Here is a 72,089-nt window from a genome sequence, read left to right on the forward strand (position 1 = left end):
AAACTGGGAGGCTGTGCTGGAACTGTATAAAACAAGTTACGCCACCCTATAGGAAAAATACAATTCCACTAGAGAAAGCACAAGGGGAGACTTACAAGGACATCACCTAGATTGGAGAATTTTAGTCTATCCATACCTTACTCAACTAAGATTTTGTTTGGATCAAAGGAGGAGATCTAATTGCAGTGTATAAAATTATGAGGCGTCTAATACAGTGGAGAGGAAGGTTCTATTACTCTTGTTTGAGGGATTTATAACCATGAGGCACAGGTTTGGGGCGAGTGGTTTAGGGCAGATTCAAGCGGAAATTCTTTCATCTAAAGGATGCAGGGGTTTTGGAACACACTGCTTGAATTCATAGAATCATAGAATTTACAGTGCAGAAGGGAAAGAGTACCCTACTTAAGTCCACACCTCCACCCTATCCCCATAACCCAGTAACCCCACCTAACCTTTTTGGACACTAAGGGCAATTTAGCATGGCCAATCCACCTAACCTGCACATCTTTGGACTACCGCCTTCAGTGCTTCCCAGAACGTGGAAGTGAAACTTTCCCAATCCGGTTGTTCGTAACATACTCGCCTATGGCCTGTGTGTTTTCTGGCAGAAGACCTTGCCGGCCAAGAGGGTTGTGTCCAGCCTCCATGTGGGGGGTCGGGCACGGCCTGTCTCCAACCTCACATTCATGTAATATGGAGCGTGGTTGGAGATTACGATCGCGGAGTATTCCACTCTATTCCTGGAAGCACCAATTTCCCCACTACAAAGAAGTTGATGCGGACCTTTTGTACTGGTGAGAACAATAATTCCTTCTTACCTGGGTGTAGGAACCACCATGGGTCCACTGCCCCCATCTGCTCCATAAACTTTCCCAGTTCCCTAGCCATGCCTGTCCTTTTCCACGTTCTGGGGTTTGATCTTGCCATCAGTGGGTCCCCCCCAGAATCAGTCGGTGCGTGTGTAGGTCAGGGATTTCCACCATGGTCTTCTTTATGAATTCCGTGTCATCTCAGTTGGGTGCGAATGTTTACCAGGACTACCGGTGCCCTGTCTAGGACATTTCTGACCGTGACATACCGTCCCCCTTGATCCGTCACCCTCGCCCCGCAGCAGGAATGGTACGTCTATCCCACCCAGCCCTTCCTCACCTGCAGTCCGTCCTTCTCTTGGAGGAAGATTATGTCGGCTTACATACTTTTCAGGTGGGTGAAGACTCTGGATCTTGTCACCGGGCTGTCAAGTCCCCTAACATTCCAGGTGACAACCCTGGCGGGAGGGTTTCTGACCCCCCCCCCCTTCCTGTGGGATCAGCCATACTTACCTGGTGGATGTGCTCCTGCCCTCAGTGGTTTCCCTTTGTTTGGGAGCCACCCAAAATGGCCACGGTCACCGTTCTCACCATGAGGGCGGGCTCCTGCGTTCAGGTTTCTCTTTGCCAGGGACCACCCAACATGGCCATCAACTTGTTGGGAGAGCTGCCTCAGGCTAGTTAAGCAACAGCCTGACATAGTCATACTCACATTCATATCTTACAATGTCCCAGACACCACTATCACCATTCCTGGGTATGTCCTGTATCACCAGCAGGACAGACCCAGCAGAGGTGGCGGCACAGTGGTATACAGTCGGGAGGAAGTTGCCTTGGGAGTCCTCAACATTGACTCTGGGCACCATGAAGTTTCATGGCTTCAGGTTAAAATGGATAAGGAAACTGCTGATTACCACGTACCGCCGGTGCCCCCATCAGCTGATGAATCAGTACTCCTCCATGTGGGGTGTTGCTCTTATTAGCCTTAGTTTTATTAGCTCTGATTATGGCACCTTTGCTCACGAGTCGCCAGGTATCTTTCTGATACCGCCACGTGGTTCAAGCTCGAGTTATGATTAATAAGTCAGCACACCGCTTAGTAAGTTTGAAATCAACGGTCATTTATTATGTACAGCAATCAATACTTACACAATAATCCTACTATCTATATAGAAACCTACCACTTTTGGCCAATACTTAACTTTAGGAGATGGCCCACCAGGTCAGGGAAACGAATAGTTTATCGAATTGGATCTGGCCCGCGGGATTCAAAAGGCTGATACGGGTCGATGGCTAGGAATCTCTATCGGGTAGCGATTGCTGGAGTCAGACTTACGGTTCTTTGTTGAAGGTTCTTGCGAAGGTTGCGAGCAGGTGAAGAAGGGAGAGAGAGAGAGATCTGAACTTGGCCCCTTACTTTATAGGGTCCAGGGGCTTCCCGCCTCTCGGTGCGGCCCTTGACCCTGAGTCCCACGTGATTGGACTTGTTCCCAATCACTGGGTTCAATATGCTCCAATAATGGGGTGATTCCTCGATCGGGGGGTGGTCGTTCACCTGTCTTTGTTTCGGCCACTGCAGGCGCCGACAGGTCTGGCCCGGCATTCAATTGCTAATATGTTGCAATTGTTCCCGGGGATAGCCAATTAAACTGCAGATGTCTGGGTTGATGTGCTGCTAATAGTCTTGAGTATCGATCTGGGCCGACTTTCCCAGAGCCGAATACACTGTTCTGTCTGCAGCTGTCCGTTTGTGTCCTGTTGGCTGCTTTTCCCATCAGCCTTTTCGGTTAGCCATTTTAAATCGGGTTTTGGCCAAATTAATAGGGAATCAGCCATTTTAGGTGGCTACAGGAGCCTAGCATATCCCTCACTCTACTATTACCACCAAGCCAGGGGATCAACCCTGGTTCAATGAAGAGTGGAGGAGAGCATGCCAGGAGCAACATCAGGCATACCGAAAAACGAGGTGTCGACCTGGTGAAGCTACAACACAGGATTACTTGTGTGCCAAACAGCATAAGCAATAAGTAATAGAGCCAAGCGATTCCACAACAAATGCATCAAATCTAAGCTCTGTAGTCCTGCCACATTCAGCCGGGAATATCCCAACAATAGTACTGAACACTTGTGCTCCAGAACATGCTGCACACCTAGCCAAGCTGTTCCAGTACAGCTACAACATTGGCATCTACCCAGCAATGTGGAAAATTGTCCAGCTGTGTCCTGTACACAAGAAACAGGATAAATAATAATAATCTTTTATCGCCACAAGTAGGCTTACATTAACACTGCAATTAAGTTACTACGAAAAGCCCCTGGTCACCACATTCTGGCGCATGCTCGGGTACACAGAGGGAGAATTCAGAACGTCCAAATCCAACCCAGCCAATTACCGTCCTATCAGTGTACTCTCCATCATCAGTAAAGTGATGGAAGGAGTCATCAACGGTGCTATCAAGCGCACTTACTCAGCAATTAACTGCTCAGTTTGGGTTACGCCAGAGTCACTCAGCTCCTGACCTCATTACAGCCTTGGTTCAAACATGGACAAAAGAGCTGAGTGCCAGAGGTGAGGGGAGTGTGACTGCCATTGACATTAAGGCAGCATTTGACCGAGTATGGCATCAAGGAGCCCTAGCTAAACTGGAGTCAATGGAAATTGGGGGGGGGGGGGGGGGGGGGAGGAGAGAAGAGAGAGAGAGAGAGAGATGACGACGACTCTCTGCTGGTTGGAGTCATACCTGGCACAAAGGAAGATGGTTGTGGTGGTTGGAGGTCAATCATCTCCACTCCAGGACATTACTGCAGGAGTTCCTCAGGGTAGTGTCCTAGGCCCAACCATCTTTAGCTGCTTCAATGACCTCCCTTCCATCATAAGGTCAGAAGTGGGGATGTTTGCGGATGAGTGCTGAATTTGGTGCATTTGAGTGCTATAGTGAGAGTTTGGTGACTGAGGGAGTTAGGTGAGGAGGGAGTAAGGTGCTCCTTTCATTTCATTTCATACATTTCCTCAGACCGTGAAGGGAGCCGGGAGTTTACAGAGACTGCAGCTGACTGGGAGCAGAGTCAGAGGGCGGAGTTCCAATTGCTCCACAGTACAGTTATATTCTGTAAGGTAAGAGGGATGGAGGCTAGGGCAGTTGCATGCTCCTCCTGTAGGATGTGGGTGGTGAGGGATATCACCGGTGTCCCCACTGACTATACCTGCGGAAAGTGCACCCAGCTCCAGCTCCTCAGAGACCGTGTTAGGGAACTGGAGCTGGATGAACTTCGGATCATCCGGGAGGCAGAGGGGGTAATAGAGAAGAGTTACAGGGAGGTAGGAAAACCCAAGGTACAGGACAAGAGTAGCTGGGTTACAGTCAGGGGAAGAAAACAAACAGGCAGACAGTGCAGGGATCCCTAGTGGCCGTTCCCCTTCAAAACAAGTATACCGTTTTGGATGCTGCTGGGGGGGGGGATGACCTACCGGGGGTAGGCCCTAGCGGCCAGGTCTCTGGCACTGAGTCTGGCTCTGGGGCTCAGAAGGGAAGAGGGGAGAATAGAAAAGCAATAGTGATAGGAGACTCAATGGTTAGGGGAATAGATAGGAGATTCTGTGGTCACGAGCGAGACTCCCGGAAGGTATGTTGCCTCCTGGGTGCCAGGCCAGGCTTGTCTCGGATCGTGTCTTCAGGGTCCTTAAGGGGGAGGGGGAGCAGCCAGAAGTCGTGGTGCACATTGGTACCAACGACGTAGGTAGGAAAAGGGGTGTGGCTATAATAAACTAGTTTAGGGAGTTAGGCTGGAAATTAAAAGCCAGGACAGACAGAGTTGTCATCTCTGGTTTGTTGCCGGTGCCACGTGATAGCAAGGCTAGGAATAGGGAGAGAGTGCAGTTGAACACGTGGCTGTGGCTGCAGGAATGGTGTAGGAGGGAGGACTTCAGGTATTTGGATAATTGGAGCGCATTCTGGGGAAGGTGGGACCTGTACAAGCAGGACGGGTTGCATCCGAACCGGAGGGGCACCAATATCCTGGGAGGGAGGTTTTCTAGTACTCTTCGGGAGGGTTTAAACTAATTTGGCAGGGGAATGGGAACCGGATTTGTAGTCCAGCAACTAAGGTAGCCGATATTCAGGATGCCAAAGCGTGTAGTGAGGCAGTGGGGAAGGGAACACTGACAAAGGAGAGTACTTGCAGGCACGGAGATGGGTTGAAACGTGTATACTTCAATGCAAGAAGCATCAGGAATAAGGTGGGTGAACTTAAGGCATGGGTCGGTACTTGGAACTACGATGTGGTGGCCATCACGGAAACCTGGATAGAAGAGGGGCAGAAATGGTCGGAGGTTCCTGGTTATAGATATTTCAAGAGGATTAGGGAGGGTGGTAAAAGAGGTTGGGGTTTGCATTGTTAATTAGAGATAGTATAACAGCTGTAGAAAGGCAGTTCAAGGAGGATCTGCCTACTGAGATAGTATGGATTGAAGTCAGAAATAGGAAAGGAGCAGTCACCTTTTCATAGAGATTTCATAGAATTTACAGTGCAGAAGGAGGCCATTCGGCCCATCGAGTCTGCACCAGCTCTTGGAAAGAGCACCTTACCCAAGGTCAACACCTCCACCCTATTCCCATAACCCAGTAACCCCACCCAACACTAAGGGCAATTTTGGACACTATGGGCAATTTATCATGGCCAATCCACCTAACCTGCACATCTTTGGACTGTGGGGGGAAACCGGAGCACCCGGAGGAAACCCATGCACACACGGGGAGGATGTGCAGACTCCGCACAGACAGTGACCCAAGCCGGAATCGAACCTGGGACCTTGGAGCTGTGAAGCAATTGTGCTATCCACAATGCTACCGTGCTGCCCTTGTTGGGAGTTTTCTATAGGCCCCCCAATAGCAGCAGAGATGTGGAGGAACAGATTGGGAAACAGATTTTGGAAAGGTGCAGAAGTCACAGGGTAGTAGTCATGGGTGATTTCAACTTCCCAAATATTGAGTGGAAACTCTTCAGATCAAATAGTTTGGATGGGGTGTTTTTTGTGCAGTGTGTCCAGGAAGCTTTTCTAACACAGTATGTAGATTGTCCGACCGGAGGGGAGGCCATATTGGATTTGGTACTTGATAACGAACCAGGGCAAGTGATAGATTTGTTAGTGGGGGACCATTTTGGAGATAGTAACTACAATTCTGTGACTTTCACTTTAGTAATGGAGGGGGATAGGTGCGTGCAACAGGGCAAGGTTTACAATTAGGGGAAGGGTAAATACGATGCTGTCAGACAAGAACTGAAGTGCATAAGTTGGGAACATAGGCTGTCAGGGAAGGACCCAGTTGAAATGTGGAACTTGTTCAAGGAACAAATACTACGTGTCCTTGATATGTATGTCCCTGTCAGGCAGGGAAGAGATGGTCGAGTGAGGGAGCCATGGTTGACAAGAGAGGTTAAATGTCTTGTTAAGAGGAAGAAGGATACTGATGTATGGCTGAGGAAACAAGGTTCAGACAGGGCGCTGGAGGGATACAAGATAGCCAAGAGGGAACTGAAGAAAGGGATTAGGAGAGCTAAGAGAGGGCATGAAAAATCTTTGGCAGGTAGAATCAAGGAAAACCCCAAGGCCTTTTACACATATGTGAGAAATAGGAGAATGACTAGAGCGAGGGTGGGTCAGATCAAGGGCAGTAGCGGGAGATTGTGTATTGAGTCTGAAGAGATGGGAGAGGTCTTGAATGAGTACTTTTCTTCAGTATTTACGAATGAGAGGGACCATGTTGTTGGAGAGGACAGTGTGAAACAGGCTGGTAAGCTAGAGGAGATACTTGTTAGGAAGGAAGATGTGTTGGGCATTTTGAAAAACGTGAGGATAGACAAGTCCCCCAGACGGGATATATCCAAGGATTCTATGGGAAGCAAGAGATTAAATTGCAGAGTTGTTGGCAATGATCTTTTCGTTCTCACTGTCAACAGAGGTGGTACCAGGGGATTGGAGAGTGGCGAATATCGTACCTCTGTTACAAAAAGGGAATAGGGATAACCCTGGGAATTACAGGCCAGTTAGTCTTACTTCGCTGGTTGGCAAAGTAATGGAAAGGGTACTGAGGGATAAGATTTTTGAGCATCTGGAAAGACACTGCTTGATTAGGGATAGTCAGCATGGATTTGTGAGGGGTAGGTCTTGCCTCACAAGTCTTATTGAATTATGTGAGGTGACCAAGCACGTGGATGAAGGTAAAGCAGTGGATGTAGTGTACATGGATTTTAGTAAGGCATTTGATAAGGTTCCCCATGGTAGGCTTATGCAGAAAGTAAGGAGGCATGGGCTAGTGGGAAATTTGGCCAGTTGGATAACAAACTGGCTAACCAATAGAAGTCAGAGAGTAGTGGTGGATGGCAAATATTCAGCCTGGAGCCGTTACCAGTGGTGTACCGCAGGGATCAGTTCTGGGTCCTCTGCTGTTTGTGATTTTCATTAATGACTTGGATGAGGGAGTTGAAGGGTGGGTCAGTAAATTTGCAGACGATACGAAGATTGGTGGAGTTGTGGATAGTGAGGAGGGCTGTTGTCGGCTGCAAAGAGACATGGATAGGATGCAGAGCTAGGCTGAGAAGTGGCAGATGGCGTTTAACCCTGAAAAGTGTGAGATTGTCCATTTTGGAAGAACAAATATGAATGCGGAATGCAGGGTTAACGGTAGGGTTCTTGGCAATGTGGAGGAGCAGAGAGTTCTTGGCATTGTGGAGGAGCAGAGAGACCTTGGGGTCTATGTTCACAGATCTTTGAAAGTTGCCACTCAAGTGGATAGAGCTGTGAAGAAGGCCTATGGTGTGCTAGCGTTCATTTGCAGAGGGATTGAATTTAAGAGCCGTGAGGTGATGGGGCAGCTGTACAAAACCTTGGTACGGCCACATTTGGAGTAGTGTGTGCAGTTCTGGTCGCCTCATTTTAGGAAGGATGTGGAAGCTTTTGAAAAGGTGCAAAGGAGATTTACCAGGATGTTGCCTGGAATGGAGAGTAAGTCTTACGAGCAAAGGTTGAGGGTGCTAGGCCTTTTCTCATTAGAATGGAAAAGGATGAGGGGCAACTTGATAAGATGATCAGGGGAATAGATAGAGTAGACAGGTGGAACAAACTATTACAAAGGGACATAAATTTAAGGTGAATTGTGTAATATATAGGGGGGGATGTCAGAGGTAGGTTCTTTACCCAGAGTAGTGGGGGCATGGAATGCACTGCCTGTGGAAGTATTTGTTTCAGAAACATTAGGGACCTTCCAAGCAGCTATTGGAAAGGTATATGGATTACGGTAGAATGATGGCGTGTAGATTAATTTCTTAATCTAGAACAAAAGTTCGGCACATCGTGGGCCTATTCTGTGCTGTATTTTTCTATGTTCTATGACTGCACAATGTTCAACACCATTCGTGACTCCTCAGATAATGAAGCAGTCCTTGTCCAAATGCAGCAAGACCTGGACAATATCCAGGCTTGGGCTGTCACGTGGCAAGTTACATTCGTGCCACAGATGTGCCAGGTAATGATCAGCTCCTAGAAGAGAGGATCTAACCATTTCCCCTTGACATTCAATGGCATTACCATTGCTGAATCGGCCACAATCAACATCCTGGGGGGTTACCATTGATCAGAAACTGAACTTGATAATACTGTGGTTACCAGAAGGTCAAAGGCTAGGAATCCTACGGCCAGTAACTCACCCCCTGACCCCCCCCAAAGCCTGTCCACCATCTACAAGGCACAAATCAGGAGTGTAATGGAATACTCTCAACTTGCCTGATTGAGTGCAGCTCTAACCCCCTGCCCGGATGAGTGCAGCTACGCCATCCAGGACAAAGCTGGCCGTTTGATTGCTCTCCCTTCCACAAACATGCAAACCCTCCACCACCAACGAACAGTGGCAGCCATGTGTACCATCTACAAGATGCACTGTGGCAACTCACCAAGGTTCCTTGGATACTTTCCAAATCCAAGACCACCGCCATTGAGAAGGGCAAAAGCAGCAGATACCTGGAAACCCCACCAGCTGGAGGTTCCCCTCCAAGTTACTCACCACATTCGTCACTGGGGCAACATCCTGAAACTTCCTCCCCAACAGCACAGCAGGTGTACCTACGCTTCAAGGACTGCAGCGGTTCAAGAAGGCAACTCACCACCGCCTTCTGAAGGGCAACTAGGGATGGACAATAAATGCTGGCCTAACCAGCAACGCCCACATGCCATAAATGAATTTTCTAAACCTTTGTACGCCACGTGGGTGAGCCCCTGCCCTCCAGGGTTTCCTTTTGTTTAGGGACCCTCCAAAGTGGCTGCTTACGGTGCCATCCTGTTGCATCATCCTGAAGCCAGTCGAGAGTCCTACCCTTCCTTTTCCTTATGTTCCCGTAATGCCTCTCCCAGTGTTGCTAACCCCATTCTGCTGCTGTCCGCTGTCTCCTCACTCTCTCCTCTTCCTTCCGATGAGCTGGTTCTCCTACTCGCAGTAAGGCAGTGCAGTCCCATGCAAAATTGTCCATGTCCATCACATTTTTTCCCTGCGTTATCTTCACCGCTGCCTTGTTTGCCTTTTGTCCAGGCCGTTCGCGTGCACAAACCTGTCCGCCTCTGACAGAGTGGTGAAATAATGTTCCTTATTCTGTTGTCACCCAGAGCCTGGTGGGGAACAACATCCTGACTTTTATACTATTCTTGTACAGGACCAACTTATATTGCTCATACCTAACACTTCGAAGTAGCAGCCTCATGTGGAATTCTGCAAATGTTTATTGGAAAATAATTCTAAAACGCAATCATTCCAGCTGTCTCTGTAGCACCACAGCTTCAGCAATTCGATTTAAAAGTGAACAAACTATGATGAGTTTGAACAAAAATCTGTTCAGACATTTATGTCTCGATCCTTTCAAAGTCAGGACAATAAATTAAATGACCTTTCAGGTGAAGATTAAGGGTAGGGTAGGACAGGTGGTGGTGACTAGCACTGCTGTCTACGGCGCTGAGAACACAGGTTCGATCCCAGCCCACTGTCTATGTGGAGTTTGCACATTCTCCCTGTGTCTGTGTGGGTTTCACCCCCCCTCCCCCCAACAACCCAAAGATGTGCAGGGTAGGTGGCTGGGGCACACTAAATTGTCCCTTAAAATGAATTGGGTACCATCTTTTTAAAAGTAAATTTGAAGGTGAAATACCACTCTCGGGATAGAAGTTCTTCAAGAATCAATGCCAGGATTGGCAAATTTCAGTCCAACAGGTCAAGGATTCTTAGCAGACCCAAAAGGGACCATTACAATTAAGGTATCAAGCTGAAGCTAAAGTTAGCAAGATTTTCCAAACCCAAAATAATTTAATTATATACGCTACACCAAATGAACTTGCTTCATTGCAGTGGGCAGTACAGTAGCATAGTGGTGAGCACAATTGCTTCACAGCTCCAGGGTCCCAGGTTCAAATGCCAGCTGGGTCACTGCCTGTGCGGAGTCTGCATCTTCTTCCTGTGTCTGTGGGTTTCCTCTGGGTGCTCCGGTTTCCTCCCACAGTCCAAAGATGTGCAGGTTAGGTGGATTGGCAATGCTAAATTGCCCTTAGTGTCTAAAAAATGTTTAAGTGGGGGGGTTACTGGGTTATAGTCGATACGTGGGCTTCAGTCGGGTGCTCTTTGCAAGGGCCGGTGCAGACTCGATGGGCCGAATGGCCTCCTTCTGCCCTGTAAATTCTATGATTCCTAACAGTTGAAGATTACTTTGCAAAGTTGTCTCCCCATAAAAAAAACCTCTGGCAATAACTAAAAATACGATCCCTTGGTCAATACTCAGTATAAATGTTTTCACTTCCCCTAAATTTCTATTGTTGCAAGATTTTAGAAAGTAGTTGGTCTTTTTTTCTTATTTTGGTGATCAAGGACAGGTATTAACCAGGGGATGGTATTGGAAAAAGAAAGATAAATTGCTCCATGGGTGGTGGGGGAGAAGAGAAGTGAAAGAAAACAACCCAAACTTGAGCATTTAGCAATTCACATGGCCATCATTCATAGTTTGATTTGAACTATTCCTTGACAATTTATAATGGGCCCACTTAGCAGAAATCTTTAGTTCAGTATTTTAAGGTGGCCCAAGTCATGCTTTCAGCTTTGCTCGGATTCTATTTTTGATGCAATTAATTATTGGACGAGTATTACTTCTTCCCCAATGAAGCAAGAGCAAATTAAGCGGTTAAATCCATTTTTGCCTTGCTCTAAACATCTTACACAACTTAATTTAGTACTAGCTCAATTTATTTCAAGGAAAATGGTCAGGTAGGTAGTCACCATTTAAAGAAACATTTCACTGGCGATTTAATGGTTGTGAAGTTTTTGGAATGGTCAAATGACAATTTTGCTGAAAACATTTCTAAAGATCTCACCACCAGATGGCTCCGCATTTGATGGAATTATACAGTATTTCCCGCTAGAAGCGTTCTAGATTCAGTGTAATTAGAACAGTTCTTCTCATCAATACTTATATCTTCCATATATCTAAAGCAAACACTGCAACTTTACGTGACAAAATACCAAACTCAAATGCAGTAACTACTTCTATTGGGAAAAAATAAAGCAAATCATTTATTGGCACTATATATTACAATTGTCTGATGAAATATGTTGAGATTGAAGTTGTTTTTTGTATACTCAAAAGTACAAAACTTCAGGAAGTGAGCCAATTAAATTATGAACCATTCAAATAGTTCCCAGAACATTATATTTCTCTGATCACAGCAGTTAGCATATAATTTGATCTGAACTGGAATTACCACCCAAAAATATAACTATATGGATATACTGTGGCAATGTAACACTGATGGCATGTAGTAGAAACACTAACAAAGATTTTCCTCCATCATGCGGATATCTCTACAGGGTAGAAATCCCCCTTTTTTCCCCCTCCCTGTTATTTTTTCACATCTATTTTTAAAAACATGCAGGCAAGACAAAAGCTGTTGGAGGCAGCATGCGGCAAGCACTGCTGCCTAGGGCACCGAGGACCCGGGTTCAAATCCCAGCCCTGGGCCAGTGTCCGTGTGGAGTTTGCACATTCGCCCAGTGTCTGCATGGGTTTCACCCCCACAACCCAAAGATGTACAGGTTAGGTGGATTGGCCACGCTAAATTGCCCCGTAAATGGAAAAAAAGTAATGGGGTACTCGAAATTTATTTTAAAAAAAGACAAAAGCTGTTGGAGGCAGGGATGAACAGAAAAACGGGAGATAGAAAACAAGCTGGTCAGAAAACAAGCTGGTCAGCCATTTGGCGACATGGCATTAAGAAAACGTAACTAAAATTTAACCACATTTGAACCATGTTTCAAAGATTACATTTTTTGGAAAATGCAATTTCAAAGCTCAGAACAGAAGTTTACAGAAATTACCATAACACCAATAGATTTTCCATTTTCCAAGATGGGTGGAGGTTATAGAGTAAAACTAATCCAGTCAATTTTATCAGCACATGAGAATGAAGCATGTAAATGCATTAATAGCTGAAATGTTAAACTAAAGGCTATTTTTCTCAAATCTGTGTGAAGTTTTACACTAAACTTTGCAAATTTGAATTTATTTGCTGGTTTTCAGTCAATTCAGTCTTTGTATTGGATTTAACTTCTACTTAAAGTAGATATGTTAAACAGGTTTCTTCCTTGATGTCCTGGAAGACAATACTCAAAATGTGTACTTCACTAACTTCTCAAATGCACACCTCAAGAAAATAAATGATTTTACTTAAACTGACACCCATACTGCAAACCACACCTAAACAGCAGAAATATTTTCACCTGCACGTGTTATGTATTTATAGAGTTTGCTCTATTCCATTCAATCCAAAGCATTTATAAGAAACGCAGTGTTAGACTACACCATGCAGTTTACAGTACAGGTTCACTTTAATCCAGAAAGGTTATTGATGAAAATCAAGTGCTACATTTTGTAGGAAACAATACATTACATCGGCAGGAATACTAGACTCAGTAGAGCATCAAGAGGAATAAGGAATGCTGAGCCATTCCATTGACAAGAAAATGTGCTTCTGATATTTATTAAAGAAATTATAATGAGCTCCAGATAAATCACAAAACACAGCATGTGTATGACTTTGCAAGGTTGCTACAGAACAAAGACTTAAAAACACGGCCAAAGGATAGAACTAGGTGATATACACAAGCTATTGCAATCCCAGTTACTGTGATTTCAAATAGGAATTTTCTCAAGTCAATTTCAGAATTAGCTTCCCATTACATTTGAGAAACCCCTTCAACTTTTTTAGACTTTAAAAAACATGACTAGTTTAAGACATTACTACTAACCTGCGAGCTTTGCAATGTTAACTCTACAATTGTTAGCTACAAAGCAACAGTTTGAAAACAGTCAGCAATGCTCAGACACACCTGCTTATTAGCATTTATGCATCTGGAAACCACCTCTCCACATTTTTAACTGTTTGGGATGCTACCGTATAATTTGCAATAGAAAAATCATGGAACTCAGATGAAATCTGTTATTTTCAGGTAATCAAGCACTTCATAAAATAAGTGGTTTTAAAACGAGAGAAGTGGCTGAGTTTTGCAATCATCTGGAAACATCCACTTTATGGCCAGTGAGAAAGACCCTATTGTCATCTTCAGAATTCTTCATTGTTTGATTGCAATTATCATTTAAGTTAAAAGATTGCAACAGGGAAACAATTTATCTTTAATATATTGCATCAACCCTTCTACAAAGGCGGCGCTGAACACAAGCTGTACAATGGGTACTTATCCTAATGTGGACGACTGGCCTGCGCTTAGCAAGGTCAAGGTATTTTATTAGTGATAGGCCAATGCACCAACTTAACCAAACTTGTAAAAGCAAGACAACATTCACTGATAGGAGGTTCCTGCTAAACCAATGCAACGATAAGCCACAGATGATATGCTTCCACATTATAGTTTTGCAATAGTCTCCAACAGTACAGGTATCACAACGATGCCAGTGCTTAAAAATAGTGAATGGAAGAGATGAGCAAATATTAGTACTGGTCTCACGAGGACTGTACCACTTTCTCACCCAGCTCACTTGAAGAATTGGCAGCTTTGTAATGTTTGGAAAAAAAAAAATGTTGACTCCAATGCTCCCTTGTCCCAAAACATGAAAGGAATAAACATTGATTGTTCAGTAGTAATAAGTAGAAAGTGAAAAGGTTGAAGAATCAAATATTCTTAATCTTTTCCAGGCCTTGTGTAGTTGGTTCAGTGCATCATGTCAGCAGAATTCCAAGTCTGAAAGTAATCAAAATAAAACTTAGAAAGAAAGACATAAAACCAAACTCTCACCAACCACCAGCAAACATCTACAAAATCTAATTTTTCATTATTTGGTTATTTAAATAATGCAAAGTCACCAAGCCAAGCAGTTTCCTCCAGTCCTGCTGTGTTGAGTGCAGATAGACCTCTGCGGAGTCTGTGGATTGGATATTGTGATGTAGTGCATAGTTTGCTCTCTCCCACAGGCACTGCCACCAACGCCCCATCTGTGGAGGTTGGCCAAGCAAGGCCCATGGCTGGTCCCGAACCTACTGATGGTGGACCAGTTGTTCCTTGGAAGGTTGAAACCAGGCAGTGATTGGTTGGGTTTGAAACCAGCTGCTGGTCTGTCATGTCCAATTTTATAAATGCAATTTCATTAAATTTACATCAGTAACAATATGGACTACTGTTCTGTGCACTAGTCAAACAAGCATTAATTGCTCAACTTGAATTTCTTTCGGTTACTGAAAGTGGTGGATGGTAATTTTTCACTGGTTAGTTCATTTGTTTGTAAAAAATAGGTCTAACATTATAATGGACTGATTTCAACAAAACTTGATTAAATAGGTATCGTCCAAGGAACCGATTAGTTTTTGGCAAAGATGCAGATCTGGACACTGGAATCTAAGGATGTTAACATTGTAAAGAAAGTCAATTCACCCCATCTCAGTATGGGTTGTTTGATTTAGAATGTCGATTGCTTTGAGAATTATGCTGATTGTTTGAAGAATGTTGTAGACTGTCTCAGCTGCTGTGATAGAATTTGTCACAGCTTCCCACTGTCAAAACGTGGAAGCTCTTAAAAAGCCTTTTCTTAGCACTGCGGCCTCACGGCGCCGAGGTTCCAGGTTCGATCCCGGCTCTGGGTCACTGTCCATGTGGAGTTTGCACATTCTTCCCGTGTTTGCGTGGTTTCGCCCCCACAACCCAAAGATATGCAGGATAGGTGGACTGGCAAAGCTCAATTGCCCCTTAAAAAAAAAAAGCCTTTTCTCAGTTTAGTTACAGAGCTTCAAACAGCCAGGGAAATACCAGGAGAGCTTTGTAATACTGCTAACAGCAAGGTGGAGGTATCACTGTAGTGAGTATCATCTTCACATGTGGAGGATGTTAACACTCCAAAATAATTTTTCCAGCAATGTGAAATGTGGATTACAGTAACGGTTTATCTATATAATGAACCCAGATGTGTAGGGTAGGTGGATTGGCCACGCTAAACTGCCCCTTAATTGGAAATAAAAGAATTGGGTACTCTTTTTTAAAAATCTATATAGCGAACCCAGAATTAGCTAACAAAAACATTCAATCCGGTTACATCAACTGCAGCAATACATGTTGATAAGTTACACAGACCTTCCAATTAAATAATAGGAATGCGCCACATGAATCAATGGGGAAATAGGTTAGATGGAAAGGATAATGTGCAGGTGCCAGGTTAAAGTAGGGAAAACTAGCATCTCCAAGGCACAGCCAAATTTAACACAAGTACAATTGACTCGGCATGAACAGAATCCATGATAGAAGCTTTCAACATTTCCCAATTTTCAAATCAATACCGCCAAATAACAATTTTCTTACATTCATGGTGATCACATCATGCTGATGCCACACCTGGTATACTATGTACATATTTGTCTCCTTTTTAAGAAATATAAATGCAGGTCAGAGATGGTTTACTAAAACTAATGGCAGGAATGGGCAGATCTTATAAAAGATTGGACAGGCTAGGCTTGCATCCACTGGATTGAAGACTAAGAGGCGACTTGATTGTAACATACAAGATCCTGAGGGGTATTACCAGAGTGGATATATGCAGGGTGTTTCCCTATGCGTGAGAAATCAGAACTAGAGGTCACGGTTTACAAATAAGGGGTCACCCATTTAAGACAGACGGGAAGATCAAAGGGTATGGCATCTTTGAAATTCCTTTCCTCAAGACAGTAGAAGCAAGAATCCTCAAATGTTTTCAAGGCACAGATAGTTGGATTCTGGATTACCTAGGGTGGGCAGGAGATTAGTCATATCAGCCATGATTTTATCGAATGGCAGAGCAGGCTCAAAGGGCTGAGTGGTCTATTCAGAGTTCCTATGTTCTCATCAATCAGCCTCACAGTAAGCACATCTGCTGAAGCGATTCACGTGGAGGGGAGAGATTTAAGCAGCCTTGGGCTTCAAATGTCTATGAGATTCAGATCCCTGGCAAATTGCAAACCGTCATATGCAGGTTCTTCCACTAGGTTGAAGACAGATGTTACGGAAGAGAACTGGTAGAACGCAATACCTTAAGCTGCGTTGAAAAAGCATGTTATATCTAGAGTCTGATGAAAGAAATAAGCACTTGCACCTATATCTATACAATGGAATAGGAGTCACATTCATGGTAGTTCAGAAGGATTGTGAACATTGTGACAGGTTGCACTGCATGGGTTCGACCACGTTAATCAATCGTTTGTCTTACTGCAACAGTTTCACTGTCTCCCATCCTCAAGGTTCCTGTACATTTCCCCTAGTTGTACTCCAGCCTCACAGAATGGGTCACCATACCCGGTGCTTAATTCTTGCCCCCGTATAATCCTTATCTAGTTGTCACACAGCAACATTCGCAGGATTTTTAATGTATAATGACAGTCCCCCATCAGTTACATGACCATTAAGAGCTGCCCCATTGCTGATCCAATGTCAAACTGCAGATGAGCCAGACAGAATAACCAAAGGCTAGAAGAGAGCTGGGATACTGTTGAAACCTCAAGCTGGAAAACCACACCCTATTATTCCATCCAATGAAAGTTCACCAAGCAAAAACAAGAACTCCATTTCTCTTCAGAGAGATCTGCCAAATACATCAACATTTGTTTCTATTCGATCTGTTCCTGCTAGTTATCAACTTCAATAGTCTGTTTGATCCTTTGAGCATTAAACCCCACACATTGTGGAGACCTCCCACTTCAACCTTCATTCCCACTTCACTTATTAAAACAGTACATCCAGGCATCTCCTCAAAAGTTTTATTCTATACAACAAACTCATCCTAAACTTGACTTGCATCCTAGCTTGTATTCTGCCTTGGTTACCCATCACTCCTGATTTAGCGATTATCCCCAGCACACAAAATCTTCACCTGCAAATTTCTCCAGGTGCAAAAGCAACCAGCCTCATTCAGCCCTGAACTGGTTTACAGACCAATATTCCAATTGCAGCATACTACGTTCCCCCCTCCCCCCCCCCCATCTCATGTCAAAGCCAGTGAATCCCAGTCAGTCATTCTTCATTAATCTATCCTCACCTTTAAAAAAAAAAAATTCAATTTCAGTAATCGTCTCCAATTCCACCTTTCGCAATGATTACTTTTCCTCACATCTGATGAAGCAGCCTGGGATGATGTGCTGTGATGAAGCTGCAATAAGGACAAGTTGTCTAACAAACAACAGGTTTACTATGCAGTCAGGTTGTATGATGTTGCAAGACTGGACCCAAGCAACTCTGTTAGAAGTTAATCGATCAAAAGCTCAGGGGTATTCCAGTGGCATGGATAATCTCTTAAATAGCTTGGAGATTATTAAGCAGTGTGATGGCTTTTTAAAAATTTTATTCTTCTTTTTCACATTTTCTCCCAAATTTACAACCACCAACAATAAACAATAATCAGTAACAAATATGTCAATCCCCATATCAATACCAACGATCCCATCCTCCCACCAAACCCCAAACATTAACCCGCATGTTCACACAAACAACTGACAAAAAGAAATCAGGAATCACCCATAGTCACCATTAACACACACCCCCCCCCCTCCCCCAACCCTCCCAGCAGTGAGATGGCTTTAAGCAGACATAGTTGACCAAAATAGAAGTTGTTACCCAGCCCCATTTTTCAGTTCCTTTGACAGCTGGTTTTGCAGATGCTGAGCACAGGTGACCTCGATACTCAGTTTGGGCTCTTAAGTCAGAGGGTTGGTGCAGACTTGCTGGGCTGAATGGCCTCCTTTAGCACTGTAGGGATTCTATGATTTGAATTCTAACTATTTCCTGATAAGAGCAAATTCAGCATTCATTTTTAAAATTTTGCAACAATGTATTCCTCAGCTTGAGCATTAAGTGAAGACTATTGAATGCAGGGGTTGGTTACAGAGCCTTAAATGGATTCATCAGCCCTTTAAATAGGAAATTTGAACATGACAAAGTTTTAATATTAACGTGTTCTGGCTCTATGGTGCATAATAAAGTACTGTGGGTGGCAAAGTTAGCATTGCTGCCTAGGGCACTGAGGACCCGGGTTCGAATCCCGGCCCTGGGTCACTGTCAGTGTGGAGTTTGCACGTTCTCCCTGTGTTTGCGTGGGTTTCACCCCCACAACCCAAAGATGTGCAGGATAGGTGGATTGGCCACACTAAATTGCCCCTTAATTGGACAAAATAATTGGGTACTCTAAATTTAAAAAAATAATAAAGTACTGTGCTTAAATGCCAGTCCTGTAAAATAAAGCAGGTTTGGCTAGCTACTGCTCAACATATCTAGTCAGGTAAGACAGACAAAATTTTGAGCCTAGATATTAAGTGATAGCACCCTAGTTCCAAATAGCTGAACATACTTTAAAATATTAGCATTTTAACTTTCAGCAATATTGGAGTATTGCAAAAGCCTGCCAGGAAAGCCTACATTTTTGTTGCAAAAATCAGCTTGGCTACAAATGCTTATAGCTTTTGCAAAATTCTAGGGACCCCCGTTTGCAACTGAAAGAAAAACTGATGTGAAACGATACAAGCCATCCAACAGTTCATACACCCACATTTCTAGCTCTGCTGCAGTAAGAGGGGACTAAGTAGGAGCAAGGCATTTGCTGTTGGAAAAGGGCAGATATGCCACGCCACATTAATTCACATGATTCCTAGTGATTAGCCACCCTCCAAACTTAGCCAGGCATGCAAGAGAAAAAAATGAGAAAAACCTCCAATAGTAGAACAGTTTTTTATTAGAGCAGCAATATCTAGAGGTTAAGCAGATGTTTAAAGTTAGAATCAATACTTTGTTTTATGTTTTGATTATTTCTAACTTTCATATAAAATAGTCACCAGAATTCAATTAACAACCAGAGTCCCGGGTCTCAATTATTTATGACTCAAAATCATAAACAACTGCAATTGCATAAGTTCTCGAAAGTGCAACTAGTCATGAAATTGTCAGCTCTGTATTTTAAAAAGTTTTGATTTTCCTTGTTGAACCTATTTAAAGATAGAACTTCAAAAAAAAAATTCTCACCCAAATCCAAGTTTTGTTTTCATTTATGCCTGTACATCAACCAATTCAGGAGGCAAAGGAGATTTAGGGTGTTTACTCTCAAAATGTTGTTTGAAAGTTTTAGGATCTGGCATCTGTGTCTGAAATAAAAGAAGATTATATCATAGCGATGAAATATAATTATCTCAGTGCCTGGTTACTTAAAAACACAAGAATCTGAGAATTACCCAATGGCGCCCTGCATTGTACAATTTAAACATAGGGCTCAAACTGTGTTGAAGTTATCTGATCTGAGCCAGGTGCAACAATTCTTTAAACTTAAATGTGTGCTGAAATTAAAGGCAAGTGAAGTGTTGAAAGACATACGCAATCATGGTTCAAAGCTGCAATTTTAATCCATTTCGATACTTATATTACGGTTCCACAGTATGAGGCCATCGTTCATAACCTTGTACAACGTCAGTTCCACATGCAAACTAACAAACACGTGGCTGGCTAAGTTTTAAAAATAAATTTAGGGCAGCACAGCGGCACAGTGGCTAGCACTGCTGCCTCACGACACCGAAGTCCCAGGTTCGATCCCGGCTCTGGGTCACTGTCCGTGTGGCATTTGCATATTCTTCCCGTGTTTGCGTGGGTTTCTCCCCCACAACTCAAAGATGTGCAGGGCAGGTGGATTGGCCAAGCTAAATTGCCCCTTAATTGGAAAAAATGAATTGGGTACTCTAAATTTGTTTTTGGTTTTTTTTAAAAGAAGAGAAATAAATTTGGAGTATCCAATTCTTAGTGTGGCCAATTCACCTTCTCTGCATATCTTTTTGGGTTGTGGGGGGCGAGACCCATGCAGACATAGGGACAATGTGCAAACCCCACGTGGTCAGTGACCTAGGGCTGGGATCAAGCCGGATCTTTGGCGGCGTGATGCAGTAGTGCTAATCACTGCCACTGTGCCGCCCCTTGCTGGCTGGCTATTTAACTTCCAGAAGCACCACAGAAGATTCAGTGTTCTATGTCCTAGATTCAAACCTTCCCTCCAAAGGCATAGCATCAGCTTTCAGGAACATTAACTTTGGCTGTTTTTGCCCCTGATGAACCCACTGAAACCAATTCCAACTCTTTTTTTAAATAAATATAAATTTAGAGTAGCCAATTCATTTCCCCCCCAATTAAGGGGCAATTTAGCGTGTTCAATCCACCGACCCTGAACATCTTTGGGTTGTGGGGACGAAACCCACGCAGACACGAGGAGAATGTGCAAACTCCACACGGACAGTGACCCAGAGCCGGGATCGAACCTGGGATCTCGGCGCCGTGTGACTGCAGTTGTAACCACTGCGCCACCGTTGCCCACCAATTCCAACTCTTGCTGTGTCCCTCTTCGTGATCACTTAACTTGGTATGGACAGAGATATATGTTGTGCATTCATGTTTATTCCTAGTTGGACCAATGTCACTTGTCAGATCACATGACACACTGATGACTTCATCGGCCATTCCCGTGGACAAACAGGCAGTATCTTTACAGCCTGTGGAGTAAATACTTTCCAATAAAGCTCTTGTTGTACACCAACTTGGTCTGCAAGCCTATCTCATAAAAATAGCACAAAACTGGCAATGAGGTGGTCAGAACCATACTGGTAGACACGCGAAAAATAGTCCGTCTATACGCAAAAGTCCGACAAGGATTAAGGTAAAAACTTTGCTACACCAAAGCTGGAAACTGAGCGGTGCTAAATATTGGTAGCAGTCATTGACAAAACCAAAATGTATACGCATTTTGGAGGAAATATGCCACATGCTTTGCTCAGAAAAATATGGAACAGTACAGGGAGCACTCAGTAGCATGTGTCCTGAGAGCTGAGGTGTTCCAAAACTTGGAAGGAAACAGGCAGCGTTCAGGTGTACTTTGTAAAAAAAAAAAACTAGGTCATGCTAAATATGTGTTGTTGCAAATTGTGCTTCCACAATCCCTCTCCACAGTAAAAATGGCAGGAATATCTGGTGTCGTGGGACCATACGAGGGCACCAAGTGGTGGAGCGCTTACACATTAAATTATTTTGTCCAGGCGAATAAAATTGTGGCAGATATTGTAGTCCAACTTTCCTGAGTGCTATAGTGGGAAAACCGTAAACCTCTGCAACGTCTTCTGCAGCAGAGGAACCAGATGGAGATATTGCAGAGCCAATTCTCACCTAAACTTCGGGCTCCATAAACTTCCAACAGCAAGCATTAATTACACAATTCGTACCTACTTTGAGTTAGCTGAATACTGCGAATTTGGATGTTTTGATCAACACCATTAGACAGATTAGTGGGTTAAGTGAAGCTAGCCAAAAAGGCTGTTAACGTAAACCTAAAGAAGGCTTTAGAAGTCACAATCTCCATGGAATTTGCAGCTAAGGAAGCCCAACAATTAAGTTCAAGCATTAAAATCCAAAACTGTTGGCCGAGAGCTGAACACAAACACTGGTTCAAAATTGCCACTGATGTGCAAAAGGAGGGCATGCAGAGTCAAAATGCAGGAATTGTGGACGCATTGAACATGCGTGGAGAACTAACAAGTTCTAACAAACTATAAAAGCAAAAACAAAGCGTATCTAATGGAAAACCAGGGCCTTTACTGGACAGACAACAGGTGAAAATAGTGCGCGGGGCGGCGACTGGCCCAAGAGAGGGAATGGCTGATTGGGGGGGGGGGGAGATGAGCCCTCTTACATTCCAGGTGATCAGTATAGCTTGGGGGGGGGCCTCATCGACCCCCACCCGCCCCCCCCTCCGGACGTAGTAATGCTGCAGGAGACACAGCTCAGAGTAGCTGGCCAGATTAGGTTAAGGAAAGTTTGGGTCGGACAGGTTTTTCACTCAGGACTGGACTCGAAGACTAGAGGGGTCGCGATCCTGATCAAGAAGCGAGTGCCGTTTGAGGTGGGAAGAATAGTTTCGAATGTGGGAGGCCAGTACATTATGGTCAGTGGGAAATTGGAGCGGTTGCAGGTGGTACTGGTAAATGTATACACGCCAAACTGAGACGATGTGGAGTTTCTAAAGACGATGCTGGGGAAGATACCGGATCTGGATTCACATCTGGTCATGGGAGGGGACAGTTATTGACCCTGATTTAGACCGGTCAAGCTCAAAGACAGGCAGGATGCCAGCAATGGCCAAGGAGCTAAAAGGGTTCATGGAGCAGATGGGGGGGGGGGGGGGGGGGCCAAATGGAGATTTGGGCAGCCAAAACTACACTCACGTGCATAAAGTGTACTCCCGGATCGATTTCTTTATTCTGAGTAGGGCTCTACTTACGGGAGTGGTGGACACGGGGTACTCAGCGATTACAATCTCAGACCATGCCCCGCACTGGGTTGACCTACAGGTTAATAAAGACAGTCATCAGCGCCCGTACTGGAGGGTAGACGTGGAGCTTTTAGCAGACGAGGTGTGCAGGTGGCTGAGGAAATGTATTCAGAATTACCTGGAGGTCAATGACACGGGGGAAATTTCGGCAGCAGTGGTCTGGGAGGCATTGAAGGCGGTGGTTAGAGGGGAGCTGATCTCGACACAGGGAGAAGGTAGACAGGACAGAGATGGACCGACTGGTAAAAGAGATACTACAGGTCGACAGGAGGTATGCGGACACCCCAGAGGCAGGGCTTTTAAGGGAACGGTGGAGCCTATAGGCGGAGTTTGGCTTGTTAACCACAGGGAGGGCGGTAGAGCAGCTGAGAAAGGCGAGGGGGGCAATTTGAGCACGGAGAGAAGGCCAGCAGAATGCTTGCACAGCAGCTTAGAAAGAGGGAGGCAGCCAGGGAGATAGGGAAGTAAAGGATGGAGATGGGAACCTGGTGGGAGACTCAGCAGGGGTGAATAAGGCATTTAAAGGAGTTTTATAGTAGGCTGTATGGGTCGGAACCCCCACCGGGGCCAGAGGGGATGAGGCACTTGGTAGGGGGCCTGAATTTCCCGAAGGTGGGATTGGGATCGAAGAGACAGTGGAGGGGCTGAAGGCCATGCAGTCAGGTAAAGCCTCAGGGCCGGATGGGTACCCAGCGGAGTTCTATAAAAAGTTTGCTGGGGCCGCTGTTAATGAGGACATTCAATGAGGCAAGGGAGAGAGGGGTGCTTCCCCCGGCGATGTCACAGGCCACGATCTCGCTGATTCTGAAGCGGGATAAGGATCCGGAGCTGTATGGGTCCTACAGGCCGATATCCCTATTGAATGTGGACGCCAAACTGTTGGGCAACATTTTGTCCTCTAGGATTGAAGACTGTGTTCCGGACGTGATTGGGGAGGAACAGACGGGGGTTAGTTAAGGGAAGGCAGTTGGTGTCCAATGTAAGAAGGTTTCTAAATGCGATCATGATGCCCTCAGAGGTAGGGAGGTGGAGGTCATGGTCGCAATGGACGCAGAGAAGGCTTTTGATCGAGTAGAATGGGAAGATCTGTGGGAGGTACTGGGACAGTTCGGATTTGGGCAGGGCTTTATTGACTGGGTCAGGTTTCTGTATCAGGCTCCTGTGGCTAACATACGGATGAATAGGACGACATCGGACTATTAGGTTACACCAGGGACAAGACAGGGGTGCCCCCTCTCCCCACTGTTGTTCGCGCTGGCTATAGAGCCGCTTGGGGGTACAAACTAAATACGGGGAAAAGTGAGATGTTTGTGATCCAGGCAAGAGGACAGGAGAGACGACTGGGGGAACTGCCGTTTAGAGTGGTAGGGGGAAGTTTGAGGTATCTAGGCATCCAAGTGGCACAGGAATGGGAACGGTTGCACAAACTTCATCTGGCCCGTCTGGTGTACCAAACGATTTTTGGAGGTGGGGCACGCTCCCCGTCGTCACTAGCTGGGAGTGTCCAGACGGTGAAGATGGCGGTCCTTCCGAGATTCCTGTTTGTGTTCCAGTGTCTCCCCATCTTTATTCCGCGGACCTTTTTAAAAAAAAGATGGGTTAACAAAGGTATCACGGGCTTTATATGGGCAGGCAAGAGCCCGCGAGTAAAAAAGGGATGATTGAGTGGAGCCGGGGAGAGGGCGGGCTGGCGCTGCCAAACTTCTGTAACTATTATTGGGCGGCGAATATAGCCATGATCAGGAAGTGGGTGGTGGGGGGAGGGTCGACATGAGAGCATATGGAGGCGGCCTCATGTAAGGGCACCAGTTTGGGGGCGTTGATAATGGCGCCTCTGCTGTTCCCGCCGGCACGGTACTCCACCAGCCCTGTGGTAGTGGCAGCCCTGAGAGTCTGGGGGCAATGGAGGAAGCACGTGGAAGCAGAGGGAGCATCGGTCTGGTCTCCAATTTGTAATAATCACCGGTTTGCCCCGGGAAGGATGAACGGGGGGGGGGTTTCGGAGATGGCAGAGAGCAGGAATTGAGAGTATGGGGATATGTTTATAGGGGCTGGTTTAGCACTAGGCTAAATCGCTGGCTTTTAAAGCAGACCAAGGCAGGCCAGTAGCACGGTTCGATTCCCGTACCAGCCTCCCCGAACAGGCGCTGGAATGTGGCGACTAGGGGCTTTTCACAGTAACTTCATTGAAGCCTACTTGTGACAATAAGCGATTTTCATTCATTCATTTCATTTTCATTTATAGAAGGGAGCTTTCCTAGCTTGAGGGAGCTGGAGGAGAAATTTAGATTGGCGAGAGGAAACAAATTTAGGTACCTGCAGGTGCAGGACGTTCTACATAGACAGGTCTCAACCTTCCTGCTCCTATCACCAAGGGAAATTCAGGATAGGGGAGTTTCCAGAGTGTGGGTGGGAGAAGGGAACGTTTCCGACATCTATAAGGAGCTCATGGGGTCAGAGGACACGCAGACTGAGGAGCTGCAGAGTAAGTGGGAGGAGGAGTTAGGAGGAGAGATAGAGGATGGTCTCTGGGCGGAGGCGTTGAGTAGAGTCAACGCATCCACAACATGCGCCAGGTTCAAGGTCGTTCACTGGGCTCACATGACAGTGGCCCGGATGAGCAGGTTCTTTGGTGTAGAAGATAGGTGTGCAAAGGGCCAGCGAACCATGTCCACATGTTTTGGACATGCCCAAAGCTCAAGGGATTCTGGCAGGGGTTTGCAGACGTCATGTCCACGTTGTTAAAAATAAGGGTGACACCGAGTCCAGAGGTGGCAATTTTCAGGATGTCGGAAGATCCAGGAATCCAGGAGGAGAAAGAGGCAGACGTTCTGGCCTTTGTTTCCCTAGTGGCTGGATGGATATTATTAGCTTGGAGGGACTCAAAGCCCCCAAAGTCAGAGGCCTGGCTATCTCACATGGCTAGCTTCCTCTGTTTGGAGAAAATCAAGTTCGCCTTGAGAGGGTCACTGTTAGGGTTCGCCCGGAGGTGGCAACTGTTCGTCGACTTCTTTGAGAAAATTAAACTAAAACGAGGTGAAAATAGTGATGAACAGTGGCACGGTTGTTTCATTGGTACCAGAAACTGTTTGCCAAGAGAAACTAGGACATGTCGTCTTATAACCCTCAGATAATACTAAAAACTTTTACCAGGGAAGTAGTGCCATTAAGAGGGGCCATATTGATACAAATGTGCAGCTAAACAAACAGACCGCAGACTTGCCCCTGCATGTTGTTAAAAGATAACTATTCACCTTGAATGGTGAGAATCTAGCTCGAGAGAGAATCAACTACACTAGGCCAAGGCGAATCTGGTTATTGTCCGAAGCAGGTCTACCAAAGGTGTTAAAGAAACATGCCACATTCTTTAACAGAGAGCTGGGAAGCATGAAAGGGGTTTCAGTCAAGCTAGAGGTTATGGATGTTTAAGGACTACTAGGTCAGTGCCGTAAGCCACCAGGCCCAAGCCATGAGACAGAATTAGAGAGGCTGGTGAAGACAGGGGTCCTTGATCCTGTTCATGCAACTGATTGGACCACGCCAATAGTACCCATGAGTCATCATCAATCCAGTACTGCTTGCTGGGTTGGCTGGAAGCCAGCATTTCAGAGTTAACATTAGTCAAGTTCATCTCCAGATACACAACAATGTTGGTTTTTTTTTTGCTTTGAAAATATTTTATTGAAGCATTTGTAATTTTCAGTTTAACACATTAACATTTCTTAAACAACCGCGCGGGCTGACACACGCAAAACACCTAAATGAACAAAAAACAGAAAACAACGTCCCCTAATAATATTTGATCATCGTGACACACAAAGGGCTATTCAGATATAAACAACATCCATAGAAAATACAGCACAGAACAGGCCCTTCGGCCCACGTTGTTGTGCCGAACCTTTGTCCTAGATTAATCATAGATTATCATTGAATTTACAGTGCAGAAGGCCGCCATTCGGCCCTTTGAGTCTGCACCGGCTCTTGTAAAGAGCACCCTACCCAAACTCAACACCTCCACCCAACACCAAGGGCAATTTTGGACACTAATGGCAATTTATCATTGGCCAATCCACCTAACCTGCACATCTTTGGGCTGTGGGAGGAAACCGGAGCACCCGGAGGAAACCCACGCAGACACGGGGAGGATGTGCAGACTCCGCACAGACAGTGACCCAAGCCGGAATCGAACCTGGGACCCTGGAGCTGTGAAGCAATTGTGCTATCCACAATGCTACAGTGCTGCCCTCAAGAACAAATAAATCTACACTATATCATTTTACCGTAATCCATGTACCTATCCAATAGCTGCTTGAAGGTCCCTAATGTTTCCGACTCAACTACTTCCACAGGCAGTGCATTCCATGCCCCCACTACTCTCTGGGTAAAGAACCTACCTCTGACATCCCTCCGAGATCTTCCACCTTTCACCTTAAATTTATGTCCCCTTGTAATAGTTTGTTCCACCCGGGGAAAAAGTCTCTGACTGTCTACTCTATCTATTCCCCTGATCATCTTATAAACCTTTATCAAGTCGCCCCTCATCCTTCTCCGTTCGAATGAGAGAAGGCCTAGCACCCTCAACCTTTCCTCATAAGACCTACTCTCCATTCCAGGCAACATCCTGGTAAATCTCCTTTGCACCTTTTCAAAAGCTTCCACATCCTTCCTAAAATGAGGCGACCAGAACTGCACACAGTACTCCAAATGTGGCCGTACCAAAGTTTTGTACAGCTGCATCATCACCTCACGGCTCTTAAATTCAATCCCTCACTTAATGAACGCGAGCACACCATAGGCCTTCTTCACAGCTCTATCCACTTGAGTGGCAACTTTCAAAGATCTATGAACATAGACCCCAAGATCTCTCTGCTCCTCCACATTGCCAAGAACTCTACCGTTAACCCTGTATTCCGCATTCATATTTGTCCTTCCAAAATGGACAACCTCACACTTTTCAGGGTTAAACTCTATCTGCCACTTCTCAGCCCAGCTCTGCATCCTATCTATGTCTCTTTGCAGCCGACAACAGCCCTCCTTACTATCCACAACTCCACCAATCTTCATATCGTCTGCAAATTTACTGACCCACCCTTCAACTCCCTCATCCAAGTCGTTAATGAAAATCACAAACAGCAGAGGACCCAGAACTGATCCCTGCGGTACGCTACTGGTAACTGGGATCCAGGCTGAATATTTGCCATCCACCACCACTACTCTCTGACTTCTATCGGTTAGCCAGTTCGTTATCCAACTGGCCAAATTTCCCACTAGCCCATGCCTCCTTACTTTCTGCATAAGCCTACCATGGGGAACCTTATCAAATGCCTTACTAAAATCCATGTACACTACATCCACTGCTTTACCTTCATCCACGTGCTTGGTCACCTCACATAATTCAATAAGACTTGTGAGGCAAGACCTACCCCTCACAAATCCATGCTGACTATCCCTAATCAAGCAGTGTCTTTCCAGATGCTCAAAAATCTTATCCCTCAGTACCCTTTCCATTACTTTGCCAACCAGCGAAGTAAGACTAACTGGCCTGTAATTCCCAGGGCTATCCCTATTCCCTTTTTGTAACAGGGGTACGATATTCGCCACTCTCCAATCCCCTGGTACCACCTCTGTTGACAGTGAGAACGAAAAGATCATTGCCAACGACTCTGCAATTTAATCTCTTGCTTCCCATAGAATCCTTGGATATATCCCGTTAGGCCTGGGGGACTTGTCTATCCTCACGTTTTTCAAAATGCCCAACACATCTTCCTTCCTAACAAGTATCTCCTCGAGCCTACCAGTCTGTTTCACACTGTCCTCTCCAACAACATGGTCCCTCTCATTCGTAAATAATGAAGAAAAGTACTCATTCAAGACCTCTCCCATCTCTTCAGACTTAATACACAATCTCCCGCTACTGCCCTTGATCGGACCTACCCTCGCTCTAGTCATTCTCATATTTCTCACATGTGTAAAAGGCCTTGGGGTTTTCCTTGATCCTACCCGCCAAAGATTGTTCATGCCCTCTCTTAGCTCTCCTAATCCCTTTCTTCAGTTCCCTCCTGGCTATCCTGTATCCCAACGCCCTGTCTGAACCTTGTTTCCTCAGCCTTACACAAGTCTCCTTTTTCCTCTTAACAAGACATTCAACCTCTCTTGTCAACCATGGTTCCCTCACTCGACCATGTCTTCCCTGCCTGACAGGGACATACATATCAAGGACACGTAGTACCTGTTCCTTGAACAAGTTCCACATTTCACTTGTGTCCTTCCCTGACAGCTTATGTTCCCAACTTATGCACTTCAATTCTTGTCTGACAACTTCGTATTTACCCTTCCCCCAATTATAAACCTTGCCCTGTTGCACGCACCTATCCCTCTCCATTACTAAAGTGAAAGTCACAGAATTGTGGTCACTATCTCCAAAATGCTCCACCACTAACAAATCTATCACTTGCCCTGGTTCATTACCAAGTACTAAATCCAATATTGCCCCTCCTCTGGTCGGACAATCTACATACTGTGTTAGAAAAGCTTCCTGGACACTGCACAAAAAACACCCCATCCAAACTATTTGACCTGAAGAGTTTCCACTCAATATTTGGGAAGTTGAAATCACCCATGACTACTACCCTGTGACTTCTGCACCTTTCCAAAATCTATTTCCCAATCTGTTCCTCCACATCTCTGCTACTATTGGGGGGCCTATAGAAAACTCCTAACAAGGTGACTGCTCCTTTCCTATTTCCGACTTCAACCCATACTACCTCAGTAGGGTGATACTCCTCGAACTGCCTTTCTGCAGCTGTTATACTATCTCTAATTAGCAATGCCACCCCCCCCACCTCTTTTACCACCCTCCCTAATCTTATTGAAACATCTATAACCAGGGACCTCCAACAACCATTTCTGCCCCTCTTCTATCCAAGTTTCCGTGATGGCCACCACATCGTAGTCCCAAGTACCGATCCATGCCATAAGTTCACCCACCTTATTCCTGATGCTTCTTGCGTTGAAGTATACACACTTCAACCCATCTCCGTGCCTGCAAGTACTCTCCTTTGTCAGTGTTCCCTTCCCCACTGCCTCACTACACGCTTTGGCGTCCTGAATATCGGCTACCTTAGTTGCTGGACTACAAATCCGGTTCCCATTCCCCTGCCAAATTAGTTTAAACCCTCCCAAAGAGTACTAGAAAACCTCCCTCCCAGGATATTGGTGCCCCTCTGGTTCAGGTGCAACCCGTCCTGCTTGTACAGGTCCCACCTTCCCCAGAATGCGCTCCAATTATCCAAATACCTGAAGCCCTCCCTCCTACAACATTCCTGCAGCCACGTGTTCAGCTGCACTCTCTCCCTATTCCTAGCCTCGCTATCACGTGTCACCGGCAACAAACCAGAGATGACAACTCGGTCTGTCCTGGCTTTTAACTTCCAGCCCAACTCCCTAAACTTGTTTATTTCCTCCACACTCCCTAAACTTGTTTATTTCCTCCACACCCCTTTTCCTACCTATGTCGTTGGTACCAACGTGCACCACGACTTCTGGCTGCTCCCCCTCCCCCTTAAGGATCCTGAAGACACGATCAGAGACATCCCTGGCCCTGGCACCCGGTAGGCAACATACCTTCCGGGAGTCTCGCTCGCGACCACAGAATCTCCTATCTATTCCCCTAACCATTGAATCTCCTACAACTATTGCTTTTCTATTCTCCCCCTTCCCTTCTGAGCCCCAGAGCCAGACTCAGTGCCAGAGGCCTGGCCACTAGGGCCTTCCCCCGGTAGGTCATTCCCCCAAACAGCATCCAAAACGATATACTTGTTTTGAAGGGGAACAGCCACAAGGGATCCCTGCACTGTATGCCTGTTTTTTTTTTTCCCTGACTGTAACCCAGCTATTCTTGTCCTGTACCTTGGGTGTGGTTACCTCCCTGTAACTCTTCTCAATCACCCACTCTGCCTCCCGGATGATCCGAAGTTCATCCAGCTTCAGCTCCAGTTCCCTAGCTTTGAGGTCTTTGAGGAGCTGAGGTTGGGTGCACTTCCCGCAGGTATAGTCAGCAGGGACACCGGTGGTATCCCTCACCACCCACATCCTACAGGAGGAGCATGCAACTGGCCTAGCCTCCATCCCCTCTTACCTGACAGAATATAGCTGCCCTGTGGACCAACTAGATCTCTGCCCTCCGACTCTGCTCCCAGTCAGCTACACTTTCTGTAAACTCCTGGCTCTCTTCTCACTCTTTGCGGAAATGTCGGAAACAAAATGAAAGGAGCACCTTACTCCCTCCTCACCTAACTCCCTCGGACACCAAACTCTTACTATAGCACTCAAATGCACCAAATTCAGCACTCTGTGCAAACAAAGTCTGCACTGTAGGGGATCACTTTTATACTGTGAATCTAGCCTCTGAAAACTGGCCTAATCCAATTAACTAATTAACAAGCTCCAGCTGCAAGTGCCTAGAAGTAGAAGCTTTGGTTAAAGCCGATTGAAAATTCACCTTCTTCTAAACCAAACAGCAACTTTTAAGTTAATTAACTAAATAAAAGAAAGACTAAACTTTAGATAAAAATGAAGCCTTCTTCTCCCTCGGTCGCCAAACTCTTACTATAGCACTCAAATGCACCAAATTCAGCACTCAGTGAATTTGGCATCAAGTTCACACCTGCATTGTTCCAGTGTACCATGCTCCAACATGCCATGGATCAAATTGTAAGCGGACTGGAAAGAGTCCAGTACCACTTAGACAAAATCTTGGTAATTGGAAAGAAAGAAGAGCTGCAGCCCAGAGGCAAGGGGGTTTGCGCAGCCCAGAGGCAAGGGGATTTGCGCAGCCCAGAGGCAAGGGGATTTGCGCAGCCCAGAGGCAAGGGGATTTGCGCAGCCCAGAGGCAAGGGGATTTGCGCAGCCCAGAGGCAAGGGGATTTGCGCAGCCCAGAGGCAAGGGGATTTGCGCAGCCCAGAGGCAAGGGGATTTGCGCAGCCCAGAGGCAAGGGGATTTGCGCAGCCCAGAGGCAAGGGGATTTGCGCAGCCCAGAGGCAAGGGGATTTGCGCAGCCCAGAGGCAAGGGGATTTGCGCAGCCCAGAGGCAAGGGGATTTGCGCAGCCCAGAGGCAAGGGGATTTGCGCAGCCCAGAGGCAAGGGGATTTGCGCAGCGGGAGGCAAGGGGATTTGCGCAGCCCAGAGGCAAGGGGATTTGCGCAGCCCAGAGGCAAGGGGATTTGCGCAGCCCAGAGGCAAGGGGATTTGCGCAGCCCAGAGGCAAGGGGATTTGCGCAGCCCAGAGGCAAGGGGATTTGCGCAGCCCAGAGGCAAGGGGATTTGCGCAGCCCAGAGGCAAGGGGATTTGCGCAGCCCAGAGGCAAGGGGATTTGCGCAGCCCAGAGGCAAGGGGATTTGCGCAGCCCAGAGGCAAGGAGATTTGCGCAGCCCAGAGGCAAGGAGATTTGCGCAGCCCAGAGGCAAGGAGATTTGCGCAGCCCAGAGGCAAGGAGATTTGCGCAGCCCAGAGGCAAGGAGATTTGCGCAGCCCAGAGGCAAGGAGATTTGCGCAGCCCAGAGGCAAGGAGATTTGCGCAGCCCAGAGGCAAGGAGATTTGCGCAGCCCAGAGGCAAGGAGATTTGCGCAGCCCAGAGGCAAGGAGATTTGCGCAGCCCAGAGACAAGGAGATTTACACAGTCCAGAGACCAGAATTATAAGTGTGAATTCTTCAAATCTCCTATTAAAAACTAGGGGAATGTCACAGATACAAAAGGACTGCACAAATCTCATTCAAAAATAATGGACATAACGGAAGCACCTCAAAAACATATCAGCTTTGATTATTTTGAGGCTTATTGAACAATCAAAGAAGATTGCCCCATATCTAGCAACTACTCTCATGCCTTTACACAAATTGTTTCCAAACAGGAAATGGGTGGATCAGTGCAAGAAGGCACTGAGTCAGAAGTCCTGACACACTTTGATCCAAAGTTACCACTGCAACTGGCTTGCAACGCATCACCTTATTGAGTGGGAGCAGTGGGTTCTCAATGCTCAATGGCGAAGAGAAGCCAATTGCATTTGCATCAAGATCTTTCAACAAAGTGGTAATGAACTAAGAAAGCTTGCAGCATAATTTTCAGAACCAATTTTACCAATACCTACACGGACAGAAATGTACCATCGACCACGATACTGGGGCCACACACGTGTTCCATCTCCAGCAGCAAGCCAGACGCAGAGATGTGTTGATGTTGTCATCACTTACATACAAAATATTGTCAATCAAATCTCCATGGAAGTGGATAACACCCCTAGTGTAACTGCAGGGTGAGTTAAGAAGTATATCAGAAATAATAGACTACGGTCATGGACCTGGTGGCAAGACCGTAAGAGCAAAACCAGAGTTGAAGCCATATTACTGGAAGACCAACTGGTTGTTTCTTCTGGGGAATGATGGTAACCACCATCACTGTTAAGGGCAAGGGAACATGTCCTAAACCAACTTCATGAAGGTCAGTGTGAGATAGTAAGGATGAAGGAGATAACCAGAAGCTATTTTTGGTGACCAGGGCTCGATAGCACGTGTGCTTTTGCAAAGGTTTGAAACCTACCACCACAAGCACTATTGCACCCAAGGGAAAAGCCAGAAGTGGCAAAGAGTTCATGAGATTATGCCAGACCATTCGAAGGACAAATGTTTCTCATTGTGGTAATCGTGCACTCAAAATGGCCCAAAGTTACCATCATACAGACGGCATTTTTGGAGGGAACAAAAGACTACGTGAGAATTTAAGATTCCGTCACCCTGGACCACTTAGTGACAATGGGCCACAGTTCATTTTGCCTTAATTCACTAATTATCTAAAGTACAGTGTCCAACACATTTGATCCGCTCATTATCCCGTCACAAATGGACTGCTGAAAGGTTTGTTCAAACATTGCAGCATTCATTGAAAGCAAGTCACAAGGATCAGTGTCTTCATCTATACAGCCTTTTGAGTGATGGTCACTCTTGTTTATTTGTACCTCCGTGATCTGCAAGCCTATCCAGTGTAACCAGAAGTCTTTCTCGTCTGTATGGCTCAGCAATGCAGTGCGTTAATCATCTGTGCCATTAATGAAGATCTTGTTATTACCATGAGCAAAATAGAAATGTAAGTTATCAAATAGACAACCCATGAAAAAAATTAAACCAGCCAGTTCAGTGGAAATACTGTGATTAACGCGCTCTTGGAATTAGTCTGTAATCTCAGCCTCAAATTTTAAAATGTCTGACACAATTAGAACATAACAGTTCACGAGTAATTGATCTAAGCAGCACAAATGGTACTTCCAAAAGACATCAAGTGGTATTGCTTTCATGGCCTATTTCTTTTACCTTACAGACTGGACATGTGTGCACAAGTGCTGCTTTCGCTGCTGCCTTTTGATCAGATCCTCCCTTTTTCTTTTCAGCTTGCCTCTTGGCATTCTTCTGCTGGGCTTGTATTTTCTGCTGTCCACGAGCCATGATGAAATTCAGGAAATCTAGCAAAAAAAAAAAAGTTTCAGTTACTATACTTGATAATGAAAGCCACCACAGGTAATACAGAAGCAAGCGGTCATACGAAAGCAACTGCATCAAATTATGAAGCATTCAATTTGAGCAAAAAGCATTTGCGAAAACGTAAAACAAATCATTAGAGTGCAGTCCCAGCAGCTGAGTGCCAAATGGGAAAGAAATGAAAAGGGCAAATTAATCACTGCAGCAAGGAAAACACGTGTATTGAATATTTTGAACCGTTCTGCAGGCTGATTCAAATTTGAAGGAAAAAAAGTTTGGTGTATATAGCTTAGACAAAAATCAGGATGAATACAAAGAAGCAGCAAATTACCGATGACCGACAATCAACACTATGCACCTTTTTTTGTCAATCAAGTTTAATTGCGCTTGCTATTGTGCTAATCACTCAGCAACTTGGTGTAAAAGATACACAAATTGAGAATTCTCCACAAGTCTCTGGAGAATTGCCATTAACTAATCATAAGAGGAGCTTGACTGAGTTCATGAGGTTGCTGCAATTGTGTATTGTCAAATAAAATCACCTAGAAAATTAGGGCCACAAGTACCCCTTTGGTGAGGATAGCTTTAGCCTGCAATTCCAATTAATCTCTCGTCCAAAACTGGAAGTTAAACTGAACAGTTTGAACAATCAAAATCATCCAGAAAAGAAAATGTAGATTTACAAATGTATGGCAAGATACCATTCGAGGGGCTCATGGCAAATGTCAAAGATATGGGCAGCAATGTTAGCACTGCTGTCTCTCAGCATTAGGGACGCAGGTCCAGGTTCAATTCCAGCCTTGGTTGACTGTGGAGTTTGTACATTCTCCCAGTGTCTGCATGGGTTTCCTCCAGGTGCCCCAGTTTCCTACCACAGTCTAATTATGAGCAGGTTAGGTGGGGTGACAGGATAAGGCAGAGGAGTGGGCATGGGTGGGGTGCTCTTTCAGAGGGTTAATGCAGATTCAATGGGCTGCATGGCCTCCTTCTGCACTGTAGGAATTCTATGTCAAACGTAATCCATGGATAGAGAAATGTTTACAGGATAGAGCAGTGACAAAAATTGCATTTACATAGCGCCTTTAAAGTAATAAATCGTTGCAAAGTGCTTCACGGAATCATAAAAAAAACTATGACAGATAGACACATGAGAAACTAAGCATACAGCCACATAAGGAAATAAGTGTAGACCAGGCAGCATGGTGATGCAGTGGTTAGCACTGCTGCCTCACAGCACTAAGCTCCCGTGTTTGATCACAGCCCCAGGTCACCGTCTGTGAGGTGTTTGCACATTCTCCCCATGCCTGGTGGGTCTCACCCCCATAACCTAAAGATGTGCAGGGTAGGTGGATTGGCCACTTAATTGGAAAAATTGTAAAAGGAAAATGGGGTAGGCAGAAGGGCAGAGAGCATAGAGAGGAAACTCCTTGACAGCTGTATGCACAGCAACCAACAATAGTGCAATCAAACTGGAGAGGCACAAGAGCCAGAATTGGAGGAATGCAAATATCAAAAGAGCTGTAGTGCCAGAGATTATAAATAGGGTGGATGAAGACAAATGAAGACTTGAAAATAAGGATGCAAATATTAGAATTAAGGGAGATGAATGAATAGAACTTGGGGTGAGTTAGAACATGGGCAGAGCTTTAGAGGCAGCACAATGGCACTGCTGCTTCCCAGCGTCAGAGACCCATGTTCAATGCCAACCTTGGGTGACTGTCTGTGTGGAGTTTGCACGTTCTCCCTGTGTCTGCGTGGGTTTCCTCCGGGTGCTCCAAATTCCTCCCGCAATCAGATGTGCAGGTTAGGTGGATTGGATATTCTAAATTGTACCTTAGTGTCCAAAAGGCTAGGCAGGATAACAGGAGTGGGCCAGGGTGGGGTGGTCTTTCAGAGGGTCGATGCAGACTCAATGGGCCAAATGGCCTCCTTCTGCACTGTAGGGATTCTGCTATTGCATGGAGGGTGGAACGTGGGAGGCAAACCAAGAGTATGTTAATCAAGTCTAGATGAAACAAAAGCACTGAAGGTTTTACCAGACAAAATGAGGCAGGGTAGTCAGGCAGTCAGAGCTGGAAATAGGGAATCTTAGTAATGACATGTCAGTAGCTCACCTCTGGGTCAAATATGATACCAAGATTGTGAGCAGTCTGGTTCATCAAACTATTGCCAGAGACAAAGTCAGTAGCGAGGGAGCAGAGTTTGCGGCAGGCACAGAAATTACAGTTTTGATCTTCCCAATATTTCATTAAAGAAAATATCTGCTAATTCAGTACTTAATGTAACAACACAAGTCTACAATTTGGAGGTACTGGAAGTCAATAGTGCGATAGAGCTGGGTGCCAGTCAGTGTACATGTGGAAGCTTGAGGCTTTCAGATGATGCCATGAGGTAGCCTGTAGATGAGAAATGAGGGGCCAAAGATAGATCCTTGAGGGACACTGGAGATAACTGCAGGAGTATGAAGAGAAGCCACTGCAAGTGAGTACCTGGTTACAATTAAATGTGAACAACATCCCAGCCATTTGGACAACAGAACAGGAGGAGGATGATATGTTCAACTGTGTAAAAAGCCATTAATAGGTAGAGAACAAGGAGTGCCTTCAATCAAATAGGATGTCATTTGAGACTTCATATGAGCTACTTGTGCATGCAGCAAATAAAGGAAATTACTCAAACTAGAGCTGTCAGGGCAGCTATTAACTTGAAAAATTAAGATTGATGGAAGAATCTCAATTTGATAAAATTAGGGACGTAATGAAGGGCAACCATTCAGTCCCTCATGTCTATTGCACCAATCAATGAAAATTCATAGAATCCCTACAGTGCAGAAGGGGGCCATTCGGCCCATAAAGTCCGCACCGACCCTCTGTAAGAACACCTTACCTAGACCCACTTCCACAACCCTACTTAAACGGCACTGTCCCCGTAGCCCCACCTAACCTGTACATCTTTGGACTGTGGGAGGAAATCAGAGCACACAGAGGAAACCCATGCAGACACAGGGAGAATGTGCAAACTCCACAGTCACCCAAGGCTGGAATCGTACCCAGGTCCCTGGGTGAAGCAGCAGTACCAGTCACTGTGCCGCTCCGCATTGTTGCCACTGCCTAAGTTATTTACAAATCCCGCTATTTAAGGTAGAGTAGCAGGGTGACCTTGATGGGCAGATACACAGGTTAATTTAAAGCTGGTAGTACAAGTAGATAAGAGCATAAAGAAAAATAATAACCATGGGTCTTGCTCACAAGAACATAAATTAAACCACAGCTAGAGTAAATAGTTGTCTACAGCTTAACAAAAGCAACCAGGATTTTTAATTTAGTATGAAGGGATAAAAGGGGAGACTTTCTCAAGCCAGTGACTTGAAAAAGCATAAATTATAAAGAGCAGTTATAGATTACATCCATTGAAGGATAACCAAGTACTTTTTAAAAAAAACCCTGGTCCCTGCAAACTACTGCTCCATTTCCAACCGCCCTTTCTTCCCAATTCCTTAAACCTGTCGTCACTTTCCAAATTAATACGCACCTGAATTGCATTCATGATTTATTTCAATCAAGTATTCTCCCCATGTGGAGCCATCCAGGATAGCCACCTGCAAAGGAATTATGGCCAACCCAGGACTCAGACAGATACACAACCTATGTGTATCTAAAACACAGGTAACCAGACCTGATCGAAACCATCTTTTGCACTTTAATAGCCCATTTTTCCAGGACAATAGAACTCCAATCAAGCAACCGGTACAGGCACAGACTGATCGGCGCCACTCCCCTTACTCAGAAAGCACAACTGCCAAAGTCAATGACCGCTAAGGACCCGCCCAGCCAACAAAGAATCCGCCCCTTTATTGGCCGAAACCGAAGACAGTGATCAGAGCCCTGTCGAATTATTGGGTCCAAGGTTAAGGACCGCCCCCAAGAGCGCAAAATCCCAGAGGGATGAAAGAGAGCACAGCCATGTGTTCTGTCTCTTTTGGATCCGGCCTGTGCCAGCCCAATTGCAGCAGAAACAGCCAGCTAAGTTCAAGACCAACAATCGCGACCTGACTGATGAGCCCAGCAGAGACAGAGCCACTTTCTTCAAACCAGCCAAGTGAAATCCAGATAAAGGCCTTATCCATTTGCACAGTGCCGGTCGCCCTTGAGTATAGGTTATTGTAGCTGATAGGTGTAGTTTAACTCGTAGTATTGTGTTTGCATGTTGAGATAACTCTCGTGTATGTAAATAAACTATCTTTTGAACTAACTAACTGGCTGTGAGATCATTTGATCAATACAAGGGAAGGCTTGTGGTTCACTAAGATAAATAGAAATACCCACAGGACTTCCGGTTGCGTCTATGCCTAGGTAGGTCGCACGTTCGGCAGCTCCCGCCGGGAACAGACTTTTGGGCTCTTCAGAGGGGCCTCAACGGCAATTGTTTGACGGCTTCCAGTGTGGGAAGGTGACAGCAAGGTCCCCCCGACAGTATATGGATTGGACCAGGACTGGAGCAGTTAAAAAAGGGATCCTGGTGCAGCGGAAAGTGCGAGGGAGGAAAAGCAAGATGGCGGCGGGTGGAGACCAAGCAGCGTGGGCGCAGTGGTCGCAGGAGCAGCAGGAGTTCCTTAAACGCTGCTTTGCAGAGCTGAAGACAGAAATGTTGGCGCCAATGAAGGCGGCGATTGAGAAGCTTGTGGAGACCCAGAAGGCCCAAGGGGCGGCGATCCGGGAGGTGCGGCAAAAAGCCTCGGAGAATGAGGACGAGATCTTGGGCCTGGCGGTGAAGGTGGAGGCGCTGCACAAGAGGTGGGAGGACCTGGAGAATAGGTCGAGGAGGAAGAATGTTTGGATTCTGGGTCTCCCTGAAGGAGTGGAGGGGCCCGTTGCCGGGGCATATATGAGCACGATGCTCAATTCGCTGATGGGTGCGGGAGCTTTCCCGAGGCCCCTGGAGCTGGCTGGGGCTCATCGGGTCCTGGCAAGGAGACCCAAAACCAACGAGCCGCCAAGGGTTGTAGTGGTGAGGTTCCACCGCTTTATGAACAGAGAGTGTGTCCTGAGATGGGCCAAAAAAGAACAGAGCAGCAGGTGGGAGAACACGGAGATCCGAATTTACCAGGACTGGAGTGCGGAGGTGGCTAAGAAGAGGGCTGGTTTCAACTGGGCTAAGGCGGTTCTCCATCGGAAGGGGGTGAAGTTCGGGATGCTGCAGCCAGCGCGATTGTGGGTCACGTTCCAGGATCGGCACCACTATTTTGAAACGCCCGATGAGGCATGGAACTTTATCCAGTCTGAAAGGTTGGACTCAAACTGAGGGTTTGTCATGGGAGGATGTTTACTGTGTTTGGGAAATGTTCTTTTTGTTTTGGTGCTGGGTGAATGGATTTGATGTGGGGGCTGTGAGAGTGTGTGGGGGTCAGTGTTGGAGGGGCAGGGCCCCGCGGAAGAAGAGGGGGGTGGCGGCCCGGGGATGGGGAATTGGGGTAAGGCCGCAAAAAGGAGCTGCGTTAGAGGGGGCGGGGCCGGCTCAGACAGAAAGCGTGGGCTTTTTCCCACGTTAGGGAAGGATGGGGGCGGGGCCGGGGGGGCGGTGCTGGAGAGGAGCACACACTGACTGCCATGGGGTGGGGAGATTCTCACACTGGGGGGGGTCGATGGAATGGCGGGAGGGGCCAGGGTCAGCAGACTTACGGGAGTGTCATGGGGGGAGCAAAATGGCTAGATGAGGATCTGGGGGGGGGGGGGGAAAGAGAAGACGGGACTGGGTTGCTGCTGCATTGGCCAAAGGGCAGCTGGAAGTAGGAGAGGTAGTCGGGGCAGGGGTCCACCGCCTGGGGGACTGGAGGGTGCGGGAGGCGCGGGCACGTGGCTGGCCTAGAAAAGGAGATGGCTAGTGGTCAAGAAGGTGCGGGTGTTCGCACACTTAAAGGGACTGAAGGCAGACGTGGTTATGATCCAGGAGACACATCTGAAGGTGGCAGATCAGGTTAGGCTGAGAAAGGGATGGGTAGGGCAGGTCTTTCATTCAGGGCTGGATGCGATGAAACAGAGGGGTTGAAATACTGGTGGGGAAGCAGGGGTCGTTCGAGGCACTGAATATTGTAGCGGATAATGGAGGTCGATATGTAATGGTGAGTGGTAGGTTGCAGGGGGTGCGGGTGGTACTGGTGAATGTATATGCCCCGAATTGGGATGACGACGGATTTATGAAACGCATGCTGGGTCGGATTCCGGATCTAGAGGTAGGAAGCTTGATAATTGGGGGGGGGGGGGGGGGGGGGGGGGGGGGGGGGGGGGTATTCGGCCATAGCCATCTCAGACCACGCCCCGCATTGGGTGGAGCTGGAGGAGGAGAGGGACCAGCGCCCGCTGTGGCACCTAGATGTGGGACTGTTGGCGGATGACGGGGCGTGCGGGAGTGTATTGAAAGATACTTGGAGGCCAACGACAACGGGGAGGTGCAGGTGGGGGTAGTCTGGGAGGCATTGAAGGTGGAAGTCAGGGGAGAGCTAATCTCCACTAGGGCCCACAGGGAGAAGAGAGAGAGATGGGAGAGGTTGATGGGGGAGATTTTAAGGGTGGACAGGAGTTATGCAGAGGCCCCCGAGGAGGGCCTACTTAGGGAGCGACGGAACCTCCAGACGGAATTCAACCTGTTGACCACGGGGAAAAGCAGAGGCACAGTGGGGGAAAGCGCAAGGGGCGGCGTACGAGTATGGGGAGAAGGCGGGTCAGATGCTGGCACATCAGCTTCGTAAGAGGGAGGCAGCGAGGGAGATTGGTGGAGTTAGGGATAGAGGGGGGGGGGGGGAATACGGTGCAGAGTGCGGTGAGAATAAACAAGGTATTTGGGGACTTCTATGGGGATCTGTACAGGTCTGAGCCCCCATCGGGGGAGCAGGGGATGCAACGATTCCTAGATCTGCTGAGGTTCCTGAGGGTGGAGGAGGAGCAAGTGGCTGGTTTGGGGGCGCCCATTGGGCTGGAGGAGCTGGTTAAAGGATTGGGGAACATGCAGACGGGGAAGGCCCCGGGGCCAGATGGGTTCCCGGTTGAATTGTACAGGAAACACGTGGACCTGCTGGGCCCGTTGCTACTGAGGACTTTTAATAAGGCGAGGGAGGAGGGGACCTTGCCCCCGACAATGTCCAGGGCGCTGATTTCTTTGATCTTGAAGCGGGACATGGATCCATTGCAATGTGGGTCGTATAGACCGATCTCGCTCCTCAATGTTGACGCTAAGTTGCTGGCGAAGGTGCTGGCTACGAGAATTGAGGACTGTGTCCCGGGGGTGATTCATGAGGACCAGACGGGATTTGTGAAGGGTACGCAGCTAAATACGAATGTGCGGAGGCTCCTCAATGTGATTATGATGCCCTCGGTGGAGGGGAATCGGAGGTAGTGGCAGCTATGGATGCGGAGAAGGCCTTTGATCGGGTGGACTGGGTGTATCTTTGGGAAGTGTTGCAGAGGTTTGGGTTCGGGGACGGATTCATCAGTCGGGTCAGGCGGCTATATGGAGCCCCAGTGGCGAATGTGGCTACGAACCGGCGGAGGTCGGAGTACTTCCGGCTGTACCGGGGGACAAGGCAGGGGTATCCCTTATCCCCCTTGTTGTTTGCACTGGCAATTGAGCCGCTGGCCATGGCACTGAGGGAGTCCAGGAAATGGAGGGAATTGGTTCGGGGGAAGAAGAACACCGGGTGTCGTTGTATGCCGATGACCTGTTGTATGTTGCGGATCCAGTGGAGGGGATGACAGAGGTCATGCGGATCCTTCGGGAGTTTGGGGACTTTTCGGGGTATAAACTCAACGTAGGGAAGAGTGAGCTCTTTGTGGTGCATTCAGGGGACCAGGGAAGGGGGATAGATGAGCTACCGGTGAAGAGGGCGGAAAGGAGCTTCCGGTACCTGGGGATCCAAGTAGCTAGGAGTTGGGGGGCCCTGCAGAAGCTCAATTTTACACAGTTGGTGGAGCAGATGGAGGAGGATTTTAAAAGATGGGATATGCTGCCACTCTCACTAGCGGGTAGGGTGCAGTCGATCAAAATGATGGTCCTTCCGAGGTTTCTCTTTGTGTTCCAGTGCCTTCCCATTTTGATCCCCAAGGCCTTTTTCAAACGGGTAAGCAGGAGCATCATGGGATTTGTGTGGGTGAATAAGACCCCGAGGGTGAAGAGGGTATTTCTGGAGCGTAGCAGGGACAGGGGGGGCTGGCGCTACCGAATGTGTGTGGCTATTATTGGGCAGGCAATGTGGCGATGATCCGTAAGTGGGTAATGGAGGGAGAGGGGGCAGCGTGGAAGAGGCTAGAGATGGTGTCCTGTGTGGGCACGAGCCTGAGGGCACTGGTGACGGCACCGCTGCCGCTCTCGCCGACAAGGTACACCACGAGTCCGATGGTGGCGGCGACACTGAAGATCTGGGGGCAGTGGAGGAGACATAGGGGTGAGGTGGGAGGCTCGGTTTGGTCCCCGATACGGGAGAACCATCGGTACGTCCCGGGAAGGATGGATGGGGGGGGGTTTCAGAGCTGGCATCGGGCAGGGATTAGAATGGGGGACCTGCTCATCGATGGGACGTTTGCGAGCCTAGGGCCACTGGAGAAGTTTGGGCTAACCCCAGGAAACGCTTTCAGGTACATGCAAGTGAGGGAGTTTGTGAGGCGGCGGGTGAGGGAATACCCGCTGCTTACGGCACGTGGGATTCAGGACAGGGTGATTTCAGGTGTATGGGTTAGAGAAGGCAAGGTTTCGGCGATTTACCAGGAGCTGAAGGAAGAGGAGGCCTCGGTGGAGTTGTTAAAGGGCAAGTGGGAGGAGGAGCTTGGGGAGGAGATAGATGTGGGTCTGTGGGCTGATGCCCTGAGTAGGGTTAATTCTTCCTCCTCTTGCGCCAGGCTCAGCCTAATACAGTTTAAAGTTACTCACAGAGCGCATATGACAGGGGCGATGTTGAGTAGGTTCTTTGGGGTGGAGGACAGATGTGGGAGGTGCTTGGGGGGCCCAGCAAATCACATCCATATGTTCTGGTCTTGCCCGCCGCTGGATGGGTTTTGCAAGGACTATGTCCAAGGTAGTGAACGCCCTGGTCAAGCCGAGCTGGAGATTAGCATTATTTGGGGTATCGGACAAGCCGGGAGTGCATGAGGCGAAAGAGGCCGGTATTCTGGCCTTTGCGTCCCTGGTAGCCCGGCGGAGGATTTTGCTACGATGGAAAGATGCAATGCCCCCTAGTGTGGAAGCTTGGATCAATGACATGGCAGGGTTCATCAAGCTGGAGAGGATAAAGTTTGCCTTGCGAGGGTCTGTGCAAGGGTTCCTCAGACGGTGGCAACCGTTCCTAGACTATCTCGCGGAGCGCTAGGAGGTGGTCAGCAGCAGCAGCAGCCCAGGGGCGGGGGAGTTTCTTTTGGGGTGGCGTTTGGGTTAAGGTGGGGTTTTTTCCCCTATTTGTGTTGTTTACTGTTATATGGGGGGTTATTGTATATGGGGGAAATCCAATGTATAATTTCTGATTGTTGTGTTCTTGTTTCGTTTTTCTTGTTGAGGGGGGAGGGGGTTTGTTGCATATTTATTGAAAAATGTGAATAAATATATTTTTAATAGAAATACCCACTGTATTGGCGACGCTGTTGGGACCGAAACAGAGCAACACAGTCACAGAAGCAAAACAGCTAAAGTCACAAATGATATCCTACATTACTGTGACGACTATATTCCTTCATTCCTCTCACCCTGTCTGCAGCCTTTAATCAAACTAACCTCACCCGCCCTCTTCCAATATCTCCACTCCAGGTGGCAGGACTACACTCACCTAGTTCCATTCAGTTATTCAATCATAGCTAGTAAATCAGTTTGATGGGCTTCTCTTTCCACTCCTGCATAGTTCTCTGGTGTGTCTCAACCCTTGGTCACCACTTGGTTCTCTACATCCAAAAGTTCAGTTGCCACAAATATACTGATGGCATAGCTCTGCTCTATCATCATCACCTTTCAATCCTTCCACTGTCTCCAAATTGTTAGACTACTTGTCGGACTCCAGTATGAGTAGAAATTTCCTCCAACCAAATATTGGGAACCATGCCACAATTATGCTCCCTAGCATCAAATCAGTCCTTCTCCCTGGCAACTACGCAAGACTGAGACATATTCACAGCCTTGCTGTCACATCTGAGTTTCCAACCAAACTGAGACAGAATAATCAAGATCTTCCATTTCCAGTCCTGTAACCGTTGCCTAACTCCACCCTGCCTCAGGTTTATTACTGCAATGCAAATCAATGCCGCACCTCCAAGCTAGACTATTTAATTAAATTACTCATCTGCCAATTATATTTTACCCTCTAGAAACTTGATAATGCCAAACTCTGCTGCTGTTGTCATAGCTTGCAACCCCATCCCCCTTCTCACTGACCACACTAACTCCCTGTCAAACAGCAGAATTTAAAAATTCTGATCCTTGACCCCTCATTATCTCGAATCTCCTTCAGCTGCACAGCCCTTGAGATTTCTGTACTCCTCCAATTCAGGTCTCTTGAACACAGATTTTAATCACTCCACCAGTAGCTTTAGTTAGCAAGGCCCTAAACTCCAGAATTCCAGTCATCAACCTCTCTACTCCTCAAAGCCTAACCTTAAAACCTAACTCTAAACGAGATAGGTTTGATAGCATTCCATTCGGGACATTATACCACATTAAAGACAGGACATAAATCTATTTTATCATCAGCTTGGAAAGCTACATAGTTATTTTAATAACAGGATTATTAAAGGGAATAGTGCAGTGAAAGCAAGAGTGTAGAATTAGGCTAGATGCTTATTAAAGGAAAATCAGCAGGCAAGGTGGACGTGATGATATGTCATAACTATTTTATTTTTGTCTTTGTAAAAAATTTTTTTTTTTTTTTTTTAAATTATAAAAAGAGTACCCAATTCATTTTTTCCAATGAAGGGGCAATTTAGCGTGGCCAATCCACCTACCCTGCACATCTTTGGGTTGTGGGGACAAAACCCATGCAAACACTGGAAGAATGTGCAAACTCCACACAGACAGTGGCCCAGAGCCAGGATCGAACCTGGGACCTCGATGCAATGAGGCAACAGGGCTAACCCACTGCACCACCGTGCTGCCCGTCATAACTATTTCAACCCACATAACTTGTATGACAACTCAGGTCAGAAAGTGACACCAAGCTTCAAATACAGAGTCAGGAAATGAAAGATTTGTATTTTGCAGTTACTTGCCACCTGTAATACTGGGCATATCAGTTGCCAATACTAATTTTTCATTTTACCACCCTCAAAGTAACCTTTACTCTGGAGATGGTTTAGCACAGTGGGCTAAACAGCTGGCTTGTAATGCAGAACAAGGTCAGCAGCGCAGGTTCAATTCCCGAACTGGCCTCCCCAAACAGGTGCCGGAATGTGGCGACTAGGGGCTGTTGTGTTATGCTTCTTCACGTAGCATAAGCTGCTTCCTTGCTGTATACTCTGACAAAGGAAGGTTCAGACTTGGAAATAGATTTAACACATTTATTGAACCGTAAACAATTCTCCTACTTGGGTTCGACTCTCCTGTTAATCTTACTATAGTAACTCGATCTAACTAACCAGTCTGCTTTAATCCATGTGGTGGGGGTGATGCTTCCTGATCTGCCAGTGTCTCTGAGTGTCGCCTATGGAAAGAGAAAGAGCATGTGGGTACCCCCTTGTGGTAGTGTCACCTCTGGGTGTGTCTTGACTGCCCATTGGTCGCGTCCTATCTTACTGACCTATTGGTTGAATGTCTGTGTGTCATGATGTCTGGTGCTCCCTCTAATGTTTATTTAGTTCTAGTGTACATTAGCCCCTTGTGTATTTACAGTGATGCATATCACCACAGGGGCTTTTCACAGTAACATCATTGAAGCCTACTTGTGACAATAAGTGATTATTATTATTACTCCTACAAAATTAAGGACTAGGAAATGAAGCCCAAATTTGTGGACAAAAAGGTTTTACATACACAAGGTGCAAAACTGGGTGAGTGGTCGCACACTCACCTCCAAAGCCCAAGGGCTCTCAGTCTTACTCCAAAGACAAGCACATAACCGAAAACAAATAGCTCAGGACTGAGGGAATGCTGTACACTTGTCTTTTGGATGAAACATTTTAGGTTGACATAAAAAATCCCACAGGCAGCATTTATCTTCAGTCAATATTTAAACAGGTAACCTAATCATTCATTTCTGTCTGTGGAAGCTTACACCTCTTTTAATACTTGCATATTACAACAGTGATTACACTTCACAAGTAGTTAAGGACATCTTGAGGTCACGCTATGCAAGTCTCACATTCTTTTACTTCCAGCCATATATTTTCCTTTGGTTCTTAGAAGAATGACGACAATACATAACCGCTGAAGACCATTTTATTCCAGTTTGCATCTTGGTTCTTCCAGGTCGTTCAAAACTTTGAACAATTCATCTAATTTGAAATTGGGATACACTTTGTAAACTGTCCAGAGCTTTTGGTGGATCCTCAGCTGGAACACTGCATTCAGTTCTGAGTACTGTACCACAGGAAGATTATAATGCTGTAAAAAGGTGCAGTATGGATTCATCAGATTTATACCTGGCTAAAAGGATTAAGTAAAGAGGACGAGTTGCATTTGGTGGCTTGCATTTCTCTGGAGCTTATGTGATTAAGAGGTGATCTAACTTTGATGCTGAAAGCAAAGAAAAGCCAATAGAATAGTTAAGGAAGCCATTTCCAGGTACAGAGAGACAAGCTAAAAATTAGAGTTCAGCTATTCAACAGTGAAGTAAGAAGACTTATTGACAGCCGAGCAGAATCTCCGGCAGCAGTGCACCCTTCCTCGATGAACTCAATGCATTCTATGCTCGGTTTGAGCAGTAAACCATCAAACCGCTGAGTGGTGTAATGACAACAACCTCTCCCTCAATGCCAGCAAAACTAAAGAGCTGAACATTGACTTCAGGAAGCAAAATACTGTACACACCCCTGTCTGCATCAACAGGACCAACTGACCAAGAAAGCACAACAGCACCTCTACTTCCTCAGGAAACTAAGAAAATTCAGCACGTCCACATTGACTCTCACCAACCTTTACAGGTGCACCTTAGAATGCATCCTATCTGGCTGCATCACAGCCTGGTATGACAACTCTCAGCCCGACCACAACAAACTTCAGAGAGTCGTGAACACAGCCCAGTCCACCACACAAAACTGCCTCCCATCCATTGACTATCTACATCTCCGCTGCCTGGGGAAAGTGGGCAGTATAATCAAAGACCCTTCCCATCCAGCTTACTCACTCTTCCAACTTCTTCCATCCAGCAGGTGTCTGAGAACTCACACAAACAGATTCAAAAACAGACTCTTCCCCACTGTTACCTGACTCTAAACAACCCACTTATCGACTGACCTGATTAATACTACTCATGTAGGCTTCACCCGATGCCTGTATCTATGTATTTACATTATGTACCTTGTGTTGCCCTATTACGTATTTTCTTTTCTTGTACTAAATGATCTATTTGAGCTAGACAGAAAAATACTTTTCACTGTACCTCAGTACAGGTGACAATAAACAAATACTAATCCGAAAGGGTGGTGGAAATATTGAACTTTCAGCCCCTTAAGGGTGAGAGGAGAGGTCAATCGAAAATGTCAAACTGATATACCGAGAGGGGCAAAGGCAAACCAATGAAGCTGCGATACAGGTCAGCCGTGGTGGAACAGGCTCGAGGGCCGAATGGTCATCTCGCCTGCCCATGAAGGCCCTGCAAATGATTCAAGCCTCACGTAGTGCCCAGCTCAATGGCGGTGCGAGGGGCGGGAAATGTAAATCCGCTGGAGGAAATACAATTGGGGTCACTTCGTGAGGAAGGCGAATACCAGGACCGACATTTATTCTATACGAAGCTTATTTCGTCGCTAGTAGAATTACAACCTAATCCCCCCACCCAGCAGCATCATCGAACAAAAGGCAAGAACATTATTTCAAAGTCTCGCCCAATGGCGCCAATAGAAGGATCCCAGCCGCAGTTATGGGGGCGGCAATGCTGCCCCTGGATGACCTCAATCCAAAGTTAGGCTTCTGCAGTCAGTAGGAAAGCCCCCGGTGAAGCGACGGTGGCAGTGCGGCCTACCGCCAGCTCTTGGGTGACCGCAAGCTGCGCCACGGTCCGCCCCATACCCAGCGGCTCGCACCGGGAGGGCAGGAGAAAGCATCTGGAACCCCCGCGCCAAATGGTAAACTCACCAGGCGGCGCCCACCCGGGTCGCAGTTAGTCGCGGGGGTGGGAGGGGGAGAGTAACGGCGCAACCAGCACTCCCCTCCTCGGCTCGGCAGCGACTGACTGTTGCGTCAGCGGAGGTGACGCCGATCCGCACGGCTTGGGTGGAGCCAGCAGGTGAATCACGTGTGGCGGGAGGCGGGGCCAGCAGGAGGGGAGGAGATCACGCACGGAGGGGGCGGAGCTGGAAGAATCGCGCCGCAACCACCGCGTCAGAAAGATACAGTTGGGTTTGCAGCCCAATGTTTGTCATATTGCACCCGTGTGATTCTCCAGAGCCTGATTAACGGAGAGAAGAAGAGCTGGGAGAGAGTTCCGAAGGATGGGGCCAAGATGGCAAAGGTTGTGGCTGAAGGTGGAAGTGCCTCATGGAGAATAATGTGTTAGAACCACAGTCAACTTCTATGATTCTATTAAAACTTCTATGATTCTATTAAGATGGGTATAGAGGGTTATGGGCCAAGTGCGGGCAACTGGGACTAGCTTAATGGTAAAAACTGGGCGGCATGGACTGGTTGGGCCGAAGGGCCTGTTTCCATGCTGTAAACTTCTATGATTCTAACTGGTGGCAGAGTAATGGATATTGAGCCTATTGGTCGGATTAAAATTCCAAGATGGTGTTTGTTGTAGCCGCACCCATGCAAGCAAGCAGTGAGTGTTCCATCACTGCTGATTAATGTCTTATAGATTTTGGAGACTGTGGTAGTCACCACTAACTGTATATTAGATGTAGTACGGTAAGGCTCCTGTACTAGAGGTACGGGGGTAAATCCCTGCCTGCTGGCTCTGCCCAGTAGGCGGTGTATAAATGTGTGTGCACACCGGAGCTGCTCTGGGAGCAGCTGCAGGAGGCCACACATCTCTGCTTAATAAAGCCTCAATTATTCTCTACTCTCGTCTTGTAGTAATTGATAGTGCATCAGAGGCACTTTACATTCTGATCCATCATCCGCAGCTCTCTTGAGTACCCAGCTTCTCCCTCATTCTTACAGCATTAATATGGCCGATGTAATTAAACTTTCAATCAGGAATGATTTCCACATTGTTAAAACAAATCAGTGTAGAACATGGCAGTGCTAGTTGAAATAGTCATTGTGTTTAACACGCATGTGGTGCTTATGTTACATGTCTTATGTAAACCCAAACCTGGATATCTGCCAGGTCCTACTTTAGTCTGGCATTATCTGTTCAACATCAGATTAATTGCAAATTAAACTGCATACTGAAATCATTAGTGAGTAACAAAGTGAAGGTCATTGATAAAGCTGCATCATCAACAATTACTCTTGCTGACTTCCGTGGTGGCTATGAGGGATTAAGTAGCACACTTGGTGGCTCCCGCTCCGGTCGGACTTTTGGACCTTTTCCATCCGACTTTTTTGCGCTTTTAAGCGCTGGATTGGAAAGTAGTAGCACTCAGGCACTGAATCCATACAGAGGTGTATGGAACTAAAAAGTAGGAAGGATCGCAAACAGCTGAAGAAGTGGACAAGCAAGGGCAAAGGGGAGGCTGCGAGTGAAACCAATATGGCCGATGTCCAGACCCAGGCACCGCCAGCTCAGCTGACAATGGAGCACCTGTTGCAGGTTATGCAGGAGAACGTCCTAGCACTGAAAAGTGATCATTTGGAACCGCTCCAGAAATGGTTTGACCGAATGGAGAAAAGGCTGGGTGCCCAGGCTGAGAAGATCCAGGAGCTGGAGAAGACGGTGGAGGAGCAGGCGGACTTTCAAACGGTGGCGGACATGGAGATTCGAAGGTTGAGAGACCAACAAAAAATGCTCCTGGAAAAGCTGGAGGACCTGGAGAACAGGTCTCGCCGGCAGAATTTAAGAATCGTTGGCCTCCCAGAGGGGGCCGAAGGGCTGGATGCTGCCGCATATGTGGCAGATATGTTCCAGAAGCTGCTGGGGAACGAGGTGTTCCCTCGCCCGCCGGAGGTGCACAGGGCCCATAGAGCGCAGGTGAGGCAGCCGCGACGAGGGAGTCCCTCGCGAGTGATGGTGGTCCGGTTCCACAGGTTCCTGGATAAGGAGCAGGTTCTTCAATGGGCCAAGAGCACGCAGAGCTGCAACTGGGGCAATAGCACCCTGCGTGTTTACCAAGACCTGAGCGCAGAGATGGCCAGAAGGAGGGCAGGCTACAGGCAAGTTAAAGAGATTTTATATCAGAAGCAGGTGAAATTTGGGCTGTTCTATCCGGCGCGACTGTGGGTTACGCATGAGGGCCAGCACCATTATTTCGAGGAACCCAAGGAGGTGATGGACTTTGCAAAGAGGCAAGGGCTGGTCCCGAGCTGAGGACTCTTGGACTCGTGTTGGAACTTTTAATTCTTTCTCTCTTGTTTCTGAGAGATGCCTGCATGTTTTTTTCATGCTTTTGTATTTTGATTTTTATGTGTTTTTTGTCTTTTTTCTCTTCATGTCCCTTTTTCACTTTTGTGTTTGAGTTTTGTCAGGAAAAGAGAATAATTAGAATGGTTCGGATATGGGGGGTGTTTTTCGGGGAATTTTTGCGATCTCTTTCTGCGTTCAGATAGGAATGGTTGACAGTGCCTGCTATTTTGTTTTGTATGACTTAAAGTGCACTATTGTTGGGGCTGTCTCTGTCCTGTTTAGAGTATTTGTTCAAGCAGGGCTGATTTGGGGAAGTGATGTGGATGGACCAGGGGGAAGGGAGCCAGGGAACAATAGGTGGGAGACTCGCTGGCGCCGGAGTTGGGAGCCACCAGGCTAGCTGGGTGGGTTAGTCAACAGAAGCCAGGTGGGGGGGTGTTCATTTGCTAGTGTATGTCAGGGGTTAGGTTAAAGGGTGGTGTTGCTAGTGGGGGGAGGGGGGGAGTAGGTCTGCTGACGATGTTGGAAATTGGGCATGGTAACAGTGAGGAGGTCAGGGGTGGAGGCGGCCAGGAGGCGGGCCAGAGGAAGCGTGACGCATTGGCCTGGGGGCTGGCCAACGAAAGGAGATGGCTGATCGGCAGAGGGGGGTGGGGGCGAGGAATGTTAGAGAGCTAAATGGACCAGTCAAGAGGGCGCATGTGTTCGCACATTTTGGGTTCTGAAGGCGGATGTAGTCATGTTACAGGAGACTCATCAGAAAGTAGCTGACCAGGTCAGATTAAGGAAGGGCTGGATTAGTCAGGTCTTCCATTTGGGGCTCGACACTAAGACCAACGGAGTTGCGATCTTGATCAACAAGCTGGTCCAATTTGAGGTGGAGGGCACAGTTGCGGGCGGAGGTGGCAGATTTGTTATGGTTAGGGGTAAGCTCGAGAGGGTGAGAGTAGTCCTGGTTAACGAATATGCCCCTAATTGGGATGACGTAGATTTTGTGAAGAGGTTGCTGGGGAAGATCCCTGACTTGGACTCACGCCAACTGATCATGGGTGGGGACTTTAACACAGCTCTTGATCCTGGCCTGGACCGGTCGTGTTCAAAAACGGGTAGGGTGCCAGCGATGGAAAAGGAACTGAGAGGGTTCAGGAAGCATATGGGGGGAGCTAACCCATGGAGATTTAGTCGGCCGTCGGCGAAGGAGTTTTCGTTCTATTCACACGTCCTCAAGGTGTATTCCCGAATCAATTTCTTTATCATGAGCAGGGACTTGACAACAGGGCTGACGACTGCAGAATATTCGGCAATTGCCATCTCGGACCACGCTCCGCACTGGGTTGATCTGCAGATTTGCAAAGATAGCTTTCAGCGCCCACAATGGAGGCTGGAAGTTGGGCTGCTGGCGGACGAGGCAGTGTGTGAGAGGCTGAGGAGGTGCATGCATAATTACCTGCAGGGAAATGATACTGGAGAAGTCTCAGCAGCGGTGCTCTGGGAGGCGCTGAAGGCAGTGGTGAGAGGGTGTAGATCTCCAAATTTCTTTCTCTGTCAGTCTGGCCTCAATAAAAGTTGAGACGGATTCGCACGTAAACAGAAGTTATTTATTTAGCTTGCAAGCTTGAATCATCTTACAGAAATGTAAGAGACATCCAGCTTCTTACATTCCAGAAAACGACTGAACTAAAAGACAAAGGGATCTCTGCAAAATCAATTCAAATGGTATCAAGTTTCACATACTCGACGGACATAGGTCAGCCTATGTCCCTCCTGACCTGTTCGATCTATTCTGATTGGCTCACTTCCAATCCCTTTCTCTGGCCCCTATCAATGAAGCATCACTCTCATAGACACACCTCTTCCTGCTTTTTCCATGCGGTCTCAAATTCCTTTGTCCCTAACTGCAAGAATCAAAGTGGCTTATTTCTACATTACATTAACTAGTAACTCTAAAGTAACTATTTTATATCACATTCGTCATTCCCTCCTTTTATCATTCCATGATAACCGGACTATCCAATCCATAGCTACGGTTCCTCATCTAAAAAGATCCGTCGCTGCAGTTCCAATTCCTGTCTTAGCCCCCCTTCATCTGCTTCACCCTCATGGATTTTAACAGTTAAATTTTTTTTCTCGGTGATTGGGGCGGTGATCTGATCCAGTGCACCCCGCATTCTACCCATCACACATTTAAGGATGGCCAGGCCCACAAAGATGCAGCCGATAGCTACCACTAGATACATGGCCATATTTATCAACCAGTCCTTCCATCCTCCAGATCCCCAGTTACCCCAAGAGTCAGGATCCTGCATCCCGTCCAAGTGATCCCGTATGCGATCCATAAATGTAGTAATGTTAGCGGTCAAGTCCTGAACACCCATGATCCACTTGCCCTGTACTATGGCGCATACCCCACCCTCACGGGCCAGAAGATAGTCAAGAGCATACCGGTTCTGCATTGCAAACAACCGTAGCTGAGACAACTCCTTAGTTATTGCCCCGAGGGCTCCCAAGGTTTCATTTCCCAAGATGGTAAGGCCGCAAATAAAATAATTCCGATCACTAACAGCCAAGGAACCCCCCACACCTCCCAGTGTCAATACGCTCAGAATGCCCCACCCGGCTGAGTGGCCCCGGTTGGGTGCGAGAACCTGAGGTTTTTTTCCAGTTCTCGCAAAATTCAGCAGAGACTGCCCGGCGTGCTAACTGATTATGCAGGTTCCACGCTGAAGGGCAGGGGACTGTGGTAGGGACTAGAGTCCCTATAGCAATTCGGCGGGGAAATGGGGTGACAAAACGTTGGTCGCCGTACCATTAAATAAAAAGTAGTATCCTTGTTCCGTGTGGAGACTAGCATCACAATCAGCATATCGGTTGCGTAAGGACCTCCCAGTAGCCCAGTTTATCCAATTTTGAAATGCCCATTCGGGCCGCCCAGCAATGCAGAAAGCCCTATTCCCAACAGTGATATGAGAGACATTCGCCCAGCCACAAAGGAGCTGGAGGCCAGCGTTCAATGGAACGCAAGTGGTGTTATAACAAACGCATTGGCCAGACGCCTGGGTGATATGGCACCTCCTGTCCGTACAGGTGGAATATTTGTGTCCACCTCTACCAGCAAACAGCCATATCCTTCACTGCTGAAGCAATTCTCGTACGACCGGGAATCCCTATTGGGAGTGAAGTGGCTAGGTATGTACGCCCTCCACCGTCGCAGCCTATCGTACTGTGAATGGGAATTATCCCGAGGAAGGGGAAGGCAAATAGCCGGTGGTGCTGAATCCGGATCGTAAGGAAGAGTGACTTGCTCGGGCAATGGCTCGGAACGCTGACAATGAACCACCGTTTGGGGAGTGCCCCAAAGCGGTGAAACAGAAAATAACCTAGACACCGCTGCGGGGTTTGGGTAGCAGACAACCCGTCCCTGGCCATACAGACGGTGGTAAATCTGGTAGAAGAGATTCATACTACCCGGGTTTTCCTCAGTTTGGCCTTTAATTAACTTAAGTGCATCTCCCGGTAACCTACGTTCTAGCTGTACTTCCCTTCTCACACGCCCCGTCCTCTCTCTAGTCCCTTTCTCTTTCTCATGGTCTCTTCCTACACTCTTCTGACAGCCTGATGTTACCTTTATTGTACCACTTTTAACACATCCAAAATCAAATTTACATGTATTCCAAAAACAAGGCAATGTCCATATAATGTTCCCTTCCCATCGCCGGGACCGGTGCAGCTGCTTCATGACTCCCGCATTCTCCTTAACTTTGATGACCTTCCATGAGTCGATACCATGTCCTCGTATATGGGGGCAGTGAAGGACATCACCTTTGCATAGGTGATGTATCCTTGTAGATTGGTTGGGGCTACACAGATACATAATATTCCCCTTTTCCATGTCCATCGCCAATAACACGCCAAGCGAAGTGAGGCCAAATATCAGACAGACGATGCGTAGCCACTCCATCATGCTCCACACCTGTAAAATAGCACTGGAGAAGGGAGGCAGGTTAGTATCCGACCTTTTACAGTAGTGGAGATGGACTCAATTTACAGTGATGTAGGTGGACCCAAGCACTTCGCCCCTCCACTTTAACTGCTGTGGGGGTGGTAAGGAGAACTTGGAAGGGCCCGTCCCATCGCGGCTCCGACCCCTTCCTAGTCCAATTTTTGACCATGACATAACTACCGGGCTGGACTGAAAGTGAGCTAGGTACTGGGGCAATGGCTGGTGAGCCGCACGGACTGGGCCATGGAGTTCCTTGAGCACTTGCGTAAGGGCTAGAACATAGGTGGTCATTTCTTCAGTCATCTGATGAAACTGAACCCGTCTGGGAACCTGCAGGCTCCAAGGAGTTCTAAGAGGCCTGCCATAAAGAATCTCGGCGTGAGAGAGCCGGGCTGGTCCCGCAGGTGTAACCCGCAGCTGGAAGAGGGCAACGGGGAGCAACTTAAGCCATGTCAGTCCCGTGCCTGCTCTTAATTTAGCCAATTTAGTTTTGAGGGTCTGATTGTGTCTCTCAACCACCCCGGCTGCCTGCGGTCTGTAAGCACAGTGTAACTGCTGGCGTATGCCCAACTGGGAGCAAAACTCCTTGTTAATTTGTCCAATAAAATGAGGCCCATTATCAGAACTTAACTGAGCTGGTATACCGTACCGGGGAATGATTTCCCTCATCAAGACTTTAACCACAGTAGCAGCTTTACTATAGATAGTCGGATACGCCTCGACCCATCTGCTGAACACATCCACAATGACCAAAACATATTTGTAACATTGACACCTTTCCAACTCAATGTAATCCATTTGGAGCGTCTCAAAGGGACCACTGGGCAACGGGGTTTGCCCCTTCCCACAAGGGATACCTTTTCCGGTGTTATATTGCTGACAAATCAAACACCGATTACTGATACTTTGGGCCAACCCCTGCATTTTAGGGTGCCACCAAGTGTCCAGCAACAAATCCCTAGTCCCTCGAGCCCCACAATGAGTTGCAAAGTGTACACATTCGATGACCCATAAAGCCAGTACATCAGACATACAAGTCTGATGTGCAGGCGTGGTCCATAAAGAGGAAACAGAATCATATGTACAACCTAACCGTTTCCACATTTGTTTATCACTCTCAGGAGCGTCCTCCTGTAACCTTATGACGTCTGGCATTGGCTTGTCAGAAGCAGACACATTCATAGTAGATCGTTTAGTCTGACTTAACATTTTAGGCACTTCACTTGCTGAATTTGTGCGGCTGTGCGCGCTGCACGATCTGCTCGTTCATTACCAACGTCAACTGGGGTTGTACCATTCGTGTGGGCAGCGCATTTAATAACGGAAATCTGCGCTGGCAGAAGGAGGGCCTGCAGTAGGTCATTAACTAAACCCCGGTGGGATATTTGACCACACATAATCATGTCAGGTTGTTCTGACGAAATGTCACTCAAATCGCCCCTTATTGTGGTAGTTTCCTGAATCAAGGCTAAACAGTCGTGGCCAGGTGCGTCTTCATGGACAGGGGGACCACTAAGAAAACAGGCTGGATTGATAGTGGTACAGTATTTAAATGTCAGACGTGGATTGTTCAAAAGGTATATCTCATACCTATTCTGACGAGCTGCGGTAAGATGCTGACCATTCGCCCCATATCCCTGGCATGGTACTGGTCATGGACCTGACGTGTAATATGAGGGCTTACCGAAGCTGACTGTGGCCATAAATGTGGTGATATTGTAACAAAATCGGCTGTACCTTCTTTTCCCGTGACTGTGGCTGTAACCTTGACTGGCCATTCGGTCTCAAGTAATGGCCGGTATTTGTCCTCCAACTCCCTGTTTCGTCCAGTTCTGTCATAGGCCAGGGTAACGTGATGCAGTGACTGTTCAATGTCTAACGTCCACCACTGGGGGGTGATAGAAATATAGCACTGTTGTCTCATCCTCCTCTTCGCTGATCCACCCACCCAAAGTCACTATATTGGAGCTCCTGCTGGTAAACTACCATTTCTGCCGTTTGTTTAGATCGCAGATCATCCTTTTTCATTACATACTCAGTCTTAACCTTTGTAACTGAGCCTCCTTCTTGGCCTACACCCTCCTTCCAGTAAAATCTGACTGCCCTTGCCATCTGGGAAGGGTCGTTCTCTGTCCAATTCATGTTATTACATTTCACAGCAGTAACCACAGAAGGTGGTAGGCAATGCATTAACATAGCACAGTATTGAGGGGAATTCTGACCATTTTGATACAGCAAATCGCCTGACTGCCCCCGGTAGATTTCATTAAAATGCCCCAGAAATTCCTATGGCTCGTCAATCTTCCTAGGTTTTAGGTCTAAGATAACAGAAAGATTTATGGGCCTTTGAAATGTGCTATTCAACGCATTCAAGATCTGTGTCCTTCTTTTCTCTATTTGCTCTCTTTTTTTTTAAACTTAAAAATGTTTGAAAATTGTAAATTGAATTACTGCAACTTGCAAGCTTAGCTCTGATCTCAACTCAGAACTAAATTTACAATTTGCTTAACACAAACTTGTATAACATTTACAACTTAATTATTTCTTTATCTTAACAATTTTTCTTTTAACAAGTTTTTTTTCTGTTACATACACATAAGTATTAGCAAAATCAACTATCATAAGTATTAGCAAAATCAATTATCATCTCCAGATTGACACTTTTTAAAATGGTGTCCATGATCTTCTTTAAGTTTCTATTAATCTCCAGATAAAATGAGATAAACCTTATTTCAAGTAAGTAAAATTTAAGATTCTGGCAATTTCAATCAATTGCTTTCGAAAATAATAACTTTTATCAAAGAGGTGGAGAAACCCACTGGTTTCCTTTAATTAATTCAAAACGTAACTTTGCTGGTGTTCACTGACTCAAAGGAAAGGTATCCAATTACACTGCAGACTGGTGCTGTTATCTCAAGGCCTGAGTGAGAAGCACTGTCTGTTTTCAACTCCGCCTGCTGCTGTTAACCCTTTGAGAGACTTCTGCTTCAACCAATATGCAGCATTCCTCACAATCTCAACTAGACCTCGGAACTTTACAGTCCAAGGAGACAATTTTAGCTTAATCAACTATATATTTAAAACACTCACACATAGAGTTGAACCATCTTCAGATTTAAAAACAGTTATACTGGACTGAACCTTCATTAATTAAGTCACATCAGCCTCTGAACCCTGATAATAGACTGAACCTTCATTAATTAAGTCACATCAGCCTCTGAACCCTGATAATAGACTGAACCTTCATTATTTAAGTCCCATCAGCCTCTGAACCCTGATAATAGACTGAACCTTCATTAATGAAGTCACATCAGCCCCTGAACCCTTATAATAGACTGAACCTTCATTAATTAAAGTCCCATCAGCCCAAAACCCTAACCCAAGCCGAAACAACAATATGAAATCCCATCAATTAAAGTGCTAATCCCCAGACTGACCTGTGATTTCGTCGAGGCGGTCTTTCTGTGCCAACCGCGAGTGACCAGACTAATCAGACGATAAGAAGAGGGGAACAATCAATGCTGGTCGTTTTCCATTTCTACATTGAGGGCCCTTTGTTCCCGTCCTCCTGTTCATAATCAGTCTAATTCTGATTTCGCAGTTGGATCAGGATCGCCCAGAGAAATCCCGGTTTTCGGCACCAAATGTTGATTCCCAAATTTCTTTTTCTGTCAGTCTGGCCTCAATAAAAGTTGAGACGGATTCGCACGTAAACAGAAGTTATTTATTTAGCTTGCAAGCTTGAATCATCTTACAGAAATGTAAGAGACATCCAGCTTCTTACATTCCAGAAAACGACTGAACTAAAAGACAAAGGGATCTCTGCAAAATCAATTCAAATGGTATCAAGTTTCACATACTCGACGGACATAGGTCAGCCTATGTCCCTCCTGACCTGTTCGATCTATTCTGATTGGCTCACTTCCAATCCCTTTCTCTGGCCCCTATCAATGAAGCATCACTCTCATAGACACACCTCTTCCTGCTTTTTCCATGCGGTCTCAAATTCCTTTGTCCCTAACTGCAAGAATCAAAGTGGCTTATTTCTACATTACATTAACTAGTAACTCTAAAGTAACTATTTTATATCACATTCGTCAAGGGGAGCTGATCTCAATCCGAGCTCATAGGGACAGGACAGACAGGGCAGAAACGGACCAACTGGTTAAGGAAATTTTACGGACGGACAGGAGCTATGCGGAGTCCCCGAGGCCAGAGTTACTTAGGAAACGACAGAGGCTGCAGACCGAGTTTGGGGTGTTGTCTACAGGGAAGGCCGTAGAGCAGCTTAGAAGGGCAAAGGGCGCAATATACGAGCATGGGGAGAAGGCCAGCAGAATGCTTGCACAACAACTAAGAAAGAGAGAAGCGGCTAGGGAAATAGGAAAGGAAGTCGACGGGGAGGGAAACCTGGTGGGAGACCCGGTAGGACTGAACAAGGTGTTTAGGGACTTCTATAGCAAGCTGTACACCTCGGAACCCATCACGGGACCGGAGGGGATGAGGCGTTTTTTGGAATGACTGACCTTCCCAAGAACATAGAACATACAGTGCAGAAGGAGGCCATTCGGCCCATCGAGTCTGCACCGACCAACTTAAGCCCTCACTTCCACCTTATCCCCGTAATCCAATAACCCCTCCCAACCTTTTTTGGTCACTAAGGGCAATTTAGCATGGCCAATCCACCTAACCTGCACCTCTTTGGACTATGGGAGGAAACTGGAGCACCCGGAGGAAACCCACGCAGACACGGGGAGAACGTGCAGACTCCGCACAGACAGTGACCCAGCAGGGAATCGAACCCTGGTAGAGTATGTAGGGGTTTGGTAGACGGGCGGGAGCCCCGATCAGGACCGAATAAGTACTGGGGGGCCGGATGGATATCCGGTGGAGTTTTATAAAAAGTTCTCCGAGATAGTGGGTCCAGTGCTGGTCAGGGTGTTCAACGAGGCAAGAAGCAGAGGGGCCTTACCCCCGACGTTGTCGCAGGCCACTATCTCGCTTATACTGAAACGGGATAAAGACCCGGAGGCATGTGGGAACTATAGGCCGATCTCTTTGATTAACGCAGACGCTAAGTTACTGGCCAAGATCTTGGCGTCTAGAATCGAAGACTGTGTACCGGACGTGATTGTGGAGGACCAAACCGGATTCGTAAAGGGCAGGCAACTGGTGGCCAATCTAAGGAGGCTGCTCAATGTGATTATGATGCCCTTAGAGAGCAGGGAGGCAGAGGTAGTGGTAGCAATGGATGCCGAAAAGGCGTTCGACCGGGTTGAGCGGGACTATTTATGGGAGGTGCTGGGACGTTTTGGGTTCGGGGTGGGATTCATTGACTGGGTTAGGCTGTTATATCAGGCCCCAGAGGCTAGTGTGATGAACAGGATGACATCTAACTACTTCAGACTGCACCGCGGGACTAGACAGGGATGCCCCCTCTCCCCACTGCTGTTTGCGCTGGCTATAGAGCCACTGGCAATTGCTCTGAGAGCTTCAAGGCACTGGAAAGGGCTGGTCCGGGGGGGAGTGGAACATAAAGTCTCGTTGTATGCGGATGTCCTGCTGTTATACGTGTCAGACCCAATGACGGGGATGGACGGAATCATGGAAACCCTGAGGGAATTTGGTCGGTTCTCAGGATATAAATTGAACATGGCAAAGAGCGAGATGTGGGTAGTGCAGGCGAGAGATCAGGAGAGTAGGCTGAGGCGGCTGCCATTCAGGCTGGTAGGGGAAAGCTTCAGATATTTAGGGATACAAGTAGCATGAGACTGGGGTAAGTTGCATAAGCTAAACTTGGTCCGGTTGGTGGAGGGACGAGTTCCGGATATGGGATGCGCTCCCACTGTCATTGGCGGGGAGCATGCAGACGGTGAAGATGTTGATTCTTCCGAGATTCTTGTTCATATTCCAGTGTCTCCCCATCTTCATCCTGCGGTCCATCTTTACGAGGCTCGCGAAAATTATCCTGGGATTTGTTTGGGTGGGAAAGTCCCCACGGGTGAGGAAGGGGATGCTCGAGAGGAACTGAGAGGATGGGGGGGCTGGCTTGGCCGAACTTTAGCAACTACTACTGGGCAGCTAACATAGCCATGGTAAGGAAATGGATGGTGGGTAGTCCGGTAGTCCCTGTCTGCTGGCTCCGCCCAGTAGGCGGAGTATAAATATGCGTGTCCTCCATTCAGCAGCCATTTCACCAGCTGCTGTGGGAGGCCACACATCTTAGAGCAATAAAGTCTCAGTTGTATCCAACTCTAGTCTTTGTTCAATTGATCATGCCTCAATTTATTGCTCTAAGATTTTCTAAAAGATGGACCTCCGTATCAAACCAGATCGCCTGCAGCTGGATCCACAATCAAGCGACGCCAAAAAGGACTTTAATCACTGGCTAGCTTGCTTCGAGGCATATATCAACTCAGCGACCACCCCTGTTCCAGAGGCTCAGAAGATACAGATCCTGTACTCAAGGTTGAGCTCCAACGTGTTTCCGTTGATACAGGACTTCCCGAACTACGCCAACGCCATGGCACTTCTCAAAGAAAACTACGCTCAGAAGACGAACACGCTCTTCGCCAGGCACGTACTCGCCACTCGCTCTCAACTCCCTGATGAGTCCATAGAAGACTTCTGGCGGGCCCTAATCCCACTTGTCCAGGGCTGTGACTGTCAGGCAGTTACGGCTACCGAACATTCCAACCTTCTTATGCGGGACGCGTTCATAACGGGGATTGGGTCAGACCTCATACGCCAAAGACTGTTAGAAGGGGCCACGCTCCCGATTTTGTTGTTAAATGTAGATGCCAAGGTGCTGGCAAAGGTCTTAGCCACGGGAATTGAGGATTGGGTGCCGCAGGTTATCCACGAAGACCAGGCGGGATTTGTGAAGGGGAGGTAGTTGAATGCGAATGTGCGGAGGCTCCTGAGCGTTATTATGATGCTGGCGAGGGAGGGGGAGGCAGAGATAGTGGTGGCGATGGACGCTGAGAAAGCCTTCGATAGGGTAGAATGTGGGTACTTGTGGGAGGTGCTGAAGAGGCTCGGGTTTGGGGAGGGGTTCGTCAGGTGGGTTAGGCTGTTGTACGAGATCCCGATGGCGAGTGTGGCCACGAACAAGAGGAGGTCTGAGTACTTTTGGTTACATCGAGGGACGAGGCAGGGTTGTCCCCTGTCCCCCCTGCTCTTCGCACTGGCGATTGAACCCCTGGCTATGGCACTGAGGGAGTCGAGGAACTGGAGGGGGTTGGTGTGGGGTCGGGAGGAGCATAGGGTGTCGCTATATGCGGACGACTTGCTGCTATATGTGGCGGACCCAGTGGGGGAAATGCCGGAGGTAATGAGGATCCTCAGGGAGTTTGGGGATTTCTCAGGGTACAAACTCAACATGGGGAAGAGCGAGTTGTTCGTGGTTCACCCAGGGGACCAGGAGAGGGGGATTGGCAAGCTCCCACTAAAAAGGGCAGAGAGGAGCTTCAGGTATTTGGGGGACCAGGTGGCCAGGATCTGGGGGCTCTGCATAGGCTTAATTTCACGAGGCTGGTGGAGCAAATGGAGGAGGAGTTTAAGAGATGGGACGCGTTGCCGCTGTCCCTGGTGGGTAGGGTGCAGTCGGTCAAGATGACGGTGCTCCCAAGGTTTTTGTTCCAGTTCCAGTGCCTCCCCATTCCTATCCCGAAGGCCTTCTTTAGGCGGGTCAACAGGAGCATAACGGGGTTTGTGTGGGCGCGAGGGACTCCGAGGGTGAGAAGGGTGTTCCTGGAGCGAAGTAGGGGAGGGGGGGGCTGGGGCTGCCCAACCTCTGTGAGTACTACTGGGCCGCCAATGCGGTGATGGTGCGCAAGTGGATGATGGAGGGGGAGGGGGCTGCATGGAAGAGGCTGGAGACGGCGTCTTGTGAGGGTACGAGTCTGGGGGCACTGACAACGGCGCCGCTGCCGCTCCCTCCAATGAGGTACACCACGAGCCCGGTGGTGGCAGCTACCCTCAAAATCTGGGGGCAATGGAGGGCGCACAGGGGGGAAGTGGGGGCCTCGGTGTGGACCCCGAGACGGGGGAACCACCTGTTTGTCCCAGGGAGAATAGATGGAGGGTTTTTGGGGTGGCACAGGGCAGGGATAAGAAGGTTGGGGGACCTGTTTGTGGACGGGAAGTTTGCGAGCCTGGGTGAGCTGGAGGAGAAGTACGGGCTCCCCCCAGGGAACACCTTTAGGTATCTACAGGTAAGGGCGTTTGCCAGGCGGCAAGTGGTGGAATTCCCGCTGCTGCTGCCACGCACCATACAAGACAGGGTGCTCTCGGTGGTGTGGGTTGGAGAGGGGAAGATCTCGGCAACATACCAGGTGATGCAGGAGGAGGAGGAGGCCTCGGTGGAGGAGCTGAAAGGTAAGTGGGAGGAGGAGTTGGGGGAGGAGATCGAAGAGGGAACGTGGGCAGATGCCCTTGGGAGGGTGAACTCTTCCTCTTCGTGCGCGAGGCTCAGCTTCATACAGTTTAAGGTGCTGCACAGGGCACACATGACCGGGACAAGGATGAGCCGATTTTTTGGGGGTGAGGACAGGTGTGTGAGGTGCTCAGGGAGCCCAGCAAACCACACCCATATGTTCTGGGCATGCCCAGCGCTGGAGGAATTTTGGAATGGCGTAGCGAGGACGGTGTCCAGGGTGGTAGGATCCAGGGTCAAACCGGGCTGGGGGCTCGCAATATTTGGGGTTGCAGCGGAGCCGTGAGTGCAGGAGGCGAAAGAGGCCGAAATTCTGGCATTTGCGTCCCTGGTAGCCCGGCGAAGGATTCTTCTTCAGTGGAAGGATGCGAGGCCCCCAAGCGTGGAATCCTGGATCAACGATATGGCAGGGTTTATTAAATTGGAGAGGGTGAAATTTGCCTTAAGGGGATCGGTGCAAGGGTTTTTCAGGTGGTGGCAACCGTTCTTGGACTTCCTAGCAGAACGGTAGACAATGGTCAGCAGCAGCAGCAACCCGAGAGGGGGGCGGGGAGAGTGGGGGGGGGGGAGCGAGTGTTCTATTTTACTTTTGTTTGTCTATACTGGGGGATCTGAGGGGTTGTATATGTTTGCTATGTGTTAATTCGGGGTGTTTTTTTATTATTTATGTATCGGGGGAGGGGGGCTGGGGGTTGTTTTGTTTTGTATTTAATTCTATTGGGTTCCTTTTACATTTTGCCACAAAAAGGGGCACTTCGCCACGGTGTGCTAGGCCCGCGCAGTCGCCGCTATCGCCCTCTCCCCCCTGGTACACGCACAATGGGCGCCGCCATCTTCATATCCCCGGACCACGCGCGGCCAGTGGGCGGCGCCATCTTCACCTCCCGAGGCCATCTGCGGCCAATGGGGGCCGCCACCTTCACCTCCCGGGGCCACGCGCGACCAGTGGCCACCACCACCTTCTCCCCCTCAGTCCACGTGCGGCCCATGGGCGCCACCATCTTGTCCAACCCCTGCAACGTGCGGCCCATGGGCGCCGCCATTTTGTCCCCCGCAGGATCTTCAGGTGCCGCCATCTTGTCTCCCCCATGGGACATGGACACCGACAGCATTCCAGGACCTGGGCCCCCCAGGCTCCCCATCATCCAACGCCAGCGACGACCGACCACGACTCGCCTCAGTGACGATCGACCAGTCTCGTCCGCACAACCTGGCCACCGCATCGACCAGGGTGAAAATCAACGGCCACGTGACCTCTTGCCTGCTGGACTCTGGGAGCACCGAAAGCTTCATACACCCGGATACGGTAAGGCGCTGCTCCCTCGCGGTACACCCCGCCAACCAAAGAGTTTCCCTGGCCTATGGATCCCATTCCGTTGCGATCCGGGGGTTCTGCACGATCACACTCACGGTCCAGGGCGTAGAATTCAGCGGCTTCCGCCTCTAAGTCCTCCCTAACCTCTGCGCTGCCCTACCACTTGGCCTGGACTACCAGTGTAACCTCCAGAGCCTAACCCTCAAATTCGGCGGGGCCCTAACACCCCTCACTGTGTGCGGCCTCGCGACCCTAAAGGTCGATCCGCCTTCCCTCTTCGCCAATCTAACCACGGATTGCAAATCCGTTGCCACCAGGGACAGACGGTACAGCACCCGGGAGAGGTCCTTCATCAGGTCCGAGGTCCAGCGGCTGCTTTGGGAGGGCATTATCGAGGCCAGCAACAGCCCCTGGAGAGCCCAAGTGGTAGTCTTAAAACTAGGGAGAAACACAGAATGGTCGTGGATTACAGCCAGACCATCAATCGGTACACGCAGCTCGACGCATATCTGATATGGTCAATCAGATTGCGCAGTACCGGGTCTTCTCAATGGTAGATCTCAAATCCGCCTACCACCAGCTCCCCATTCGTAAATCAGACCGTCCATACACCGCTTTCGAGGCGGACGGTCGTCTCTATCACTTCCTCAGGGTTCCCTTCGGCGTCACTAACGGGGTCTCGGTCTTCCAAATGGAGATGGACCGAATGATCGACCGGTACGGTTTGCGGGACACCTTCCCGTACCTAGAGAACGTCACCATCTGCGACCATGACCAACAGGACTACGATGCCAACCTTGCCAAATTTCTCCACACCGCCACTCTCCTCAACCTCACCTACAACAAGGAGAAGTGCGTGTTTAGCACGACCCGCTTAGCCATACTCGACTATGTGGTCCAGAACGGAGTGCCTGGACCTCATGGAGCTTCCCCTCCCCCACTGCCCCAAAGCCCTCAAACGCCGCCTGGGGTTCTTCTCACACTACGCCCAGTGGTATTAAACTATGTGGACAATGCCCGCCCACTCATTCAGTCCACCCATTTTCCCCTGACGGCCGAGGCATAACAGGCCTTCACCCGTATCAGAGCCGATATCGCCAAGGCCGGGATGCACGCAGTAGACGAGACACTGCCCTTTCAAGTAGAGAGCGACGCATCGGATGTCGCCCTAGCCGCCACCCTCAATCAAGCAGGCATACCCGTGGCATTCTTTTCCCGCACCCTTCACGCCTCAGAAATTCGGCACTCATCCGTTGAAAAAGAGGCCCAAGCTATCGTTGAAGCTGTGCGGCATTGGAGGCATTACCTGGCCGGCAGGAGATTCACTCTCCTCACTGATCAATAGTTGGTAGCCTTCATGTTCAATAACACACAGCGGGGCAAGATCAAAAATGATAAAATCTTGCGGTGGAGGATCGAGCTCTCCACCTATAATTACGAGATTTTGTATCGCCCCGGCAAACTCAACGAGCCCCCAGACGCCCTATCCCGAGGTACATGTGCCAGCGCACAAGTAGACTGACTCCGGACCCTGCAGAACAGCCTTTGTCACCCGGGGGTCACACGGTTGTGCCATTTCATAAAGGCCCGCAACCTGCCCTACTCCGTCGAGGAAGTACGGACAATCACCAGGGACTGCCAGGTCTGTGCAGAGTGTAAGCCGCACTTCTACCGGCCGGACCATGCATGCCTGGTGAAGGCCTCCCGCCCCTCTAAATGCCTCAGCATGGATTTCAAAGGGCCCCTCCCCTCCACCGACCGAAACACGTATATTCTCAGTGTGGTCGGTGAGTACTCCAGGTTCCCCTTTGCCATCCCATGCCCCGACATGACGTCTGCCACCATCATCAAAGCCCTAAACACTATCTTCGCTCTGTTCGGTTTCCCCGCCTATATCCACAGTGACAGGGGATCCTCATTCATGAGCGATGAGCTGCGTCAGTTCCGGCTCAGCAGGGGTATCGCCTCCAGCAGGATGACCAGCTATAACCCCCGGGGAAACGGGCAGGTAGAGAGGGAGAACGGGATGGTATGGAGGGCCGTCCAATTGGCCCTACGGACCAGGAACCTCCCAGCCTCTCGCTGGCAGGACGTCCTCCCTGATGCACTCCACTCCATTCGGTCACTGCTGTGCACCGCTACAAACAACACACCCTATGAATGTCTTTTTGCCTTCCCCAGGAAGTCCACATCCGGGGTGTCGCTCCCGACTTGGCTCGCAGCTCCAGGACCAGTCCTGCTCCATAGGTACGTCCACCTCCACAAGGCAGACCTGTGGTAGTAGAGGTATTACGGTACCTGGTAATGTTGGAACACCATTGGTAGAAATTGTATGCTTCCTATTGGTCAAGCTGTTTGGTAGGTCCGCCCTGCTAGGTGGGGTATAAGAGCCCGTGCCGCCCCAGCAGCCTTCATTCTGTACCTGAGCTGCTGGGGGAAACATCTAGCTTATTAAAGCCTTCAGTTGGACTACAGCCTCGCTTTAGTGGTCATTGATTGTGCATCAATTTAATAAGCTAGATTTAAAAGGATGGAGCTCCGAATCAAGCCGGAGTGTCTGCAACTCAGCCCCCACGCGGCGAACTCAGCGGCAATCTTCAAGCACTGGCTGGCGTGTTTTAAAGGTTTTCTCGGGACGGCCGAAAACACACCCACGGGAGAACAGAAACAGCAAGTCCTGCACTCGAGGGTGAGCCCGGAGATTTACACCATCATCGAGGACGCGGACGACTTCGATGCAGCAATAGAGCTGCTAAAAGGACATTATGTTCGCCCGGTAAACCAGGTCTACGCCCGACAACTGCGAGCAACGAGGCGACAAATCCCTGGAGAATCGCTGGAAGAATTCTACCGTGCACCCCTGGTGTTGGGGAGAAACTGCAGCTGCCCGCAAGTTTCGGCGAGCGAACACACAGAACTCTTGGTCCGGGACGCTTTCGTGGCCGGTATGCTGTCCTCCCAAATCCGCCAGCGTGGAAAAAGACACTCGAGGTCTCAAGGAGGCACGGGCCCTTGCAGGCTCCCTGGATGTGGCCTCCAGAAACACCTGCGCTTACGTTCCCGACTGTGCGGCAGCCCCCTGGGCAGCGTGGACCCCTCCGCAGCCAACCCCAAGACATCCCCCATCGCCCCACAAGGTTGTGCTGCAAGGCAGCCTGGCAACCCCGGGGGGGCCCGCTGCTACTTTTGCGTCCATCCCGTTAATCAAAAAATCTCCCTGGCCTCCGGTTCCCACTCAGTAGAGATAAAGGGGTTTTGTGTAGCAAACCTCACAGTCCAGGGAAGGGAGTTTAAAAATTACCGGCTCTACGTCCTTCCCCACCTCTCCGCGGCCACACTCCTAGGTTTAGACTTCCAGTGTAATCTCCAAAGTCTAACTTTCAAATTTGGCGGCCCTATAACCCCCCTCACTGTCTGCGGCCTCGTGACCCTTAAGGTCGACCCGCCTTCCCTGTTTGCGAACCTCACCCCGGATTGCAAACCCGTCGCCACCAGGAGCAGACGGTACAGTGCCTAGGACCGGATCTTTATTAGGTCAAAGATCCAAAGGCTACTGAGGGAAGGAGTCATTGAAGCCAGCAACAGTCCCTGGAGAGCTCAAGTAGTGGTGGTAAAGACCGGGGAGAAACATAGGATGGTCATTGACTACAGCCAGACCATCAACAGGTTTACGCAGCTGGACGCGTACCCTCTCCCCCGCTTATCCGACCTGGTAAACAGGATCGCGCATTACAAGGTCTTCTCCATGGTGGATCTTAAGTCCGCCTACCACCAGCTCCCCATCCGCACTAGTGACCGCAAATACACTGCCTTCGAGGCAGATGGGTGGCTCTATCACTTCTTAAAGGTTCCCTTCGGTGTCACCAACGGGGTCTCGGTCTTCCAGCGCGAGATGGACCGAATGGTTGACCGGTACAGTTTACAGGCAACATTCCCGTATCTCGATAATGTCACCATCTGCGGCCATGACCAGCAGGACCACGACACCAACCTCCGAAAACTCCTCCAGACTGCAAAGATCCTTAACCTTAGATACAATAAGGATAAATGCGTGTTTAACAGCGACTGCCTAGCCATCCACGGCTACGTAGTGCGAAATGGAGTTATAGGCCCCGACCCTGAGCGCATGCGCCCCCTTATGGAGTTCCCACTGCCTCACTGCTCCAAGGCCCTGAAGCGCTGCCTCGGGTTTTTCAGTTACTACGCTCAGTGGGTCCCCAACTATGCGGACAAGGCCCGATTGGATATCGTCCCTGATCCAATCCACAACTTTTCCCCTGTCTATAGAGGCCCGCCAGGCCTTCAGCCACATCAAAAGGGACATTGCAAAGGCCATGATGCATGCCATCGACGAGTCCCTCCCCTTCCAGGTCGAGAGCGACGCGTCTGACGTAGCTCTGGTGGCCACCCTCAATCAAGCGGGCAGGCCCGTGGCCTTCTTCTCACGTACGCTTCACGCTTCCGAAACCCGCCACTCGAAAAGGAGGCCCAGGCCATAGTAGAATCTGTGCGACATTGGCGGCATTACCTGGCTGGCAGGAGATTCACTCTCCTCACTGACCAACGGTCGGTTGATTTCATGTGCGATAATGCACAGCGGGGCAAGATAAAAAACGATAAGATCTTGCGGTGGAGGATCGAACTCTCCACCTACAACTACGAGATCTTGTATCATCCCGGGAAGCTAAATAAGCCTCCTGACGCCATGTCCTGTGGCACATGTGCCAACGCACAAGTGGACCGCCTCCGAGCCCTCCACGAGGACCTCTGCCACCTGGGGGGTCACTCGTTTCTTCCACTTTATTAAGACCCACAACCTGCCCTACTCCATCGAGGAGGTCAGGACAGCCACCAGGGACTGCCAAATCTGCGCTGAGTGCAAACCGCACTTCTACCGGCCAGAGAAAGCGCACCTGATAAAGGCTTCCCATCCCTTTGAACGCCCCTGCATGGACTTCAAAGGCCCCCTCCCCTCCACTGACCGCAACATGTACTTCCCGAACATGATTGACGTGTACTCCTGGTTCCCATTCGCCATCCCCTGCCCCGACATGACCGCAACAACCGTCATCAAGGCCCTCCATAGCATCTTTGCACTTTTCGGGTTACCCGCTTACATACATAGTGATAGGGGGTCCTCCTTTATGAGCGACGAACTGCGTCAATTCCTGCTCAGCAAGGGCATCGCCTCGAGCAGGACGACCAGTTCCAACCCCCGGGGTAACGGACAGGTAGAGAGGGAGAACGGAACGGTCTGGAAGACCGTCCTACTCGCCCTACGGTCCAGGAACCTCCCAGTCTCCCGCTGGCAGGAAGTCCTCCCGGATGCCCTCCACTCCATCCGGTCACTGCTTTGTACCACAACCAACCAGACACCTCACGAACGTCTCCTTGTCTTCCCCAGGAGGTCCTCCTCTGGGACCTGGCTCCTGACCTGGCTGGCAGCTCCCGGACCCATTCTGCTCCGAAAACATATGCGGGTGCACAAGTCGGACCCGTTGGTCGAGAGGGTCCATCTTCTCCACGCTAACCCCCAGTACGCCTACGTGGCGTACCCCGACGGCCAACAGGATATGGTCTCCCTACGAGAACTGGCGCCCACCGGACCTCCACGCACATTCCAGCCACCAGTCCCACCCTCCCCTCCACCAGGGCACCTTACAGGAGGATCGGACCTTCTGCCGGCCCCGTATAGGGCCCCCCACCCACCGACGCACCCCGCAGGCGCTCCCTTCTCAGGTCAACCGCTTTCCCCACCAGCGCCGTCTAGGGGTGTCGAAGCTGCCACAGAGATCAAGGCCACGCTCCCGGAGTCACAGACGCCCGAGCCTCCATCGGAGTCACCACCGAAGCTCCGACGATCACAGAGGACGACCAGAGCCCCCGATCGACTGATTGCTTAATTTTAAATTGTAAATTTAAATCATAAATTGTAAATAGTTACTAGAATTGTAAACAGTTACAAAACGCTATACGGAGGTATTACGGTACCTCCATAACTAATTCTACCACGTTGCCATGTTTGTAGTATCAGGCTACCACCCCCGCCGGACTCTTTTTTAACAGAGGGTGAATTTGGTAGTAGAGGTATTATGGTACCAGGTAATGCTGAAACACCATTGGTAGAAATTATATGCTTCCTATTGGTCAAGCTGTATGGTAGCTCCGCCCTGCTAGGTGGGGTATAAGAGCCCGTGCCACCCCAGCAGCCTTCATTCTGTACCTGAGCTGCTGGGGGAAACATCTAGCTTATTAAAGCCTTCAGTTGGAGTATAACCTCGCTTTAGTGGTCATTGATCGTGCATCAAGATCAGTTGGTGGAAAGGGTGCAATTGCTCCATGCCAACCCCCAGTATGCCTACGTGGCGTACCCCGACGGCCGCCAAGATACTGTCTCCCTCAGGGACCTGGCACCAGCAGGTTCCACACACACACTCCTCTCTGGCCCGGCACCACCCTCCCCTCCCCCGGCACTCCCAACATTAACCCCACCAGGACCATCTGTCCTTCCCCTGCCCACGGCCGAGGATGAAGAGGATTTTGGCACGCTCCTGGAGTCACCGAACATCAGGCCAGCATCGACATCGCCGCCACCGCTACGTCGCTCCCAGTGGAACATCAAGGCACCAGACCGGTTAAATCTCTAACTGGCACCGGACTTCAAAAGACATTTTTTTTCTGATCAAATACTGTAAATATAAATTCATTGCTGTATATAGTTCTCCACCACCCCCGCCGGACTCAATTTTAACAGGGGGTGAATGTGGTAAACCACTGTTGCACCTGTATTAGGTGATGTAAGGTAGGACCTGTACTACAGGTTCACTGGTAGTCCCTGCCTGCTGGCTCCGCCCAGTAGGCGGAGTATAAATATGCGTGTCCTCCATTCAGCAGCCATTTCGCCAGCTGCTGTGGGAGGCCACACATCTTAGAGCAATAAAGCCTCAGTTGTATCCAACTTTGGTCTTTGTTCAATTGATCGTGCCTCAAAGGACAAAAGTTCTAGATGTGCCAGAGGACCAGTGAACCATGTACACATGTTCTGGGTGTGTCCTAAACTAAGGGGGTACTGGCAGGGGTCCGCAGATGTCATGTACCGGGTATTGAAAACTAGTGTGGCAATGAGTCCTGATGGGTAATTTTTGGGGTTTCGGAGGACCCGGGAATCCAGGAGGAGGAAGAGGTCGACGTCTTGGCCTTTGCTTCTCTGGTAGCCCGGCGACGAATACTGTTGGCATGGAGGGACTCAAAGCCCCCAAAGTCTGAAGTATGGCTTTCGGACATGGCGAGCTTTCTCGGTCTAGAGAAAGTTAAGTTTGCCTTGAGAGGATCGCTGTCAGGGGGGGGGCGGCGGCGCGGAAGGGTGGTTAGGGTAGCGTAGAGTAGGGGGTTGCTTCGGCAGGTTCTTGTGAGAGGGGAGCCGATGCTTGCATTATGTCTCATTTGCTTTGTGTACACTACGGTATAATGTTGCT

At 48.3% G+C, this 72,089-nt stretch overlaps 1 protein-coding gene across 1 annotated transcript; it reads right to left on the reverse strand.

The window, feature by feature from the left end:
* Positions 1–12,699: 12,699 nt before the first annotated feature.
* Positions 12,700–48,631, reverse strand: LOC140413936 (zinc finger protein 706). The gene is made up of 4 exons (XM_072500942.1): positions 48,492–48,631; positions 34,074–34,222; positions 19,373–19,491; positions 12,700–14,089 (listed from the first exon to the last, which is right to left on the reverse strand). The coding sequence occupies exons 2-3, from the start codon at positions 34,203–34,205 to the stop codon at positions 19,396–19,398; spliced, it is 228 nt and encodes a 75-aa protein (XP_072357043.1). The 5' UTR covers positions 34,206–34,222; positions 48,492–48,631; the 3' UTR covers positions 12,700–14,089; positions 19,373–19,395.
* Positions 48,632–72,089: the final 23,458 nt, after the last annotated feature.

This window comes from Scyliorhinus torazame, chromosome 1 (genome assembly GCF_047496885.1).
Source record: "Scyliorhinus torazame isolate Kashiwa2021f chromosome 1, sScyTor2.1, whole genome shotgun sequence".
Lineage (NCBI taxonomy): Eukaryota > Metazoa > Chordata > Chondrichthyes > Carcharhiniformes > Scyliorhinidae > Scyliorhinus > Scyliorhinus torazame.

What these genes read in the sequence shown, in the direction of transcription:
- LOC140413936 (XM_072500942.1), bottom strand. Translation starts at nt 34,205, where the DNA reads ATGGCTCGTGGACAGCAGAAAATACAAGCCCAGCAGAAGAATGCCAAG. An exon ending in ACACATGTCCAGTCTGTAAG is followed by an intron (nt 19,492 to 34,073) that starts GTAAAAGAAATA and finishes CTTTTATTTCAG; the next exon opens with ACACAGATGCCAGATCCTAA.